The sequence below is a fragment of the Hemibagrus wyckioides genome, linkage group LG04 (genome assembly GCF_019097595.1).
Source record: "Hemibagrus wyckioides isolate EC202008001 linkage group LG04, SWU_Hwy_1.0, whole genome shotgun sequence".
In the NCBI taxonomy this organism is placed as follows: domain Eukaryota; kingdom Metazoa; phylum Chordata; class Actinopteri; order Siluriformes; family Bagridae; genus Hemibagrus; species Hemibagrus wyckioides.
Window position 1 is genome coordinate 19,849,367 of NC_080713.1, and position 64,332 is coordinate 19,913,698.

Genomic DNA, 64,332 nt, shown 5'->3' on the forward strand with positions numbered 1-64,332 from the left:
TGTTAAGAACAACTTCTTCACACTTTTGTAAGCCTTCATGCCACATTGGCAGAATGTTATTTTATGGTGGATGGAGAGTGTTGTGTATCATTAAATAATTCGATATATCTTTGAGAGTATTAATAAATAATTAATAAATAAATAATATCCTGTACATCTATTAATGCAACAATGTTTTATTAATTATTTATTTGATTCACTGTAGGTTATATAGATCATTCATTCATTCGTCCATCATTAGTAACCACTTTTCAGGCTTGCGATGTGACAGAATTACACCCTGGATCAAATGCCAGTCCATCACAAATAAAAGTTTGCTTTTTTATTTGTTAATTAATTACATTTTTTTAAATATATTTTTGCATATTTTTTATGTATTTCTTTTTGTTTCTTTATGTATTTGTTTGTTGTTGAAGAACATATTTACTGATTATTTATTGTGTGGAATATATTAGGCGGCAAGTGAACATTTTGTCCTCAAAGTTGTCCTCAAAAAATGGGCAAGCGTAAGGATTTGAACGAGTTTGATGAAGGGCCAAATTGTGATGGCTAGATGACCAGATCAGAGCATCTCCAAAACTGCAGCTCTTGTGGAGTGTGCCTGGTCTGCAGAGGTCAGTATCTATCAAATGTATCCTTTAAGTCCTGTAAGTATACTTTAAGTCCTGTAAATTGTGAGGTGGGGCCAATGGAACCCCCACATTGCAACTTAGTTGACTTAAAGGATCTGCTGCAAACATCTTGGTGTCAGGGATCTAGTGAGGTCCATGTTTCTGTGGGTCTGGGCAGTTAAAGGGGGAACCAACATAATATTAGGCACGTCAGAATGTTATGCCTGATCGTGTATGTTCATACAAATTTTAATTCGATCCCCATTTGTGCATAGTATAGCCTTTATTTTGACCCAGGTATTTGTGGTGTTTTATAAGTCAAGTCAAGAAAAGTCAAGAAGCTTTTATTGTCATTTCAACCACATATAGATGATGGAGTACATATGAAATGAAACAACATTTCTCCAAGACTATGGTGTTACATAAAACAACACAGGGCTACAGAAAAAAAGCAAAACAAAACATAAGAACACAGAGCTAAGGACTAAAGAGTAAGATGTCTTAGCCACATAAAGTGTGCAACCTGTAACAAACCAAACACTACAGGATATACTGTATTGGCATTGTGCAAATAAGAGATTAGTAAACAGTAAGAGGGTTGTGAACATACACAACATCTGCTTAAAAAGTAGATAATAATAAAAACGAATATTTCTGAAGTATTAACCTTCCAGATGCCTTCCTATAATAATAAAGAGGTTATTTCTGTGGGCGGAACTAATCAGCCTCACATTCACCCGGTCCATTTTTTGTGTTGCACTGTACTATTATTAGCATCGATTTAGCCGGTACGATTTGCCCGCTGCAGTGCCCTGTTCACGTGTATATTCAATTTCCGGTTGAAGTGTTGTTAGTAGGTGATGAAGTTTGTATTATGATTTGAAAGCCGAGATTTTGGCAGCTGTAGAAATAAAGCATGGACTTACTGAAGGAGGATTTTGGGGACTTGTCTCCCCAGCAGCTCGCAGCTCCAGTAGACACAGTGGAGGTAAGAGAGAGCATTAAAACCAGCACGAGCTCCAGTGCAGCATGCTTGAGCATGTTAGCCAGGTGGCTAACATGAGGTGTATCCCAAAGCCCCTGTATATATATGCACTCTCTATAGGTTATGAAGAAATAGAGATAATACCATATAAAATCTACTGTATACTTTTTAAAAACGTGGTGCAAAATAACTCCAGAGAATATTGTACATGTGTTTAAGAATAATTTGTGCTCTGTTTACTGAAGGAAAAATGGAAGTTGCTTCCAGCATTTTTGAAGGTAAGCATCCTGTCCAGTCACTAATATTAACCTAAAATATCAAGCTAAGAAATAAATAATACCAGTATTCCCAGTACCTTTTAAGATACTGTTTAACTTTTTGTTCCTTTGCAGATTAAAGGCTTGGTAAAACAGCACATTGACTCTTTTAACTACTTCATCAATGTGGAGGTAAGGACACGTTATTTAGACCAAGGAATTAGTTAGAAAGTGTTTTTTTGTTAATGCGCTGATCTCTCACATCATCTGCGGTCACATTTCCAGATAAAAAAGATCATGAAAGCCAACGAGAAGATTACAAGTGATGCAGATCCCATGTGGTATCTAAAGTAAGACTGGTTTCTATTTTTTTTTTTTCCTCCCCCAAATTTAACATTTTTCCTTAAGTTACACTGCTATGTTTCATTAATAGGTACCTCAATATCTACGTTGGGATGCCTGATGTGGAAGAGAGCTTTAATGTCACCAGACCAGTGTCTCCACATGAGGTAATGAATGACTTAAATGATCATCTATCCTGGTAGTCTGTTCATAATCTAGTGAAACACTTAAGCAGCAGCATGTCAGTTGTTCAGGAACAACAGCTCAGTGTAAACGTTTGCATCCGCTGTCTATAAAGCAAATAAAAATCTGAAATCCAGAAACTGAAATATGAGTATATTAGATTTCCTGGAGGGGGGCATTTTTTTTAACCACCCTTCTGGTTTCTAGACCTGATTTTAAAGAAGACTGAGCTGATTGTTCTAACTCTAACTAGGATTTCCTGGATGTAGTTGTTAGGACAAGATCAATGGAATTGCAGATATTTGAATTGATATTTTCTTTTTGCTCATACAATATCCATTTCATCACAGTTAAAATATTTAAACTAAACGTGTAATCATCTGGTCTTTGTTCAGTTTTGTATTTGTAGTTATTTAAAAACTTGGGTTGGGCAACATGAGCACTGATTAAGTCTCATTTCTTCATTATCCTCCAGTGTCGACTGAGAGACATGACATACTCCGCCCCCATTACAGTGGACATCGAGTACACCAGAGGCAGTCAGAGGATCATCCGTAATGCTTTACCTATAGGAAGGTACCTAAATTTATTCAGCAATTTCCAAATGATGAAAACATTGGACTTTCTGTTAATACACTGATTAATTAACAACTAAACCACACTAGGCTGTGAAGTCACTTATTTTCCAACAATGGCTCATCCTACATTGTTTTATTCCTCTTATACCAGAGCAATTTGCTAATGAAATCACACGTTGTGCATTTTGTTCCTGTATAGTTGCATTTACTGTTATGTAACTACCATGAAACAAGATCCTGTTCCAGGTATTGCTTGTGTTATAGCTGCTATAAACTGTCAGTCCATCAGCAGCCTTACTTTTTTTCCTCGCTCTTAAAATTACTGACAAAAACAAAAAACCTGCGGCTTGTCATGTTGCAGAGAAACAGCAAATCTCTCAGTGTCAAAAAGTCAATCTCATCACAAACAACTTCACTATATCATCAATGGTATAAATCTGTTTATGTGGAACCCCTCCACACAATAGACTATAGAAATATAGTCGTTGTCTTATTTTTAAAAAAGTCACATGTTTCTGACCAATCAAAAGCAAGACTTTAGCTAAAAAGTGTTTTTTTTTTTCCTTACAGGATGCCAATTATGTTGCGCAGTTCCAACTGTGTGCTGTCAGGCAAGACACCCATGGAGTTCTCTAAACTGAACGAGTGTCCCCTAGATCCAGGTAGATCCTCTGATCCACCCTGAATGAAATCAGTATGTAATTAGAGGAGCTGTTTTGTTCCTTTGAGTAGCTCTTTCATAATATGTTTAATATCTCTCTCTGTAGGTGGCTATTTCATTGTGAAAGGTCAGGAGAAAGTCATTCTCATCCAGGAGCAGCTGTCCAAGAACCGCATCATTGTGGAGCAAGACCGTAAAGGCGCAGTAGGAGCCTCGGTGACCAGGTGCTGCCATCATGTGGTTGCTGTTCAGGAATAACTATTTACCCTTATTTCTTTCTCACATCCTTACTTCTTCCTGTCTCTTTTTTTTCCTGGACTTTAGTTCCACCCATGAGAAGAAGAGTAGAACTAACATGATCGTGAAGCAGGGACGCTTTTACTTGAAACACAACACACTCTCGGAGGACGCTCCCATCGGCATCATCTTCAAAGTGAGAATGCTGAAAATAAATAAGAGCATGTAGAGTAGAGCTGGAAATAAGCAGTCTGTAATGATGAGTTAGTACAGTATACACTGATCAGGCATAACATTATGAGCACCTGCGTAATATTGTTTTGGTCCCCCTTATGCTGCCAATGCCGTGACCCGTCATGCACTGTGTATTCTGACACCTTTCTATCAGAATCAGCATTAACTTCTTCAGCAATTTGAGCAACAGTAGCTCATCTGTAGTATCAGATCACACGGGCCAGCCTTTGCTCCCCAAGCGAATCAGCGAGCCTTGGCCATCCATGACCCTGTCGCCGGTTTACCACTGTTCCTTCCTTGGACCACTTTTGATAGATACTGACCACTGCAGACCGGGAACACCCCAGAAGAGCTGCAGTTTTGGAGATGCTCTGATCCAGTCGTCTAGCCATCACAATTTGGCCCTTCGTCAAACTCGCTCAAATCCTTACGCTTGCCCATTTTTCCTGCTTCTAACATGTTCACTTGCTGCCTAATATATCCCACCCATTAACAGGTGCCATGATGAGGAGATAATCAGTGTTATTCACGGCACCTCTCAGTGCTCATAATGTTATGCCTGATCGGTGTATAACCACAGAGCTAGGGACCAGTATGTTAGGATTTGGTTTCAAAACCAACCGGTAACCAGCAGATGGTGCAATTAAACAAAAAAAGAAATGCATGAGATGGATAAAGTAAAGCATGCAGAATGAGCTTCTTTTATAGTGTTGGAGATTTCTTTAGGCTAAAATATTAATAGAGCACATTAAATTCAGGTTCATATGAATAGTTTGTCTGGAAAAAATTCAAATGCACTCATTTGTAGACCTTGAAGTATACAGATTTGGAAACGGCAAATATATTGTCAAACAACCAAGACACTTGAAACTCTGCAGCTGTAATTTTCAGCACAGATGCAGCTTCTCTAACCCTAGAAAACCGTTGATACAGTGAATAATGTGGGGGAAAGTAAACAGAAATGTCTGGAAAATTTGGAAAGTCTGTCTATAGTCTTGTTTTTTCCCCCCCACAGGGTATTGGCATGAACCTTATAGATTTTGTTTTGGATTGGTTTATCATAACACAATATGGGTATACAGTATATAAATGCTGACCTGACTGCAAAATGTAAATAAGGTTCAGTCATTGTAGGCAGTAAGGATCTGTTTATAAGGGCAGTACAAAAGGCAGTAGTTGAAACATGGTGCCTCTGTTGCCCCAAGCGCAAACATGATGAAAAAAGAATGAAAAATTAGCAACTGTATAAGAGGTTAAATATTGCAAATGCCTAAAGCTGGGAAGACACTTATTATTATTATTATTATTATTATTATTATTTCAGGTTTAAAGACAGTACATTACTTATAGGTGTTTAAAAACGGGTATCGGGTCTCAATCTTATATTCAATCAGATTGAAGTGCCTCCCACAGTGCTCTACAGGAATCACTCCAAATACACAGACACGACTGCAACCGGCTGAATTAGCCATCGAGCATATATTTGCTCTGCACTTGTGCATCCTGAGTAAATTCCTTCAGGCTTTTTCTTGCTCCTTGGAGGCTTTGACAAACGATGCAGGCCTATACGCAGTGTGTGTAAGCCCAGTCCTGTTCCCACAGTTGTCTTATTAGCATAAGTAAATGTCGGAGAGGCCTAAAATTCACTCCTCACTTCTGAAACACCTCTGCTGTGTCAAATACAGATGTTTGCCTGTGACGTGCACACCGGCTCAGTGGGTTTATTATACGGGATTGTTTGTTGATATTTATTCACCACTGCTTTCCTTGACGTTTTCAGGCCATGGGTGTGGAGAGCGATCAGGAGATAGTTCAGATGATTGGTACAGAGGAACATGTCATGGCTGCTTTTGCCCCCAGTTTGGAAGAGTGCCAGAAGGCTCAGATTTTCACCCAGACCCAGGTACACTACAGCTACGCGTACTGTTGCACCAAGACACGTTAAAGGAAATTGTTAACAAGATAATGTCATCATTTCACCCAGATGCTCTAAAGGTTTTAGTTCTGCAAGAAAGGAGAAGGAGCTGTAGCACCACCACACTGTTCCATCCATGCTGCCTCCATTATGTACACACTACTTTCATTTGATTTTACAGATTAGACAATTTGGCATTTTGTGGCAGTTCTAGATGGATGGATGGATGGATGGATGGATGGATGGATAGATAGATAGATAGATACTCACTCACTCACAATGTGACCTCATGTACCATATTTAATATGAATTCTCATTAATTAATTCACTTATTTATAATGAATTTTGATTGCTGTATTTAACAATATTAAATCTCAGTCTGTTCCTATCCAGCTGGCATAACAATGCAATTTTGCCTTTATAAAAGCCTTACTGACCCACTGTGATACCACACTAAATGTGTCTTATTTACGTTATCGAGTACTGAGGCCCAGTTTGCTCAGCATAGCAGGTTTTTTTTTTTTTTTTTTTTGGTCCAAAGCCCCAACAATGGGTTGGTAAGAAGCATATCTGCATCCTAGCAACCTATGTCTGAGCATGCCCACGCGCCTGTTTGTGCACCGGTAGTATTGTGTGTGTCACATCAGGACTCTAATGAGCCTTACGTGCATGCTACAATTGACCCAGCAGACTTCAGATAAGATGTATTAGAGCAAAATCATTAAAGGCTTCTAATAGGAGGGGAGGGAACGTGTTTTCACACTGTTTGACCACTAGAGGCAGCAGCTATCATCAAGTGATGGGTGCAGAGCTGTCATATTCGTGCTGTAGAAATGTAAAGGCAGGGAGGTTTCTTCTTAGATGTACGTTATTAAGTCGTTAAATGTAGTTAATAAAGCATAAATAGATTGAGATGTGCTGTCATAGGTGTAATGCGAACCAGACATAAAGCTTATTTATTGTTTCTAACCTGAACCACTGAACCATCATGTCCCAAAACTACAACGTTTGCAGTTCTTTATTACTTAAAGAAAGACATGTCATACTTTATATATAGCCATTTCCTCACCAACATCTCCTTTTACCTGAAGTAACCACAAATCCCCCTGACACTGGATACCACTTACTCCTTAGAACTTTTTATAAATATGTCTCTCATCATATAACTTTTAAAATCTGTGCATATGGAGCATCTGTTTCAATATAAACATTGAAACTGGAACTTCTGATTGGTCAGATGTTTACGTTCAGTGTCTTTGTGGTATAATAGATAGCAACTGCTTTTTTTTTTTTTTTTTTTTTAAGTTTATATTTTCAATGAATCAAGCAGCTCTGTTTAATGAGCTGAAATGTAAATCTAATTATGATTACATGTTTTTAACAATTTCACCAGTGCAAATGAAGGGAAGTTTCAGGTAGCTCAGCAGCTCCATACTTTTTCCCTCAGCCGCACTGGACCAACTGATTGACCATTTTTGTCACTGTGCAGCAGTGCAGTGAAATTTTAATGTGCAGTACTTGTTGATACTAGAAGTGCTGGTCCCAAGCCCGGATTAAATGGGAGGGTTGTGTCAGGAAGGGCATCTGGCATAAAACCTGTGCCAAATTGAAACATGAGGACCAAATGATCCACTGTGGTGACCCCGTACAGGGAGCAGCTGAAAAAACAACAACTTGTTGGTACTAGAAGTCTAAAAAGTTTATACATATATGTAGAAAAGTACAAATAATTCAAGTTTTTAAAAAGCAGCATTTTTTTATGCATTATTTTAGAACATCTTTATAAATTTACCATCTACAGTACATGCAGAAGGAAGGACTGCAGATAGATGAAAAATATTAAAAGTAATTAAAGTAAATAAATAAAATAATAAAAGTAATTCTGGTCCAAAAAAAATCTCTCTCTCTCTCTCTCTCTCTCTCTCTATATATATATATATATATATATATATATATATATATATATATATATATATATATATATATATATATATATATATAAATAAAAAGTGTGTATGTATGTGTGTGTATGTATATATATGTATATGTATGTATGTAGCTGTAGCCATGTAGCTGTGATGGTCAGAGTGGGTGGTCTAGGGGGGGAAAAAACCCACCCTGTGACCTTTAACCTTTGTAGTCGATCAAGCCTTGCCGGGCTCAGGTGTGTGAGAATCAGACGTGGGACTGTGCATCCTATCTCTAACATCTTTAGTGAGTTGGTGGACCTTGAGCTATCCTGTTCATTTATTGATGAATTTTTCTTTACTGTGACTTGAAAGTAAATTGTGAGCACGTGTATCCATCATTCCTCCTGCTGAAACAAATCGCTGCCTGAGTTATGAAGCTGCTGTGACTGTTTTCTTTAACTTAGGCTCTGAAGTACATTGGAAACAAAGTACGGCGTCAGCGCATGTGGGGTGGGCCGAAGAAAACCAAGATGGAGGAAGCCAGAGAGCTGCTCGCCTCCACCATTCTCACCCACGTACCTGTGAGTCTGTCTTTACGACTTTTTACTTGAATTCATTCTGTTTCAAACTTTTTTCTTTTCACTGATCATGATCTTGTTACATTTCTTAAATGTATATTTTCTGATCGTTTATTTATACTTTATAGAGTCACTGTATTTAGTAGAGTGGTCTTTTCTTTGTTTTCCAGGTGAAGGAGTTTAACTTCAGAGCGAAATGCATCTACCTGGCTGTAATGGTGCGCAGGGTGATTCTCGCTCAAGGCAACAACAAAGTGGACGATCGTGATTACTATGGAAACAAGCGTCTCGAGCTGGCTGGGCAGGTATGGCTGACGTAATGCGCAAAAGCACACAAACCTCTGCCTCTGAAACAACCCAAGTGAGAAGAGATAGATGACTACAGATTTCAGAGTCCACAAATAGCTTGTATACAATGTCTGCTCCTACAAGCAGCCCCTCCTCCCTGTTTTATTATTCACACCACCTCTAATTTAATTAAGGCTGACTGACAGCCTTTTAATGCTTTTTGCTTCAACCAGAGTATGGTCATGTCACATTTTGGTGGCTGAGTTTGAGATAAGTATGTACTGTCAATATTATGCTTTTTTAACTGTTCCTTGTTTGAGAGGTTCTCTCCTCAATGTGCTGTCTTTACCATCTTACTTATCTTCTTAATAGGGCCTTTTCCTAGATCACAAGGTTTTCCGGATCTTTCAGCTTTCCAGCCTTTGACTCTGGCTTCTCTTTCTCTCTTTTACACACATCGCCGCTCCTGTGTGAAACTGAACTCAGACCTGCATGCCTGGCTTCCTCCCAATCCTTCATCTTCCTCTTTGTGTCTGCCCTCCTTGTCTTTTATTAATACCTTCATTATTTTCCCCGCCGCTTTGTTTGTCTCCTCTGTGTTTTGCCCACCCCGTTTCCCAGCTCGCCTGCTTTTGTTGACGGCGAGATATGCAGCAGAGCAGAGGCAGCACCCAAATCCCAGCCCAGCCGAGCTCAGGCCTTTCTGGCTTTTATTATTATTTAGCACAGCCGTGACAAAAGAATGGCTGCCTTGACGGGAGCGATTGAGCTAATCCACAAGCCCGGCTCTGATAATGTAATTACCGCAGTCTTAAGTCCTTTAATTTCCCCCAACCAACCCTCTCTAGGGGTGAACTGTGTGTGTGTGAGACTAGTGAGCAAAGCAAGCCCTTTCAACAGAGCTTACACACACTCCCAACACTGTCAATCTCCTCACTCCTCAATTATGATTCATTGACATTCAACTAATTGGCCCTGCTGTGCTGCAGAAGCTTAATTTCTTTATTAATTTCAGTGCGGTCTGCTTGTTTTGATGTATGCTAATATGGCTGAATGGAGGCAAGCTGCTATTGGAGAGCCTCAGTGAGGATGAGAGAGCCCCGGGCGAAAGGCCAGGTCAGCCTTATCTGAACACGAGCACACCTGGTTATTACATGCTGCAGCGCCCAGAGGGGTGATGACACAGAATGAGATATTGTAGAAGCCAGATGGAGTTAATAAAGTTGGTTGTTTTTGGAAGTGGCACTCGGGAATCAGAAAAACAAAGAGCCGTGAAGTAGAGGAGTGTTGACGGGAATTAATGAATAGAAGGAGGTTTGAATGCTCACAGCACACTGGATTGTTTGACGCTCTAATCAACAGATTACAGCTTAGTGCAGTATTGTTGTGCTTTACTACCTGGTTTAGTCACTGACTTGTGAGTTTTGAACCTCTAGAGTGCTGTGGAACTTGCTGAAATCATGTATTGATTGTTCTTCCCTCCAGCTTCTGTCTCTGCTGTTTGAGGATCTGTTTAAGAAGTTTAACTCCGAGCTGAAGAAGATCGCTGACCAGATCATACCCAAGCAGAGAGCGGCCCAGTTCGACGTGGTGAAACACATGCGGCAGGACCAGATCACAAACGGCATGGTTAATGCCATCTCTACTGTGAGTCTCTGCTGACTTCCAGTTTCTCTCTGTTCATGTCGGACAGTTTGAGATAGTATAGTTGCAAAGTCATGAAACAGTAGCTGGTTCTCATATGACTTTCTGTGACAGCACAGTGGGCTGGTGGATCCACCTTCTCTGCTACATAGAGCAGATTGTGGAGTGCAATAAGTGGAACTTTGAATTTGTTCTATTCAGGAATGTTCACACAAATACAGTCCACACACTAAATTGATGGGTTTCTACATACGTGATAACAGCCTTTATCTCTTAATGTCTTAATAGCTCTTCAGGAAGTTTCCTAGTCCTGATGACACTTTGTTCTGTGTATTAAACCTCTCTCTGTCTCTCTGCGTGTTGACCTCAGGGGAACTGGTCTCTGAAGAGGTTTAAGATGGACAGGCAGGGTGTGACGCAGGTGCTGTCGCGTCTCTCGTTCATCTCAGCCTTGGGTATGATGACACGCATTTCCTCTCAGTTTGAGAAGACCAGAAAGGTGAGCGGACCGCGCTCCCTGCAGCCCTCGCAGTGGGGAATGCTTTGTCCGTCAGATACTCCTGAAGGAGAGGTCAGTACATGATTGCGTAAAAGTGAGGAGAACATTTTTTAATCTAATAGATAAGAACTTAAGGAGCATCCTGCACTTATCACTTAACCTTCATGATCACAGCTTATGTTTTGGTACATTGTCTCGTTAGTTTATGTTTACAATTTTTATTAAGTACCTTGATCCTAATACACCTTATACGACTACTGAGCCCTTTTTTAGGAACACCTGTGTGCTTTCTCATTCTTGGAATTATCCAATAGCCAAAAAAAACAGGTGGCATTTTTCCATTCTTCAGCAGTGTAGGTGAGTCTGTGTCCACTGTAGCCTCAGACAGGAGTTAAAGCTTGATATGGTCAGTCATAGCAAATCCAATTCAACATTCAGCTTATGCAAGCCGAGATGCATTTCTACTCAACATGAACGTAAAGGTTGATTTGACCTACTTGTAAGCTCAAAACAATCTGGCCATTCTCCTCTGACCTCTCTCATCAGCAAGGCGTTTTAACGTGCATATCTGCTTCTCACAGAAAGCTTTGTTTTATTTTGTTTTATAATTCTATTTGAACTCTAGACTATTGTGCAGGGAAATCCCAAACGATTCTAAAATACTCAGACCAGTTGGTCTGGCTTCAACAGACATGAGTCACTCAGATGGCACTTTTGGACTGGTTTTATGCTTTACGCTGATGCCACAGACTTGATTTAACAATTGCATGAATGGGCAGATGTAAAGATGTTTCTAATAAAGTGAACAGTGAGTGTATATCACCTGACCATAATTTATATCATGTGTTATTTTCCAATGAAGACAAGCAGTAACCATACACACACTCCCTGTTGTTCTCAATGTACCTACCGAATAATTGGTGATATTCTGTAGGATTTGTAACTAAATAATAAGCTAATTTAATACAAATGATCTAAATTTTGAATAGCTCGAGTCTAAACTTGTGATATTTTTTTTGCCTTGGATTAGCGGCTAGGTTTTAACTGCGTGCATTGAATGTTTGTGACTCAGGCTTGTGGTCTGGTGAAGAATCTGGCTCTGATGACGCACATCACCACTGACATGGAGGATGGACCGATTATTAAGCTAGCCTTTAACCTGGGAGTGGAGGATGTTAATCTGCTGTGTGGCGAGGAACTGTCCTACCCCAGTGTTTTCCTTGTTTTCCTAAACGGTAACACCCACTCTTTCACATGCAGAAGCGTGATATTTATTTATTACAAAAAAAGTAGTTTTTGGCGTTTGTAAAAGCTAAAAGATTCACATGTAGGAATTATTTCTTATAAGGTATATGCATAGCACTGATTATTTACTAAGAAACTTGTCAGCTGAGGTACCCCACAAAGAGCTATTCAAGACAATTCCGTTCATGTGTGTGGTTCTGCAGGTAACATCTTGGGAGTGATTCGAGACCATCACAAACTCATCAACACATTCAGGCTGATGAGAAGAGCTGGCTTCATTAATGAGTTTGTGTCCATCTCCACCAACGTGACCGACCGCTGTGTGTATATCTCCTCTGATGGGGGGCGCCTCTGCAGGTACAGAGCCTCGGTGTCCTCACTGAACATTTCAGATTGCTGTCTAGTTGTCTCACTGTCTCAATTCTCTCTGTATCTGTTTAGTGCTCTAAATATTTGTATCTGTATTCAGATTGAAGAAGTGGCTTAAACCAGAAGGATTTTTTTTTTTACATTGAGATATGGATAAATATTTGAATCATGGATGGATGGATGGATGGATAGATAGATAGATACTTACTTACTTACTTACATCCATCCCTCCGGGAAATTCACAGCTTTCAGCAGTATCCACAAACATAGGTAATAGATAAAATAGGAAGGAATATAACAAAAAATACTAAAAAACCCAAAATAGGGTACAAAAATATAACAAAAAATATATCAAATAAAATATTACAAAATATAGCAGAATATAATAATATAACAAAATATAGCAGAAAAACACTAAACACATTTTTACACATTTATACACATTGTTTCAGTTTCCCAAAATATGTCTGATCACTCACCCTCTTGAAAGTGACTTTCTACAAAAAATAAAGAATACAGTGTGCCTCCTGTTCATCAATATTTGTATCTGAACATAAAGGCAGTCACAACAATTCATAGTCAGTCATATCCTTAGTTAAGCGAGAAGGAAGAACTGTTTTCGGTATTTGTGCTGTAATATTAAATGTGCTATCACTTCGACATTATCCTCTGTGGCACAGCTATGGCACAGTCGTGGTTTAGTGAAACATAATTGTCTCGTTGTATTTCTGGTGTTGAGCCTGTTCCTCAGATAATGGTGAAAGCTTCATTCAGTGCTTGTTGTGTTGTGTTGTGCTTTGCCAGACCTTACATCATTGTGAAGAACGGGCAGCCGGCTGTGAAGAACAAACACATCGAGGAGCTGTCTCAGGGCTACAGGTGCACTTCAGTGGGATCAATAGTTGAAACACTCATTGATTTTGAAAAGAGGCTCAAACAAGCCTTCTTTCTGTTCTTCTTTTTGTCTTAGCATTTCAGAAAAGCTGTGTTTTGGCAGACGTGTGTATATTCGGGTTGCTTTATCAACCCTGTTATTTATTGTTTAAATAAAGACACCTCTTTATTTCCATACAGGAGCTTTGAGGACTTTCTTCACGAAGGTCTGGTGGAGTATCTGGATGTGAATGAGGAGAATGACTGCAGCATTGCTCTGTATGAACACATGATCACCAAGTGAGTTTTATTAGTGGATGTAGTTTGCTTTATAAAAAAAAAAAAAGTAGGACAGTGAATAAGTAGATCATGTGTGTTCACAGTCTGTCAACTGCAAAATATTTGATTTTGGCATAATACGATAAAATAATTGCAGGTATTTTAAAAGCAATGCTACAGTAGTGGTAACGTTTCAATCAAGAATCTTGAAAGTGTTTATATTGACCAAATATGAGAGAATATGTTTCATTGCATACAAGTCCATCCTTCCTTAGCCTGTTTTTATTCTGATCCAGAGACACAAGAGCATAACAGTTTTCACTGCCTGGTTGTGTTTGTGCAGATGCATGAAAACAAAAAAGGAGATCAGATTAACAGTATACATGCACTGAATACATAGTTGATAACAGTCTTTATTATTGTCGTGTCTGCATGACAACTTGGATAATTTGGCAGGTGCAGATGGCAGACAAGTGTGTTCATGTAAACACTAAAAATTGTCTAACGGTGTGTTTCAGGGACACTACTCATTTGGAAATTGAGCCGTTCACACTTCTGGGGGTTTGCGCTGGTTTGATTCCTTATCCACATCATAACCAGTCCCCCAGGAACACCTATCAGTGTGCTATGGGCAAGCAGGCCATGGGTAAGAGCTGTGTGTCCAACCTCATCATTTTCACAACTAAATAACTGTGTATCGTACACACAGACTCACATGCACACACTCTGAAGCATATTCATGTTCACATTGGCATTCACACGCTTAGACACACTAAAGTAAGTGTGGGTGTTTGTGTGTACATCAAACATCTTCTGCCAGCGTGTGTGTGAGGCAGGGAAAAGGGCTGCTACACATGGTCTCCCCAAGTGTCATTAGCCATTCATTGTGTCTTGCTCAGTGTGTGTAGAGGGTTAGTGTGCTCAGCTGCACCAGAGAGCGAGAGAGAATACACACCGCTCCCTGGTTACCAGAACTACTCCAGCCCCCCTTGGTCTTTACAAAACCAATGAGACTGCAGCTACGTTTGGCCCGATATCCTCACCCTTGTCTCTTGTGGGTTTTTTGCGGACGGCCCCATACATGTGCAAATCTCTCTGTGTGGCCCCGGACCTATTTTCACACACTGTGTGCTTGTACCCTGATTGTGAAGTAATAGCATCTGACAAATGTCAAGGCCTCAAGGGACGGCCGCTATTCTTTCATAACTTTGCCTGGGTGGATTAAGGAGACGGTCCTCTGTCAGACTGCATCATGCTGGAACACTGCAGCTAAAGATACTGTCACTTTAAATGCACTCACATCCACCAGCCTGAAGTTAGTTAAGCATGAAGGTTATTTAGGGGTGCTTTTAGGGATGCAGATTTAGCCTAGACTTTTCTTAATTTACAATTATTCTTAAACTAGGATAAAGCTTTGTAAAACCATCTTAATAAACATTTATTTTATAAATTGTGCAATTTCATTCAAATTCCTAGAAGTGGTCATTTGGAGAAACTTCTATTTTCTAGCTGTTTTTTACCACTCTTTTGTAGGACTGTGTAAGGTGACCATAATAACCTGCTAGAACTAGATATTTCCACAGTTCAAAATGAGTATTTACCACCAGACACAATATTAACTCACATTTTTGTCTCCTTTGCCTGTTTGCCTACTTAATGAGACGTGTTTCTTTTTTCCACAGGCACTATTGGCTATAATCAGAGGAATCGTATAGACACACTGATGTACCTCTTAGCTTATCCACAGAGGCCCATGGTAAAGACTAAGACCATTGAACTGATCGACTTTGAGAAGCTACCTGCAGGTCAGAACGCTACGGTGGCTGTGATGAGCTACAGCGGTTATGATATAGAGGACGCCTTGGTACTAAATAAGGCCTCTCTGGACAGAGGTACGTGCAACATTGTGTTCCATTATTAGAATCTCGCAAATAGTTAGACAACCAACTGTATGAACACACTCAGAGAAATACTATTAAAGTGCTTTCTCTTGTTTAACCTTAAAGGAATATGAATTATATTCATATTGTAATTATTATTATTATTATTATTATTATTCATATTATAATTCATATTATATTCATAATGCTCTGGAAAAAATGAGACCACTGCCCAATCTCCAGATTTGAACCCTATATATGTAAAATTTTTAAGTATGTTTCTTTTTTAAATGAATCTTTTGCCTAAACAAGTGCATGTATTTCACACTTCACACTAAAAACAAATTACAGACCATTTAAGTATCTTAAATTATTTTTAAATGTGTGCTATATGAACAGTTCCAGGTGAAACATGCATACATACTAAAACTCCTACTAAAAGTTGATGTACCCTTTAAAGTACCACCCCAACAATATGGTAAGAAGAGAAATTTATTGCCGAGTGCATCATAGGAAAATAACTTTAACCTTTAGTGGTATACTCCAGGCTTTTTCATCCTAACATTTATCTATTACTAATGTAGCTTGAGAGTACCATGATCAAGAATTTTAGGATTTTTCAATTTCTCCCTGGCAGAAGGAAAATCTATTACTTGGAACCTACTTATAAAGCAAGTCCAAAGGCAGTCATGTAGATCTTATGCATCAGAGTGATCTATTCAAAGGAATTTGTAAAATTAATAAAAGGGGATGCTTTAATGTAAGGAGTTCTTGGTGGTTATAAGGTCAGAGTCCTGACTTGTGGAAAGAAGCTCCTCCTTTGTTTGTGGAGACACTTGCTAGACCACAGCCACCAGTACAGTCCATACATTGGCGTGTGGGATCCTTGATGGAGGTTGTTGCTATGGTGCTGCATTGCCTGGTGTAGATGTCCAGTAGGCTGGGCAGTGCTCACCTAGTTATCTGTTCAGCAGCCCTTACCACCACATGTAGGGCTTTTGCAGTTCCTCTACTAGGAGGTGATGCTCCACATGAATTACATTATAATAGTTACCCGTTTTGTTTCCAGGCACTTTAAATACCAAACATCTATTGATTATTACAGAATAACCATACTCACTATCCTCACTCTTCCTTCATCTCAGGTTTTGGAAGGTGTCTTGTGTACAAGAACGCAAAGTGCACACTAAGACGTTATACTAACCAGACCTTTGACAAGGTCATGGGTCCCATGTTGGATGCAGAAACACGGAAGCCCATTTGGAGACACAGCATCCTGGACGCCGATGGCATTTGCTCCCCTGGTGAGCAGAGGAGAGATTTACTTCATTAGAGCACAGCACAGAGGGAGTGAATGAACTGGGAGCTGCTGTGTTCTACTGCATATACGAGACGTAGACACTACGTAATATACACAGAATATAGGATATGATTTATATCCTGAAAAAGGATAGATATAGAAATAGGTAGGGATTTATATTCTGAGTGAGATTCTGAGCAATTGAAGTGTGTGTGTGTCTGTGTGTGCACTGTGTACCAGGGGAGCGAGTGGAGAATAAACAGGTTCTGGTGAACAAGTCCATGCCCACAGTCACTCAGACACCACTGGAGGGCAGTACCCAGCCAAGCCAGCCACAGTACAGAGATGTGCCAATCACGTGAGTTTGTTTGCCTCACAGACAGTATGATTAGTCATGGTCACACTTATGCTGAAGTACCAATAAACTAAATTTGTTAAAATGGCCTCAAATCTCAAACTGTTTTGGCTGTTTCACTACAGACTCAATTGCTAAGAATCTCATGAAAATTAAGACTCTGATAATGAAATCTCATGTAAATGCAAGCAGGTTTGCTAGTAGTTTTCGTTGTTAAAATGGGAACCGCAAGCTAGCAAAAACAGTTATAATATGATGTATAGTAGGTCATAAATTCTGAGACCAAGCTGAAAGTATGAGACATTCTTTATTAAAATCTGTTAGATCTTAGTGACGCAGCTTTGCACAAAAAATATCAAATATTCCATGAATTTTATCATTTTTCAAACTTGAGTATATAGTGTCACTGAAGCAAGAGAGAGATATCTCAGATACTAAATATAATTCTGAAATTTCTGTACATATTTCCAAAATTCTGCTTTTCACTGAAGTTGTTATTGTAATATAATTTTGTAATGAAAATCTTTGAATGAAATTTGAAAATTATTTGCAATTGACACATTTTGTGTCTTTCCACCTCCAATAAAATGCAGGTAGGTGGATTGGGAACTATAAATTGCCCCTAGGTTTATGTGCAAATGTGTGCATGGGTACCTGATATAGACTGGCATCCCATCCAGGTTATATTCTTGTCCAACCTCCAGTGTTCCTGTGATGGGCTCTGGATCTATATATATATATATATATATATATATATATATAATATATAAAAAATGTTTGGTTATGAAGATTTCTAGTTCAGTCAAATATTTGCATGAAAGGAATGGATTATGCTTCTATTTTGTATTCAAAGACAGCTGACTCTGACTTTCCTATACACACAGGTATAAGGGCTCAACAGATTCATACATCGAGAAGGTAATGATCTCTTCAAACGCTGAGGATGCATTTCTGGTCAAGATCCTGCTCCGGCAGACACGTCGGCCTGAGATAGGAGACAAGTTCAGCAGCAGGCATGGCCAGAAAGGTACACCAGCATTCGCAATCCTCTCCAATCATTTGCTTTGGGTAGATGACGCTAAAACGTATTTAGTTGAAAGAACTAGCCAAAAGTTCACTGTCAGTTAGTCACATACTAGAGAATGTGAATGCTCTGTGTGCGCTCACACACATGAACGTACAAGGGTCTTTTTTTTTTCCCCTGCCTAGACCCAACATGTATTCAGATTCAGGGTCCTACTCTCCACCTTCTTCTTTTTTTTTTTTTTTTTTTTTGAGGGCTGTTTTTCAATTAATTAGCCCTTTGTCCCAAAGCAGCATATGCAAATTTATTACAGCCGTGCTGCTCCTGGGAAAAAAGTGTTTACAGGCCCCATTGTTTCTGCGCACCTCTGCTGAGAGCCCAGGCCACGATGATGGTTTAATCAGCACACTAACTGGCGCCATGCATAATTCACTCATTTCATTAACCGAGGTTGTCCTTGGGCACTCATCACGGCCCATGAGAGTGAGCAGAGGTCAGGGAGGGGTTAGCTGCAAACAGCCCGGGATGCTATTTACTGCTCTTTTTACCGGGCCTTTTGGTATTTAAAGGAGTGGCACAGAGCTGCTAGACTGGGCTAACACAGGACAGTTATTGTTTGAGAGGGTCAGTCCGGTTCTCTTGAACGCCTTTTCTGTGGTTTTGGCTTCCAGTCGCTTGTTTGGTATAATTGAATGTGTTTTAGGAATGCATTTAAGCATAATCTCCCGAGTGCTGCTGAAAAGCTTCGAGGCTATAAACTTTGCTTGTTGGGATCCTTAAATTAATGGTTTTAAAGAATGGAATTGTATGAAAGAGCAAGTGAAGGACAATCTGTGGAATCGTAGCAGTCTAATCCAGTACTAGACCTTTCCTTCTTTTTAGTTTGGCCAAATGTTTGAGAGTTCATTAGCCTTCTGGATACGGGTAATAAGCAGTGGGGGTTCATTTCCGGACATGGGAAAATAGATATTCATTTCTCAAAGTAAGACGGTACACACTAAGAATTAAAATCTTTTTATTATTATTGTTATTATTTTAAGCATACTCTTGTTTCCCCACACTAAAATAACCTTCATAATGTGCATTCACATTTCATTCCTAGTAGTTAATAGTAAGTTAGCAATTTCTTAGATCAGTTTCCTTTTGACTTCATTTTAATAGTAAATGTATTCATAATAATAATGTATTCATAATAATAACTAATTAAATGTCTCAGTGAGTGAAGAGCAAAAATGAATGAATTATGTTACACTACTTTTAGAGATTTAACCCTTGATAATAAGGGACATGGAAATAAAAGTGAAGCAGGAAGATAGTTGCATGTTCTACACAAATTATGTATTTGAAGCCAAAAAAGTTGGCAGCTATATTAGTACCAAGAGCCAACCGAAGATATCCCACAGTGCACTGGTGCCAGTTATAGTAGGCAAGTTTCACTGGGGTTTTTGTGTTTTACTATTTACTTACATCCCCCGTCACAGATCCTGCTTGCTCTGACTGGTCTCATAAGCTCTGGTCAACAGAGCAAAATTGGTTAATTATTCACCAGTGACCCAAACACACAGACATAAACACACACACTCTCGCTGAGCTGTGTTGGTGGGGCCCATTGTGTGAGCTGCCAGTGTGAGGCTGTATGGGGTGTGATGGAGGGCTGTGGACTCTTAATGCTGACCACCTTTTCTCCGCTGATTTCATGCCTCTTTTATCATTCACTCACTCACCATATAAACAACAGTGCATGTGATGAGAGTGACTCTGTTTCATATTTCTACATCATTTTAATCACTTTTTTTGGAATGCTTTACTAATTCTACTCTACATTTCCATTACATGCTTATATAGTTTACCTTTTCAGTCTGAAGCCAAGCCTGTGTGTTGTACTTTATCCTGACACATTGATTAAACTGGGATAAACAGTTTACAAGATTATAGTGTGCAGAAAGCAAGGAATGAAATAAAAAACGTGATAAGTAAGACAGAAAATAATCAGCAGCGCAAGGTGATCCATTACCACCACAAAGTTGATTAGTTTCCTACAGCGGCGTATTATGAACATGACAGCAATTTACCAGCAAACATTTTAGTAATTGAAGGATGATGACCTTATGTTTATAGTTACATTTAATGTTGTGGATCATCCTTGAGACAAGTTCATGCATTACAGCAGCTATAAACTGTTGTTTCCTCACCTGCTTCTTTCCTTTTTTTGTAGCTAATAACCAAAAATGCAGTTTGTTGTTTGTGAAAAAGAACAAATATGCTAAATAAACATCTCCTCAAAGAAAAATTCACCATATAAACAATTGCACGTTTTTTTTGTGTTTTTTTTAATCCATATATATGGTGGATTTAGCTTTTACTATAGAAACTACGATGTATTCAGTCAAGCGCATTTATAACGTATGATTTGAATTAGAGCCAGCTTTACTGTCAGTCATGCTGTTAGGAAATAAATCAACACTGGAACTAATTAGATTTATGAATTCAGCAACTCTGTGGTATATGTAGATTTATTTTTAACCCACCTTATGTCAATCGAAAAAAAATATCAGCATGAATAGTAATAATCTGCTCCTTCACTGTGTTCTGATTGTAGTGCGTAACATACATGACATAAACATGATGTACATCGTGACTAGATCTCTTCAGACTTGTCCTCACTTTACGCACGGACGTATTCCATTCCTCTCACGGACTGATCCTGCCTTTGTGTGTGGCACAGCCAGGGGAAGTTACAGAAGTTTAATCCCTCTCTCACTGTCTGCCTGAGCACCTCTCCTCACTTCCTGCTCCTGCCCACTCTCTTTTTACAACTTGCAAATGGCCCAATAATGTGTTTGCTCCACACTCTTCCGTCCCTCAGAGCAAACATTTGCGCTCACACTCGGAGCTGTGCACCACTTCTCTGGCCCACCTTGTGAATGGCTAATGCCTCCGTTTTGCCTTTTCTCTAAAGTCAGCGGACCAGATCGCCATCGCATGCAGATACCCACACAGCATGCGTTTCTTTTTTTTTTTTTTTCCAGCAGTCTGTTAGTAAGCAAGTGATATGTGGGACAAACCTGCTGTATGGGATTTCTTTCAAAAATGAGCATTGCAGTACTAGCAAATGGTGGAACTCCAGGGTTTTGGGTTGTTGCATTTGAGATTTAAAACATTATGCTATGTTGTTCCTCATAAACATCGATAAGCCAATTTAAAAAAAAAAGTATTTATACAGCCCATCGTATCAGGTGTTGCTGAACATTAACTTTTATTTAACATTTATAGTTCTTATCACTGGTATTATATCATGTTGATCCCTCACCAGGCTCTAGTATTTTTCCACTCTTTTGATTGCCATGTTAAAAGGAAACCGCAAAAACCCTCCATCCTTCCCCTGTGTTAAATAACCTAGTAACGTCACAATACTAGAGACTCCATCAATGCTCCTAACAGAAACCCTTACCATGTCAACAGTTACACATTTTTATTCTGAATACTTTTGTCATTCATCAGTCATGCAATTATATGAATATAAGCACAAACATCATCTAATGAGTGCCTTAATATAAGCCTGTCATTTCAGCACAAGCTGCACTGTTTAAAAAATGAGTTGAAATGCAATATAACAATGCGGGACCATTTGTAGATAAACACTGTCTATACATACTTCTATATTTGACATTATTTGTTATTTTTTAAGATTCTGTACCGGCAAACCAAGCAGCTAGCACTGTAGAACAAAAGGAAAATAATAAACCATAAAGACATTCCTGAATGACATTCATTTTATATTTGCATTGGTTTGGTACTGACCACTATTACGTAACAGAAGTAATAAATGTAGATCCTTTGAAATAATCATAAAAGTGAAGCAGATACAATTTCCTCACTAACAGAAGCCTTTGATCAGCGTTTAACCACCTCGCATAATTTACATCTGGGTTTTGATGTTTTCAATGCTGTACATTTCTCCTGCTACAGGTGTGTGTGGACTGATCGTCCCTCAGGAGGACATGCCATTCTGCGACTCGGGGATATGTCCAGACATCATCATGAACCCACACGGATACCCCTCCAGAATGACTGTAAGCCCCATCCAGTGGAAATGATTCATTTTTCTTCTGATTGTTAGTTGAATGCCACTGGAGTTAAAGCTGAAGTAAATGTAGTTATTAGTGCTATTTTCATGTTTATGCATTTGGTTGGTTCTTGAGAGAGAACATAGTTGAGCAGTTCAAAAAAGAGCATCACCAAAGACCTAAACCAGTGACCACTCAGCAACGAGATTTAAACATGCAATCGCTAAGATTTTACTATAAAGTGGCCAGTTCTCGTGTGTTAACCAGTACATAAGAGCAACACAGATTTCAAAACCAAACTCGTTTTAGCAAAAACTAAGACTACTTCTAATCCAAGACTACCTCTAATCCAAGACTACCTCTAATCCAAGACTACCTCTAATCCAAGACTACCACTAATCTAAGACTACCACTAATCTAAGACTACCACTAATCGAAGACTACCTCTAATCGAAGACTACCTCTAATCGAAGACTACCACTAATCTAAGTCTACTTCTAATCTAAGACTACTTGAAATTGTGTTTTGGATTTTGTTTGTGTTAAAATTACCTCTATTTATAAAAATATTCTGTTCATAAACCAATAAACCCACTAAAAAGTTTTCAACCTTAAATATTCTTTGCACTATAGTTTGAATTGCCCTGCAGCACACAGTTGCCTTTATTGCAGCACACTTCCTGATTTCTAGAAGTTGTATGATTTTTCAATGAAATTCAATTTAAATGTCATTTAACACAAGTGTGTTTTGGTTCTGCACACAATTTGAAGTGTGTGTTTGGGTGCACCCAGCAGGCTCTCAGATGGAAACTGGTGTAAGTAGAAGAAAAGGATTCACCCTTTCAGAATCAGGAGGTCAAAGGCCATTCAGCCCTTTTTGTGCAAAGGCACTGTGGTGCAGTGGACCGCGACCGTGTCCATGATGTCACATTCTCCAGCTGCAAAAGCTCTGACGTCATACACAGTTGAATTTTCGTGTTCAAACTGCAACAGGATATTTATCACAGGCATGCTTAGAACTCATGTACAAGAGTCAGATAAAGTGTTTAACTTATTTGAATCATGTTTAGGTCGGGAAGCTGATTGAGCTATTGGCTGGAAAAGCAGGCGTGCTGGACGGGCGTTTTCACTATGGCACAGCTTTCGGGGGAAGTAAAGTGAAGGATGTGTGTGAGGATCTTATTCGCTATGGATACAACTACCAGGGCAAAGATTTCGTCACATCTGGCATTACAGGGTAACAGATTCATTTAGGTTTCAGATTACTTTATCATCTTTTCAGAACGATACAGAGCTTAGACAGATACTTAATGCATTCACTATTAAAAGACTAATGCATTTACTGTTAAAAGACATTGCCTACCCTTAAATGCTGTTTGATAATTAAACCTCCTATTATTATTTGTCTCACTAATATACCTATATTCTTTGTGTTTACACAGGGAACCCTTGGAAGCCTACATCTACTTTGGTCCAGTGTACTACCAGAAACTGAAGCACATGGTGTTAGATAAGATGCACGCAAGAGCACGAGGCCCACGAGCAGTGCTCACCAGGTATAATCATAACTGCTTTAGGATGGTCACTAAATTCAGTTTAAAGATTTAAAAATCAGTACTTTTTCCACTAGAGAGATTTTTATGATCTCCATTGCCAAGTGACTAATTACAGTAGTTATTCTTTTTGTCAGAATACCAAGAGAATTGATTTTGCTTCAGCTATAAATAGTTTAGGTCAGTATTCATGTTCTCATAAACTTAATTTTAAAAAACAAAATGCTAGCTAGAGGCAGTATAGCACTTGGTATCATTGCCATCTTGCAGCTACAGGATTCCTGATTCAGTCCTAGCCCAGGTTATTATATGCATGGAGTTTTCCATATTCTCCATCTGGGTTTCATATGGGTTTTATGGTTTCCTCCCGCAGCCCAAAAAAGCTTTGATGACACTAACGTGCACCCCCACCCCCAATTTCTCTACAAATTTGTTTCTTAGCATTTGCTGATTTGCAGTTCCATTAGTCAGCCAGGAAGTCTGTTTATTATTAACAGCAGCGCCATATGAAAAAGGAATATGTTCTGGAGTTAGAGTATGTTTGTGAATGATTATTACTGCCTTGTAGTAGTTGTCTTTGTCTTATAGTAGGCAAAACTTAACAGTACACGTGTCCATGGTTACACAGACAGCCTACAGAAGGTCGTTCCCGGGACGGAGGTCTGCGTCTGGGGGAGATGGAGAGGGATTGTCTGATTGGCTATGGAGCCAGCATGCTGCTGCTAGAGCGCCTCATGATCTCCAGTGATGCTTTTGAAGTGGACGTGTGTGGCCAGTGTGGACTGCTGGGATACTCTGGATGGTCAGGATTAAATCCATTTTGCTGTGCATAGAATATCCTGATTATAGGTTTTGTTTTCAATCCTATTGTTCGTGTTCTGCAGGTGCCACTATTGCAAGTCCTCATGCCACGTATCGTCTCTGCGCATTCCCTACGCCTGCAAGCTGCTCTTCCAGGAGCTGCAGTCCATGAACATTGTGCCTCGCCTGAAACTGTCTCGCTACAACGAGTGAAGCTAGCTCACCGACGCTGCTAATACTCAAGCCAAGGAAACACTGGACTGTCTGCACTGTTGGTGCAGATTCATGTCTCAGTTTGCATATTTATGACATGCTGTTGCAGAGGCTTGTGTGCATGTTTGACATTTTGAAAACCATCAGTGGTTACATTGAGCCTAAATTAGAGGTTTGACACATTAATTGAAAATCTCTGCATTAAAATACAGAGGTTGTAATATAACTTGAATATCACAATATTCCCAAATGTTGGTAAATTTAGTTTGCATGTGGAAAAAGGCAAGATTTTTTTTTTTTTTTTTTTTTTTTCCCCCCACTGGGAAAAAAAAATTCATTGAAATGCCTGATTTATTCGTGTGCTCTTCGAAAGTAATGTATTTTCTGTATGTATATGTAAGTAATAAATCATTCTTTAAATTATTAAATTATCATTGCTTTATTATTGAACCAGTAACCAGAGAGCAATGTGAAAATGCCCTAATTACCTAATTCAAAAAATGCCCATAATCTAATTCATGTAATGTGACTAGAACAGCACTGATATGAGGGAAATATAATTGACTTCACATGTGTTTTATAATCAGATCACTAGTTAGGTGGACATATTAATTCCTTATTGGTCAGATTTGGCATTAATTGCAATTATATCAAATCACTTAAAATGATCAGAAGCTGCATGAAATACAGGAGTAAGTAATTTTATACAGCCATTGCATCATGTTCATCATAAGCCACTATGCCATGCTATGACTGACATTTCCATCAAATTAAAGTAGCAAAGATCAGATCTGCTTGCCGTTTGCATAAACCAATGGTCCCAGAGCGGCACTTCCCTGCACACCCACCCAATTTAACCTCCGTCAGTGATGAAGGGTCAATGAAACAGGAAGTGTTTATCCCAACTGGCCTGATGGTGGGGATGGAGGTGAAAGTATTGTGTGTCCTTGATTAAGTGCTAATGTGACAACACTGACAGGGGAAAAGTGCTTGTTGTGTTGGCCACCTTCCTTCTCTGATGCTTTTTACACTAATAAAACGTCCACCATTCAAAGCTTGCCGCCACCCACTAAGCCGTTCTGGAAGCTTTTGATTGGGAGAATGCAGCAGAAAGGGCACTGACAGTGACTCGCTGATAAAGGTTGGAGGGAGGTGGGGTGTGCTGTTGTCTCTTTTAGGAGACTGCACCTGTCCTAACTAATGAGGGCCTAATGAGAGACTGAGCGTAATAAAACAGAAAGAGGATGTCTTTTGAGGAGGGAAACAAGAAGCTCCTCCTAGCATCTTACCATCTTTGACTGTGTACACCTTGAAAACTGGAATTAATGAGGCACTCATGAGTCCTGATCCTCATGGCTGATGCATTCAGCTTGTATTCCATCTCTCATCTGCATGCCATGTTGTAAGATCTGGCAGCCATGAAGGAATAGGAAGGTTTAGAAGTTGTTTATTAAGTTCTGTACCTGCCCTGTTCTCTCTTTTGCTTTTTAAGGAGCAACAAGTAGCCACACAGTTATAAGGCAACCCCAGTAAACCATACTTGAGCCCAAGGAGTGCAGGAGAGTCTTCCTCCTCTATCCGCCATGTGGGGAGCAGTTCAGCCATAATCCCCCTTTCTCTTGCTCACTCTCTCTCTCTCTCCTTCTATCTCTCCCCCGTGGTTCCATTCATATTCTAATCACAGCTTTCCCCTCTGCAGTTCGCAGGCACTCCATCAGAGCCTCCCTGCCTCAGGCTCTACACTTTTACTTCCCCCTTTTGTGGCCAACGCTCTCCTCCCAGCACACTAAAATAAGGTTGGTACAAGGAGAGAGTGAGAGAGACAGAAGGGGAGGGGGGGGTCAACCAGTGCTGTTTGCGCAAGAGCGGATTTGACCAAATTCTTCAACTTTCTCTTTTTTCCCATTTCAAGATTTGGTGCTGATCTATGCTTTCTTTATTAGTGAAATAAACACAATGCCGGAATAGAAAAATAGCAAGAAGAAATCACACTTCAAAATTTTACTTCAACTTTTTAAATTATGCTTGAATAAAGTGTTACATCTTTCTCATTAGGTTCAGCAGTTTGCAAGCTCGCTTCATGAAATACCATTTGCGTTGACCAGAGAAGATGCAGACATCAAGAAAGTTCTGTAACGGGCCAAAAAGTGGCCCTTGGATCAAGAACTTTAAAACGGAGGCAGTGGGGGCAGTGTGTGTATGTGTGTGTAGGGAGGGGGTATGAAAACGTATTAAATGCTATAATGGGAGACGGGGAGGCCACAGTGCTGGGATTGCGTAGATCTAAGCCTCTTTTTTTCTGGGGAGGGAGCTTTTCTTATTCAAAACAGCCCCACAAAAGACTTCCAGTGAGCCTTGCCACATCCCCATCTGACTCGAAGCCATTCATCAGCCTGCCGAGCCTATCAATGACATGTCCCCCATCAGGGCTCCTATAAAATCAGCCCCTTTCCCATGAAACATCAGCAAACATTTTGACGGCTCTGGCTTTTCCCCCCTCTGGATTTCTGGAGTCTCTGACCCTCACACCCCCCCACCGCTTCAACCCTCACCCCCGCCACCTCTCCTCCACTATCACCACCACCACCACCACCTCCACCATCTTCTCTCTCTCTCTTTTACTCTCTCTCTCTCTCTGTAGCCAGCACATCGTATGCGTCTCAGTGACAGGCAGTGCTCTCGGAGATTCGGAGGGAGCTGAGGAGGGGGAGTCCTGCTCGAAGCCATTTTCTCAGAGGAGCCCTGGGGACATTGGATGGGAAGAGGATGCACTGTGGGCTGCTCGAAGAGCCTGATATGGAATCCACAGGTTGGTTCTCGCTGCGCTGCTCCTGGCTTTCCGGATGCTTGGGAGCCTGGGCAGTTTTGGGACTCAAGACTTGGAAATGTGTGACCTCAACCTTATTGTAGAGAAAGTTTTTTTTTTTTTTCTTTTCTTTTTTAAAAGATTTAATACTTATATCCTTCAGCAGGACAGCCATGGTGGCCTTAAATTAGTAGAGATAAACAGCTGGAGAGCTATTTTCATCTCTTTCACTGCTGCAGAGGATGCATGCTCTTCTCATGCAAACAATTTTGCATCATAGTGAACTTTTTGAGCGGCTTTGGGGTCACTTGGAATGTAAAGTCGTGATTTTTGGTTCGTGTTTTTCATTTTGTCATGCGGTTTGGACTCATTTTTCTGTGGTGAACGAGTGTAAAAGTCGCGCTGCTTCTCGAGGCCCAGAGCTGCACCTGCACCTGCTCCATGCACCGAGCTGCGTGTATTTTATTCGCTGTTAAAAAGTAGCTTAAGGTGAAAAGTATTTTTACAGAAGTGTATATTTTTAATTATTACCGTTGTATGTGTTTACTGGAAACGGTAGGCTAATTTGTGCTAAAATCTAACCACGGTTTACTTGTTGAATATAAAGTGCAGATTAGGTTTATTCCGAGCATACCCGCTTGTGATCAGGCCTAAATCTTAAGACTCCTTCTCGGTTCAGTATTAACTGCGTATTCATTAGAATAGCAATCTAAGTACAATAGTCTCTTTAATTTCAACTAATATCTGATCAAACCTTCCTTTTTCTATTGTGGATGTTCCCGATGATGTTCGGAGCCACACAAGAAACCATCTTTGATCCGTCTCGCCTTTAGAGTGGATTTAATCCAATTATTTAGACCTGCTCAAGCTGCGCACAAAACAAACCATTCAATTACAACAGCCTGGGATAAATTTTTTACTATTAAGGACAATTAACATTTCTATTTATAAGCCAGAAAATGATTAACGGGTTAAGTATATAATATAGAAGAACACATTTCTGAGAAGATATGTTTTTGTTGTGATCCAATTAAGAACCCATTAGGCTCGACTGCTTGTCGGCACGTCGCAAATATTTGATAAGGATTAATCATTTGATTTACAGTGAAAACATGAAACTATTTTTTTATTACGTTGCATTTTATATGACAATTTACATTTTCAGGTCTTTACGATTTACCTAAATTTCCTCTTACTGCCATATGCAGTAACAGTTTACAGTTTCTATTGTATTATTTCGATTTTCCATTCTATTGAATGCAAACTGGTTATATCTCAATACATATACTCCAGCCATCTTGTCATTCTAAATGATTTTAATACATGTTAAGTGATTACACTCCCACTAAAAAAGTTCAGAGAAACTTTCTTCTCCAAGTCAGCTTTAAGCACTTCTGATGTGTCGAAACTAGAGTCCTTGCCGACGCGCATCCTTAGCAACCGCTGCTATGGTGATAGTAGTCACGACCCGTGCCGGAAACAGTACAGGCCTATGACTATGTCCATGTCCAAAACGTGTCATTGCCGTACTGAGCAGTGCACATGCACGATTTTGAGATTTAGTGTGGTATTATAGGGCGCGTGCTTCGTCGGCACGGTGCAGGGCGCTTTCACTGAGCGCGCGCACTCCGCTGAGGTGATATAGTGCACGCGCGTTTAATTCGGCTAAACAGAACAATGTATCCTCTCAACATGCAGAACATAAACATCTGCCCCAAAATCCACTATGATAGGCTTCTGTGCACGCGCAGTTCACCATTGCACACCCATAAATTCATTTCTTCAGGTTTTATAATGCTGGGGGAAAATTTTCCGAGCACGAGAGAACCTGTCAAAATATGCTATAATCAAAATAGTTTTATTCTGGTAATATTTTCTGACACCTTCAAAGTGTGCTACATATAACTTCCTGTTGATTGATTTTCCCTAATAAACTCAGAGTAAAATAAAGAAAGAAAATAGCACAAAAACAATATAAAGGATAGTTTGATAAATCAGGACAAATCGATAGAACGTGCATTTATGTGAAAATCAGTGTGCAAGGAAGAAAACCACTCCCCTTTTTGTTGTTGTTGTTGTTTATGTTGTTAAGAATTAAACAGGTTGGGCCCTCCATTTTTCCAAATAAACTTGCATTTCCAGTTAATCCTTCAGGGCTGTTCAAACTGAGCACCATACTTTGCATAAATCTAGCTATTACAGATATTCCTTTTGTTCCCCACAGACGTTCAAAAACTAGAAGAAAAAACCCTTAACTATTGTGTTTTGGATCCAACCCAGTCCACACCTGTTGCTTTATGCAGTCCTGCATCTCACAGTGGGGGGAAAAAGCATGCCTTTATATAAAAATGGAAAACGGTTTTTGCTGAATATTGGTTATGTAAGCTGTATAGTGTGAACGGACATTTCCGCTTGTGCTTTTTTACAGAGAGCTGGATTGAAAGGTGCCTGAATGAAAGCGAGAGCAAACCCTATTCCAGCCACACGTCCCTGGGGAATATGTCCACGGACGAAAGTAAGCCATGTCACTGCAATACACAAACTGCTCTCGACCTGCTTACAAACTATCCAGTTATTGTACACTAAGATAAAAAAGTGATTTCATTAGATGTCTTTTTAATTTAAAACCATAATTGAACCACATTTAAAATCATGTTTTGTTTTGTTTTTGTAATCTGTCAAAGATGAAGAGAAGGAAAATAACCGGGCATCAAAACGTCATTCAACACCTGCAACTTTACAATGGTACGTTTCCAGATACTCAGTCTTATTCAACACCATTCATTTCTATTATGTCATTTGATGTACTGGACAATGAATACTTGGCTTGTTCAATATCAAGCATGATGCTTCATGAGACAGAGAAAGCTTCATTCAGAACAAAAGGCCCAGGGTTGATTTCATAAGCACAGCTTGACATAAGTGGTCACTGTACCACTTTCTGCAGCACTTAATTTCACACTGGTGATTTTGCTGTGTGCATTTATTTTGTTTACAATCTAGTTCAAATGTAGACAAAGATTTGCCAGTGACTGTTAAAAAATAGCAGTATTTAATATTTTTGCTCAGAATTGCAGGCGAGAGTAACATCAACGTTGGATGTTAAGGCTACTCTATTAATTGCTGTGAATGTAGGAACTATTCATCTAAGCTTTGTTCACCCTTTACTCTTTACAAATCTCATAAAGTATAAGTGACATATATGTAACATAAAAATCCAGAATTAAATTATAGAACTGAAATTTCTTTTATTTATTTTTTTTTTATAAAAGAAATGAATTGCTCTTCTGACCCATGAAGCTAAATAGCTGCTTAATTAATGTTATCTTAACAAGAAATATCATGATTAATTAATATTCATATTTGGAAGTTTCTACACATTAATCAAAAACATGTCTAATATGGCCTTCGTGTGGTCAAGAAATGAAAAAGATTTTAATAAATGTGACTGATTTGGGTTAGTTTTATTTTTTTCCATTTTTCTTTAGTTATTTAGGTGCAAAAATATACAGGTGATGTATCTAAAATAATAATAATGAAAATTAACTAAGCAAATGCAGCTTCTCAAGCTGTGATGAGTTTCGTATTTTATATGCTGTTTTAACATAAATCTAACGATATTTTGGACGACAGCTGCATATGGTTTATTAAGAATACAAATTTGCTGTACAGCAGCTTAATATGTTTTATTTATTGTTTAGATTTTGAAATAACTTTTTAGCTGTTTTATAGTCAATCTCTGATTCTGTACTAGCTGTGGCTAAAACTACCTTCAGGTATAAATTTGCTTTCTGTGGAAATCCAAGCAAAAGTTAAAATTAAGTGCTCACTGACTTCAGCTAATACAAACTTGGCTTTAATTGCATCAATGCAACGTCGGTATTTTTTTAAAAGAAATGTTATACAACAGAATGTTCGAACCTCTGTGTTGATAAGATGCTTTTCACCAGGCTGGAGGAGAACTACGAGATTGCTGAGGGTGTGTGTGTCCCTCGCAGTGCACTATACATGCACTACCTAGACTTCTGTGAGAAGCATGGCACTCAGCCTGTCAATGCTGCCAGTTTTGGGAAGGTAAGCTCTCACAAACTAGTTATTCTGTGCATTATAGCTGAATTGTGCCATGGGATTTATAGCTTATTTTAGAAACCCATAGAGAACTGGCATCAGTTTCAGCCGCTAAATGCATTTAGATGGTTTTAATATGTTTTTAATAGTACAAGTGTATTACAAGGTGAGGGCGAAGCATTTAATATGCATGTAGCTGAACAGGTGAGAGTTAAGGACCTTTAACTCAAGCCTTTTTAGACATTTGTGCACTAACCTTTAGTAGAATAATAGAATGTCACTGTCACAGTTTTTTTCCAGAAAACTAACAATCTAAACCTATAGACATGCTTCCCCTTGTTCCCACAATCTGTCCGAGCACCTCCTTACGCCGGCACCACCTGACATCCCTGCCCCGTCCCTAGCTCCTGCCCGAGGATATTGAAAAAGAGAGGGGGTCTGGATTAATGTGTAATTAAAGGAAATTTGGAAGGGTGAGATGTTGCGGAATGTTAGATCAGTGGCTGAAGCAGCGTGGGGTGTCCTTTAGGAAGGCTTCATTGATTCGGGACAAAAAAGAGAGAGAGAGCTGGGGCTGCCTCCCTGTCTGCTCATTTATCAAGCCGAGCCTGACAGAAACTTCACAGCTTGGCCTCTTTTTTCATCCCACACAATGGAGAGCTCCACTGTTTGCTAAAGTTTCTGCACCGGGAGCTGGACCAAGGAGCCAATCTCATGGACAAAAACAGAACAGAGAGAGACAGACACTCAGAGAGAGACATAGGAAAAGGGAAAAAAAAAGATGGAAAGAAGAGCTGTTGGATATGAATTTTGTGAATGTGACAACTGGCAAGAACTTCAGTGGTCAAACGGAGAGCCGGTCTTTCATGCACTGCAACCTCTCCTTCTTTCATGTTGGACATGTCCAGTAAATTTAAGTAAACTGTCGAACTTGTAAGCAGTTTGCAAATGTGAAGGAAGAGCAATGTGTGATCTGTAGCAAATGCTTTCTTGTGCCCTGTCCTATATAGATAATAAGGCAGCAGTTCCCTCAGTTAACGACACGAAGGCTGGGAACCAGGGGCCAATCAAAGTAAGTGTTAGAGGACTGACACTCTCTTTGCCTTTTTTCCTCATATTATGTGATAATTCTGGTTATTTTTCTAAAGTGACAGATAAATAATTCCACTGTTGTAGCAATACGTTTATTATGGATAGCTTTGGATATAATGTCAATTACTTAACCTGGGTCTCTTTCTCTTTCCCTCTCTCTCTCTGTCTCTCTCTCTCTCTCTCTCTCTCTCTCTCTCTTTCACTCAGGTACCACTACTATGGCCTAGCAGTGAAGGAGAGCTCACAGTACTACGATGTGATGTACTCCAAGAAGGGTGGCGCCTGGGTAAACGAGACAGGCAAGAAAGAGGTTACCAAGCAGACAGTGGCGTATTCACCCCGCTCCAAACTGGGCACTCTGCTGCCAGAATTTCCAAATGTCAAAGACCTAAATCTGCCTGCCATTCTGCCAGAACAGAAGGTAAATAGAGCACTAAAAAACCCAGTGACTATCTTCTTCTTTAGCCAGCCGACCCACCCCCATCTCTTCTCATACATCCACCCCTCCTGCTTCCCCTTTCATCTGCCCCCTGCACCTTCTCTGGGTCTGGATTTAAACAAGGGCCCAGAGGATTTATATGCTGGGTCCTAGCGAACTCTTAATCTTTCAAGTAGATAATAAGATCTCACACACAACAAAGTACAGACTCTAGCTGTCCTGCTTTAAAAAGGGAGCTGTAATTTGAAATGCTTTACGGCTTGCTGATCTCCAAAGCCACTTTTTATACACCACATTTGACTAAAATTTGTGGACGCAAGTATTTTATGTGTCATATATTTTGTTAGAACCTTTACAGCATGTGTTAAGCAGGAATGAGAGGTCATAATGATGTGTGAATGGTCAGAAATGTAGAATGAAGACATTTCATTTCACATCTTTGTTGATAAATCTTATTTAATGACCTCTTTTATTCCCAGGTTTCAACGTTCATCATGATGTACAGAACTCACTGCCAGAGAATACTAGACACCGTTATACGAGCCAATTTCGATGAGGTTTGTGTATCTGCTCAAATTTGTTTCGTTTTCGTCGGATGAACTGAATATGTCTGGCTTTAAAACTTATTGACACCTGTGGTGTTTTATCACAATCCACAACAGGCTTTAAAATTGTTTAAGATGTGTTCCCACAGTGTAGAGCTGGTATTAAAAATTCTCCTACTGTGTGTGTGTGTGTGTGTGTGTGTGTGTAGGTCCAGAGCTTCCTGTTGCATTTTTGGCAAGGCATGCCTCCACACATGCTGCCAGTTTTGGGCTCATCCACTGTAGTAAACATCGTAGGGGTGTGTGACTCCATCTTATACAAAGCCATTTCAGGAGTCCTCATGCCCACAGTCCTGCAGGCCTTGCCTGATAGGTGAGTGCTTGCTAACCCTGTCATGCAGGTAGATATTTATAAAAACAAGATTGCATGAAGTCCGGGATGTGGTAGCTTACTGGTTAATGTGCTGGACTAAAGATTAGAAGGTTGTCAGTTCGAATCTCAGATCCACCAAGCTGCCACTGCTGGGGCCCTGATTAAGCCCCTTAACCCTTGATTGCTCTTGTTGTATAAAATGAGATAAATTGTAAGTTGCTCTGTATAAGATTGTCTGCCAAATGTACTATTCTCCTGTTATCTTTCTCAGGGAAATTCTTAGTAGACTTCTTAACTACTCTTCTGATCTTTAATTGAAAACATTATATACTGATGTGGAATTAATGAAACAAAATGCTATTGCACAATATTTTGTTTATTTACATCTGTTCATAATCTGCGATTATTTCCAAACCAATATAAGAGCACAGAGATCAAGTGAAGAGATGACAATGAGGCTCATGTTTAAATACCTTGTGACTTACAGCAGAAGAGTTATGTGAATGATGCTGACTATCAAACTCTGACTATCAAATTTTCTGCTGTAATTTTATAAATCCTGGTCTATATTATTGTATTCCATAAATCCATTAGAGCATAGATGTACAGTACGTGTAAGTGGAGCATCGGACTATTGGAATGAACTTTAAATGTGTTTAAAATTAAAAATCCTCTACTTGGGATTGAGATATGCACAGAGAGGAAGCGTATGTGATGTCTGTATGTAATAAAATGACGCCACCATATTTATTTACCTAATAAGCTGGACAACGTATTTTGTTTTTTTAATTCATGGTTGTAATGGTCCATGCAGCCTGACTCAGGTCATCAGGAAATTTGCTAAGCAGCTTGATGAGTGGTTGAGGGTGGCTCTGCACGATCTGCCTGAGAACCTGCGCAACATCAAGTTTGAGTGTAAGTAACTTTGAACCGCATTTACACTGAGCATTGACAGTTTCTCAAGGCAGTGTGTAAGAAATGTTCAACTTGTACATATTTCAGTGTCAAGAAGATTCTCCCAGATCCTCAAGCGGCAAACGTCATTAAATCATCTTTGTCAGGTGAGTCAATATTCCTTCGCATCCATCCATCCATATGATGCACCTTTTATGATTTTATGCTTTCTTGCATGAAATGTAACTTACTACATATTAGAGACAAAACAAAAGAAAGAAGTTGTACGATAACCCTCTCTGTCTCCAGATCTGATCCGTAGAAGCCGATGACATTTTGAGTTAGACCTAGAAGATCTGGATTAAATCAATTAAATACATACTGAGGATCTAAATGCTGATGATCAGAGGATATGGAAGATGTTATAGTTATAAAGTCAGAAAATTAACATATGAAAATGGATACATTTGAAATGATATAATTTCGATTTTTTTTACTATTACTATTTTCAACATACATGATTGCTGTGAATTTTAATAATGAAGGAGATGTAAGTAAGGGTGTTTAAAATTCTTGTACTGAACTAAATATTTTTTACGCTTTGCTACCTGTAGGCATCGCGGACAGTCATCCACAGTGCAGATATCACCTTTCAGATGCTGGAGGACTGGAGAAATGTAGATCTGAACAGCATCACTAAGCAGACACTTTACACGATGGAGGACTCGCGGGAGGAGCAGAGACGACTCATAATCCAATGTAAGTGACTGAATAAACAACTTGATAGACAGAGTAATAAAAAAAACTGCTAGAGAGGAAAGGAAAGGGGAGGAGAAATGGCAGTACATTGTAGAAGCTTTTCTTCAGTAAAAAAAATGAAGCATGCAGTATAAAAAAATAGTGCAGCTACAAAAAACAACAACTAAATACACAGGCTCAAAGCTCGATGTAAGGAACATTAGGTTTTGGTCTTTTTACAGCTACTCTGACGTAACACGAGTCATCTCTTCTGCCCATGTAACACTGTACTAGAAACTGAAGTTGATGTGAATTTATTAGTAGTGATTAACAGTGAATTGCTAGTATCTGTATAGGAAGTATTGTTCCCCTGACAAGATTTACATTTTTTGTTCGTTCTCAGTCTGATGTCACTCAGTAGCTGGAGTAGGTATCCAGAGCTGAATCATTCCCACGGTCATGAGTGGCAGTCTTTAATCACTGCCACTGAGAGGTTAACCGAGCTTACCCTCACACTTTAACACCCAGGGAGAATTTCAGACTCATTTCAGTGGCAAGCCACAAGTGACTCATAGGATCAGAGTTCAGAAACTGGCTCTGGCCACTGCATCAGTGTTCAGAATTGTATTGAGAGGCATAATTCATTCTCTTGTTTGTTCATTCATTCATTCATTCATTCATTCATTCATCCATGGCATGTTCATCCCAGAGTTGAAAAATCTTTTTTTTGTTGTTTTAGGAAAGACATGGAATGACTTAAAGAACACATTTATATAATAAGTAAATTCACACAGAGTAAACTGCATGACATTTTCTGCTTTGCTTTGGGCTGTGAATCATTGTGGATGAATAATTAGCATTCACATTGCAAGCATATCTCAGACGATCTATTATTTCTAATGCTTTAATTAGCCAGGGAGGTCCCACTGAGATACAAGACCTCTGCTTCCAAGGAGTCCTGATCAATTTTCCTTACATTTAGTCTCACTTGTCCTGTTTCTCCTCTCTCAGTGTATCAGGAGTTTGACCGCCTACTGGAGGATCAGTCCCCCATTGAAGCGTACATCGAGTGGCTGGACTCTATGGTGGACAGATGTGTTGTCCGGGTCAGTTCAGAGTCTTTTCTCTTGGCAGAAATATTATAAAACAAGATCACCTACTGACAAATCACAAACAATTATTCTTTATGCTTAATTATTTATTAAGAAATATAGAAACAATATATTATTCTCTAATATAAATTTTCTCTTTCTTTTTTTTTCACAAGTGAATTAACTTAAGATTTTTAAGCCTCTCCTGAATTTTATTCAGTTGCCCATCTTAACAACAGTGCTCCTGAAATGTGAAGCATCTGTGTAAATGCCAACCCCATTATGACATGCTTATGCTGGGCCATTTGTGCTGCAATTCCCCAACTTAATGATGTCTTCATGGCCCCTTTTGCACCCATTATATTGCAGATATAGGGTTGTAAAAATTTGGTCGCCTTGGGAACGTCCACTACGCAGCAGACAATAGTTGAATGGGAAGGCGTGTCCCCAGGGGAAAATCAAATAGTTGACTTGTTGACATGTTTTTCGTTCCTGTGGGGTTAGACCCCAGCATGGACGTTAAAGTTAAGGCCCTTGTGCTCCTCCCCCACAGCCTTTCTCATGTAAATATTCCTTTAGGTGGCAGGGAAGAGACCCGGATCCCTGAAGAAGGTTGCTCAGCAGTTTCTTCTCATGTGGTCCTGTTTTGGGACAAGAGTGATCCGGGACATGACGCTGCACAGCGCCCCCAGCTTTGGTGAGTCTGCAAGAGCCATGATATCCTATTATAGTCACATAAGGTTGCGACCCCCATGTAATAGATATTTGAATGCCTGAGTGTCATGTGCTTGTTCATCTAAGGAGTCTTATTCACAATATACTCACATAACACAATTTATAATCCCACTGTCTGTTGTAATGCAGAATAAAATGGCACTATTTTGTGCCTCGTAATTTTGTTTTCTATTACATCTGAGGGAGTTTTTCTTGTCACTGTCTCCTCTGTCTTGTTTATTAAATCTAAACTTAAATTTATATTTTAATTTAGATTATATTTAAACAAATTCAAATATAAAAACTTTAGATGTCATGTAGGTTTACATTGATTGCATTTTTAAAAAAAACTTTTTTATGACCTGAAGTATATTCCTCTGTATTTATTGTCAAAAGATTTCTCACAATCCAAATCCCAAAGCTTTGCGCCAACATGGCCGCCGTGCTAACTCTTGGCTAACAGCAGTTCCGTGTCTATAGCAAAGTAGCTGAAAGAAGGACTATAAGAACAGGGTGAAAACCCCCTCCTCTTCAGCTCTGTCTGTGAATCTCAAAGACACAGCTGGTTGCAGTGTTTTGATAATGCAGCCCTTGGTACAAAACAGCTAATTAACAAAGGCTAACCCCCTCCGCAAGTGTTTCCTCCTGCTTCCCATTTTATGAGTGGGCAGTATTTGCGCCTGGTGCTCTGAATAGCCACAGGGTTTATAACGCACACACTGACTGGACTTACTTGTACAATGTGGGGATTGTGTCATGCTCTTTTAAAAATTCCCTCCCCCTTTTGTTATGAGTGAGGGCTTTTACATTATATTCGCACCAACAACTCTAAAAAGTGTTATTTATGCCTAATCTGTAATCGTAGTTTGTAATCTGCATTCATTAGAGGATCTAATAAAAGCCTAACCAAGCGTAAGTTTCATAACAATGGCTTAGCTGCTGAAATTTCTTTACAGCTAAGAAAAAAAGCTGTGTATATGCACAGAATAGGGCACACTGTGATTAGGTCTATATTCCTTTGTCCTGTATGTGCAGGCTCTTTCCACCTGATTCACCTGATGTTTGATGACTATGTGCTGTACCTGCTGGAGTCATTGCACTGCCAGGAAAGAGCCAATGAGCTGATGAGGGCCATGAAGGGAGAGGGAACTACGGGTGAGTCAGAGGATATAGCCTGTCAGTTATTGTGCCTTATATTCCAATACATCTTTATTAAGACACATTTTTTTTGCCAGGCCAGAAACATAAGCATGGAAAATTAATGTATGGTACATTTTAAGTAGATATGCAGAGCTAAAACAATGCAGATCAGTCAATGAGAAGAGGTGACGATAACACCTAATACATATAGCATCATCACGGTCATTAAAATGCTGGACAGTTTTATGCACTGTACTATGTTCTCTACTATTTTGGCTTTTCCTGGCAATTGTTCTGCTATCAACTGTAACAGTAGGTTTGTTCTACTATGACCCCTCTAAGGATGATTTTTTTGGGTGTGTGTGAGGAGGGGTGTCTTGTTTTTGTTGTATTATTAAAAATTTTAAAAATAAAACAACTCAGTAGCTTGGGCAACCAGGACAAGCAGATTTCACATCTGAGCTATTAGTTGTTTATATTTCGAGCATCATGCAGAAAATTTTTCTAGATTTTTCTAGAATTTTTCTATTTTTAAGAAATGATGATATTGTTTGAATGAATTATGGGATCATAAGATTACAAAAATAAAGGACTAGCAGTACACCTGCTTATTTATGCTATTTAGTCAGCCAGTCATGTAATAGACCAGATTATTGGGCTTGTGTCCACTGTAGCCTGATTCCTGTTCCTTAGCTGACAGGATTGATGGTGATGTGGTCTTCTGCTGTTATAACTCATCCACCTCAGGATTCAGCTTATTGTCTGTTCTGAGATGCTTTTCTGCTTACCACAGTTTTAAAGAGTGGTTATTTGAGCTACTGTACAGAACTGCTGCATGAAAATCCCAGCAAATCATTCGAAATACTGTCTGAAAGCAATATCAATGCCACAGGCAAAGCGTTTTTGACCTGTATCTGCATGATTTTATGTATTGCGCTACTGTGACACCATGCGATAATTGCATGAATGAGGGTGAAGTGTAGGTTATGTATTGAGGTTTCTATTATTGCTTTCATACAGCAGACAGTAGTGAAGATATGATGCTAAATGAAAGCACCTCCGTGTCCCCTGAACCCTACTCTCCTGCAAAGTCAGTGACCTCAGTGGGAGCAGTAGCCACCAGCACCCCAACTTCAGCCCAGTCCCCAGAATACAACAGTGTGTCTGTTACCTCAGGTATGTAAGCATTCAAAAAAAATCCAATTAATATGTAATCGTGGTGACCAGTGTCAAAGGTTTCTTCTAACATTTTTTATAATTTAAACGAGGTCCAAGGGAGAAACGTATGTTTGTATATGTGTGTATTATACTAGGAGCTCTTCAGTCATATACATGGTCCCTTACATACACAGTGACCACGTCAGGAGGCAATCCCCCCGACGGAGGATCCCAGCTGTCCTGCATGCGTAGCAGTGCCCCGGTGCACCCTACCTCATCTGCACACCGGATGCAAGTCTACCCCTACAGAGACGAGCATGGGTGAGCTCATCACGAGAGATACAGCAGAACAGTTCCAATAATTCTGATTTTATGGGCTAATGTTTTTTTCCCCTGCTCTTTCCCTCAGATACACGGGCAGCTACAACTACAGCAGCTACACGAACCAGCATCATCACGCCATCCAGAGTCAATATCCGAGTCTGCCCCATGACGCAGCCCTCCCGACCCCGCTGCACTATTCCTCTTACCACCGATCCTCTGCACAGGTTAGCTGTCCGCCAAGACTCATCTCTGTTTACTCCAAATCAGCTCAGATATGCTGACAATATGAAAGTTCTCTTTAATAATGGCAGCCGGAACATCTGTTGAGTTGAGGCTTTGTTCAGTCCAATATGCATCTTTATGCAACTTTAATGACTTCCACTGTTTCATAATAGTTGCATAATAGTTGTGTATTCCCATTCATTGAAATGGAAATGGTAATGGAAGTGTATTCCACTCCTGCCTGTTTAATAGCATCTTACAAGGCCTGTACCTCAGACAAGAATGCTAATATGAATAAGAATGGTGCATGACACACCGTGGTCATTAGCATGTGAAATGCTGAACTGTGTGAAATACAGAGAGGTCCATAGTAATGGATCACTTAGCCTGTGGATGAACTCGCTGTCATTTCAAAGTTAATGTATGGTCTTTTTTCAGGAATGTTTTGGAGCAAATATTTAGAAAGGAAGTCTTAATTTGGTGGTACTACAAAGAACTACACATTTTCAACTACCCCTTAATTAAAACATGTGCATCCAAATATAAATAAATGATTAGGATCCTGTATTTTGTGCTTATCAAACTGAACGTGGCTAGCAGTGGTTAAATTGAACTCTACAGAGATTGCTAGCATGGTGGCATCGTATATTGTAAGCCAAAGCAGACATAGTAGTAATAGTAATTTCCTGTCAAGAGATCTTTGACCCAGCCCCAGTGCTGCCGAAGCAGCCGGGGGTGAATCGCTCTCTCCACAGCGGATGCAGACACTGACAGGTGGCCTGGTCACAGCTCTGACAGCCCCCCCACTCAACACCCCTCTACCCAGCACTCAATAGCTGCCTCACAGATCCCCAGCCAGCAAGCGGCAAATCAGACCGAGCATGCCTTTATTAAAATATTGTTATTCAATGGCCTCTTTTCTCTGCACGAACAAGAGGTCACTAAGCCTCATATCTTGGTCTCTGACCCCGGCTGACTTTCTTTTTCCATGCAGCAGTACTTCATAATGGTATTGACTGTGAACTGTTTCTATTTAGAGAGGAGAGAGATTTTTATTTCCACTTTTCCTCCGTGTGTTTAAAACAGGCACAATGTCTGATCTTTGTCTGAGTGGATGCACTCAGTAGAGAGTGATTTAGATGGCACAAACGGAACACTATGCTGGTTTCCTATTTGAAGACAGGAAGGATGTTTGAGAAGCACACATGTTGACATGTATGATTTGACTTTGTTTATGATCACTTGAGTTACTCATGGCAACAAAAATGTGATACAGAGCCCCTAAGTAGCGTCTCTGCTGAAATTTTTCCTTAAACTCAACTAAATTGTGTATTGTTTTTCAAAATAAACATGATATAGGTAAGGAATAAAATACTTCAGGATTTGCTGCTGTTGGAAAAATATTTAAACAGCAATTACATTCTATTTATTTGCACATACAGTAGTTTCATCTACAACATCTGCTAAACAAGTTAGCTCCTGTTATCACATATTGCATCTATAAACATTCTTTCCCTCTCCAGTTTCGCTTTGAGTTTCTCTGTCTTGAAGTTACTAAGAAAAAAAAGGACAGCCCAGTATCCTGAACAATTCCCCATGTCAGACACCTTCAAGTTGAGAGAGAAGTCTGAGAGAAGCCCTAATATGGGAGACTCCTTCCAACAATTCTACAGAAATATTTTCTCATCCAAACTAGTAGTATCAGTGATTTAAAACATCTGTAAAAATCTGTTTATGTGACATGTCTGCCATAAAAGTCCATGGGAGACTGTCTGAGCTACTGTACTTGATGTCTTTGGACCGAACATAATCATACAAGTTACTTTTATGTATTTTATACTTTATATAGCTTTTAATATCTCTTTAATTTCTCTTTATTTATCAAACTTCTACTCCGTTTAGCAAGTCCTGCTTAGGACTACATGAATTGTTATGATATTACAGATGAAATGTAATAACTTGTTTGCTTGTTCCTGGTATCATCAAATACAATAGTCAGTGAACAATTCCCACAAAAGATTATATAATAATGATAAGCATAATGGCTAGACAGCAATCATCAGGATTGTTTAAAATGCAGTAACATGACTGCAGTATGCACAAACACCCTGACTGTTTTTCCTTCTCTTTCTATAGTACTCATTGAACAGCCCAATGTCCCGCATGGAGCCATGTTTGATGGGTGGTACTCCTCGGTTGCACGCGACCCCGGTGACCCCCCGCTGGCCAGATGTTCCCTCAGCCAACAGCTACTCCAGCACTCCTATGCACTCAACACGCTATGCCTCTACAGGGGACATGTACTCCTCTTTGACACCACGCAGGAACTCTGAATATGAGCATGCACAACACTTTCCTGGCTTTGCCTATATAAGTGGAGAAGCTACTACAGGTTGGGCCAAATAGCCATTTAGAAATATCCCCCCTGAGATGTGGAGAGTGCATCAGCATATGTGTGAAGAAAGGAAGAACTCCAGCAAGGCCAAGGAACACCCAGCGTCATCCTCCCAACATACGTGTCAGTGGAGGACTCAAAGGGGTTTCAGAAAGCGAAGCTCTACTGCCAGAGCTGCACAAACTCCCTTTCTCACCAAGCAGAAATATTGTGACGTGATGACAGTGCAGGTCTAGCCTAAGCGTGCCTTTTGATTATCTTTAAATTCCTGAATTTCATTCCTTCCCCAAACAGACTTGGACTGTGGCCTACATTTATTCTGAAAGTATGCATCTAACATGCCTCTGTCCTGCTGCTTGACGTCAAAGCAGCCTTTGTTTCATTATCTCATTGCATATCTGCATTAGCGCTTGTGCTTGCTTGAGTTTTATGGCTCATGTTTTGCAGTAAACTAATTACTCCATCAAACGCCTTTTGGCCCATTGCCATGATACCTACGTCAAAGGAAGGGAGTTTACTGCAGAAATGAATTTCATGTGTCATCTAATTGCTGATTGTATATGTGAATGTGGGGCTCTGACAATTTCACAGTGAAGTGTTTTTTTAATGCTGTGCGTCAGCAGTTTTGTGCTGTTCTTTGTATTACAGACCCTGTTACTGTCACTGTGGGAGAGCTTAACTCTAAATATTTCCTTTAGTAACATGGTGTCCTTTGGCTTTGTTTATATATATGTTTGTATTGTATATTGCATTATTATTGTTATTATTTTTTTTTTTTAGAAAGGTGTTAACTTAGATTTGTGTGTTTTTAAATGCACTCAAAGGTACAGTGGACCTATTACCCTATGGGTAGAAATAAAAAAGGAAAGAATATCAAGATGTAACATTTATTATCTTTAGCCACTTTCTCTTGTATATAAAAGCACTCAATAACTTCTGTGGTGACAGCTGTTACCGTGTAAATGATCTATGTGGAATTATTTGTTGCCACATAAACAATGTTTAAAACCCAACATCAAGCGTGATTATTTGCCTATTTAAATGATTAGTATTATCCAACTTGTATTTCACACATGCTTTTGAGTTGGTTCCTTTAATTGCGATTTAACTACCATTTTTTTCCAGAGGTGTGGCCGATCCTTCTAGGTCGGTTTATTTAACTGATAAATCCTTTAACCCCAAAAGGTCTATATTTCTCCCCAGTGTATAAAATGACTCTGCTGTAGCTTGCCATGAGTCATGCTAGTGCGTCATTTTGCAGAATTGCCCTCTGCCTCTTTTGTTTTCAATGAGAACAGTCCCAGACCTTTTCAAATTCTCTAAACGGCCTTTCCTACTCTTTTTCACACAGAAATGGGCTCAAGTGCAGAACCAATACAGACACATCATGGAAAGGTTAGCAGTATTACAGATTAACAAACTATCATTTTAAGCACTCTTACTATATAAAGGGGTTTTACTTGGAATGTTTTCTGGACTCAGAACCCACTATTGCAGAAATTTGCATACAAGGTTCTCCTAAAAATACAAACTGATGAACCCCTATTGCATTAATGGTACATATTGTAAAGATGCATTCAAATAAAAATACTTAGTATGCTATTTAATTGAAGTCTATTTCAATTTTACTAAAGCATACAACAAGCATATTAATGATCTGTTTGCCTTTTCTATACTTACAGTAGGATAAACTGCATACATGATGAGTTAATGGGATGAACACATACTAAACTATGCAGGTTGACTCATTGTCTTGTCAATCTTATCTTTCATTTATGAAAGACATGCTGTAGGTCAAGGCATTAAAAGCATTGTAAATACACAGATAATACAAGCTTAATAATACATCTTAATTAACTATTTGTACAGAAGGGAAAACTAAAAGAAATAAAGTTTATTCTATAATCTTTGTCAACAGTCTGCCTTACTTCAACACTCTCATTTTCTAGAGACCATGGCTATGGTAAAAAAAAAAAATGCAAAAAAAACCCAGAGGTGGGAAATAACACTTAAGTACTCTGTTACTGTACTTAAATCTGATTTTTAAGTATGTGTACTCTCCATGTGCTGTTCTTGCACTTAATCATTTTTACTTTTAGATTTTCAAAGATGTTTTAAAGTAAAGTGCATACTACTCTTCATTTTCACATGCTCAATCACTACAATTCTCTCTAAGCATATACGCTCACTGTCTGCTTTATTAGAAACACGTGTAGAGCTGCACATTTGTGCAATTGTGCAGCCACATGACATCAAACACAACGCAGAATGTCATGCAGATACATGTCATTTCTGTGACTTTGTAGGGACATGCCAGATTTGAGTATTATTATTGTTTTCCTTTTCCAAAGGTTACCCAGAATCATACAAAAAATATGTAAAAATCTGTTAATGAGAGTAATCAGATTAGAATGACCGGACTAGTTACAGCTGAGAGGAAGTCTATAGTAACTCAAACAAGCAATTTTTTACTACTCTGTCAAGCAAAAAATAAAGCATCTCAGAACATCAAACCTCGAGGAGGATGGGCTACAACAACAGAAGACCACATTAGCCTCCACTCCTATTACTCAAGAACAAGCTACAGTTTCATCAATGCTAGACAGTGGAGATAAGAAAAATTTGACCTGATCATGAGCCTGCATGATTTTATGTGTTATGCTGCTGCTATGTGCATCAGACAATTTCACAGAATTCTAAATGACCTAATCTATACTTTGACAAACAGGTTTAAAAATCTAATATGACAACAATGAGAACAAGACCTAATACCTCACTTATCCCAGGTAGGAAAACACAAGCCCAGCTGGTCAAACTGGTTTCTGAGTTATTGCTAAAATGCAACATTATAGACAGGCTGTTTTTAAGAAAATAACACAACAGTAAGGCAATTAGAAAATCTCATATGTTTGTTGATCAATTAAGTCAATTAGCTGAAAAAAAATGTAAAAAAAAAAACAACAACTGGAAAATAATCTACCAGCTGGCAAAAATGGTCTACTAGTTTGACCTGTTGTTTGGTATTTGGTCAGGTCAAGCTAGATTTTCAGGCTTGGCCCCTTAGTTCCAGTGAAAGGAACTCTTAATGCTTCAGCATACCAAGACATTTTGGACAACTTTATGCTCCCAACTTTGTGGGAACAGTTTGGGGATGACCCCTTCCTGTTCCAACATGACTGCGCACCAGTGTACAAAGCAAGGTCTATAAAGACATGGAGAAAATTTGACTGGCCTACACAGAGTCCTGATCTCAACCTGACACCTTTGGGATGAATTAGAGAGGAGACTGTGCGCCATTCCAAAACTGGGACGTCTGCCTTTACATGCACATGAATTTAATATGGAGTTGGTCCATCCCTTTGCAGCTATAACAGCTTCAACTCTTCAGGGAAGGCTTTCCACAAGATTTAGGAGTGTGCTTATGGGAAGGTTTGACCATTCCTCTAGAAGTGCATTTGTGAGGTCAGACACTGATGTTGGATGAGAAGGCCTGGCTCGCAGTCTGCTCTCTTATTCATCCCAAAGATGTCCTATCGGGTTGAGGTCAGGACTCTGTGAAGTTCCTCCACACTCATCCATGTGTTTATAGATGTTGCTTTGTGCACAGGTGTGCAGTCATGTTGGAACAGGAAGGGGCCATCCCCAAACTGTTCACACCAAGTTGGGAGCATGAAATTGTCCAAAAATTGTCTTGGGGCCAAGCCCAACCCCTGAAAACCAACACCTGATTTTGGAGGGGTGTCCCAAAACCTTTGTGAATATAGTGTATGTATAGTTACTTATCATGCTAGTTATCATTGGAGTTTGAGGAAGAAAAGGGATATTTTTTCTTGTGCTGACGGTAAAAGGTGCACCATTTGTCATCAGTAAAACAGTGTTTCACATTTCACATATTTTTCTTTTGTGTACCTTTCTTGTGTTTTTACTTTCATACTTTAAGTAAGTTTTTCTGGTTATACTGGCTTGAGTAATTAGAAGCTGTATTTTAAGTATTTATTTACATTATTCTGGGTACCCTGATCATCTCTGCAAAAATATTCCTAGCATACCAAAAAGAATCCCTGGGGGAAAAAAAAAAAAATTAATCTATATTTTTGTATTTAGAAATATATTCAATCTATATTTTTTATATATGTATGTGTCATTATTGCAAGATACTGTATTATGCCGTTGTATTATTTCGAGTTGTTATCATTGTTATTTCGGCTTCTATCGGTACAACAATCAAGAACAATTAATGATCTGAATTTTATCTTCTAGTAATAACTTAAAGGTGATTAAAGGTTTTAACTTGATTTTACGCATACACATGTACGCCCAAACTCCGTAATAATCCCACATACTAAGTAGTACCCTAGTTAGCACGCTAGTGTACAGTGCTATGCGGAAGTCGCAGGTCATGTGACTCTCCTCGATGTGACGTTTTTCAATGAAAACTTGAAAAGGAAGGTTTGGGGAGACGGAACCAAAACATCTGCTGCTGCCAGTGTGAGACTTCACTCTGTAAATCAGGCGAGTCAGTTATATCCAGCCATGGATCTGAGTGGAATTCTGGTGCAGATTGAAAACGGGAACGATGAGGAAATCGAAAAGCGTTTGCAGGAATACAACGCAGAGGTAGGTTTCTGGAACATGCTAGCAGCCTGCTAGCTCAGTGATGGCTCAGTACACTGCACTGGGCTACTAGCTAGCTGAATGACAGCACTGCCTCGCAGTGTCACCAAACTCAGTAATCATCTGTGCAAAGAAATATTATTAGATCCGCTTCATACGAAAATTTATCATCATGAAGATCAAGAGGAATCTTGAAGCGTGTGTACACACAACTTAGCTTTATCAAGTTAGCCTGATGGTAGCTGTTGTCAAGTCTGTTTACTTTGTGTTGTTCCAGTGTTTCTCAATGTGGGCTTCCTAATTTTATTACTATTAATAATTTACCATTGTCAATATTATTATTATTGTTGTTGTTGTTGTCCAGTGTGAGTGGTCATTTGAATTGAATGAGTTTAATCCAACACCTAACAAAAACTACACAAAACAAAACAAACAAACAGGTAATGCCTATAAGTAATGTCAGCTTGACCCTAAGTAGTTCAATGGAAAGTCCTGGAATAAAAGGCTATGTCGCTTTAACAAAGAGAAAAAATAATTGGCATTTGCATTTAAATAGTGTTTGAGTTTTTTGGTTGTTGTTGTTGTTGTTGTTGAAACCCTGAGCTGTATTTCAAAGTCAAAGCTTTATTGTCACTTCAACCATATATAGCTGATGCAGGACACGAACATGAAACATGAAACAACATTCCTCCTAGACCAAAGGTGCTACACACAACAAAGACAAAGTACAGGTGACGCAGACAGACATAGAGCTAAACATAGAGATTTTTCTGTATTACAGTCAGAAAGTTGTAGAAACATGCGTTCAGATAATCCGGTTCATCTTAGTTGTGGATTCAGTCTGTCTTTCTTTTGTATGTTATCTTTGGTTTTAAAAGGCTAATCATAAGTGCAAATCATTTTTAAAGTCCAATTTGGTGCATGTAGTTTCCTCTCTATCCTTCCCACTTTGTAAGTACAGGGACACACCCGAACTCAAATAAAGGGATTGTTAATGCGCTGACGTGTGATCGAATTGCTGTAGTGAAAAACAAATGATTCATATACACTCTAGTGCAAATTGTTTACAGCTGTATACAGGAATAGAGTTAGTGACAGCTACCAACGGTTAATCAATTGAAAAGAAATACCGCTATTCCTGCCAGGCTACCTTATATGCAGTTACAGCTCAGGCCCTTTACTTACACCCACCAGACATAACATTATGACCACCTAACTAAGATTTTGTTGGTCCATCTTTTGCTGCCAAAACAGCCCTGATCCTTCATGCACTGTGTATTCTGACACTTTTCTATCAGAACCAGCATTAACTTCTTCAGCAATGTGAGCAACAGTAACTCGTCTTCCTTGGACCACTTTTGATAGATACTGACCACTGCAGACCAGGAACACCCCACAAGAGCTGCAGTTATCCACTGGTCTAGCCATCACAATTTGGCCCTTGTCAAATTCGGCTTTCCCATTTTTCCTGCTTTTAACACATCAACTTTGAGGACAAAATGGTCACTTGCTGCCTAATATATCCCACCCACTAACAGGTGCCATGATGAGGAGATAATGATGAGAAGTGTTTTTCACTTCACCTCTCAGTGCTCATAATGTTATGCCTGATCGGGGTATTGTTCAGTTCCTGATAAGAGTTTACATCTTTAAAAACCCAGCAATGCTATGCCACTGGATACACTCTTATGAACATTACACATATCAAGCTAGAGCTGTAACTTTTCTATCAACTGAATAGCAGAGCAAATTACTCATGTGTGTGTTTTATTTATTTTTTTTTAAACAAAGTGACCACTTGACAATGTACTGTATGTTTTTATTATATATATATATATATCTCAGTAATCTGGTATTTCATTTTGTCATTTGTTATTTTTTTTTTTCTTTCAGAACTCTAAGACTTTTTCTTTTGACTGCAAACAAGAGGAAGCTCGAATAGTAAGTACATGACTGGTTTTATGTGTTTAGGTATCCTGCCTAGTAACCTGATGAAAATAAGGATGCTTTCTCATGGCTAGATTGCTGTGTGGAATTTATTCAGAGCCATTTGGTTTTTAAACCTGACAAATTTCAGCAGACCACAAAAAAAACAGGACACGTTTGCTGAGTTCCTCAAAAATTGCAAGCACAGATAAATGTCAAAACTCAACTGAGCATGGAAAGTAATGCTTAATTAATAATTAAACATTAGTCATTAATAAAGAATTAGTATTTGTGTGAGCTCTAGGCAGCACAGGTGGCATGGTGGTGCAGCAGGCTTTGTTGCCGCCTCGTAGCTCCAGGGTCGACTCCATTTGAGCGATCACCAAATAATCGTGTTTTTAAATAATAGTCATGTAAGTCACTGTTTATCTGTGTTTCTCCCCTGCAGAAACTATGTCAGGGCATACTCACAGTGCTCGATCAGCCTGTGCGACCCCAATGTCAGAGCACCTGTCTGGAGACCATGCGCATCTTGTCTCGTGATAAGCGTGTCCTTGGGCCTGTAGCAACCAATCATGGCATTGTCACTCTTGCACGGTTGGCATGCGTCCCATTACCTGATGTCGATGTGGAACCTCTGGAGAAATCACTCTCGTTGGCTGAAGAGCGGGTAGTGGTGGAGGCGCTCAAGTGCATGTGTAACGTGGTGTTTAACAGCGCAGCAGCGCAGCAGGTGGGAGCGGACGTGCAGCTGGCGCAGGGTTTGTGTGCCCGGCTGCGTTTGCTGACCACCTCCAAACATGATGTGGAGCTCTTCTCTCTCCGTTTGCTCTTCCTGCTTTCTGCCCTGAGGCCAGACGTCCGGAGACTGCTGCATCAGGAGTCAGATGCTATGGAGCTGCTCATTGGTATACTTGAGCGCACCTTGGATGTGCGCTGGGCGGGGCAATACGAGGTCATGTGTCCTGACTCACAGGCCCCGCCCCTTTCTCTAGAGAGGAGTGAGCGGACAATGGAGTCACTCAAAGTTCTGTTCAACGTCACTATGTCTGACTCCAGTGATGAGGTGAGCCTGTGGTTAGGTCACCTATGCTTCCATTGCTTATTGGTGAAGTTTCTTTCTCCAGACAAAAATCATTCAGTCTGCTAGTTAACCAGTAGTAAATTTACCTTTTGTCTTATGGACAGATACTGTCTGATTTTTAAGTTCTGATATGAAAATCTATTCATGTGACAGCAGCACAATGCAGAAAATCATGCTGATATAGGTTAGGAGCTTTAATGTTTACATCAAACAAATGGAATGGGACAAATCATATATCAACTATCACCATGGAATAGTTGTTGGTGCCAGACAGCTTGTTTTTATGTATTTCAGAAACTTTTACACAGAATGGTGTTAGAAACAAAACACATCCCTGAGCAGCTGCTGATGGAGAGGCCTTGTTGATGAGATATCAGTGTAGTTTACTGATGACAGGAAGGGAATAGTAACTCAAATAACCATTTGTAATGACTGTGGTGAAAAGCATGTCAGAAAGCAAACAACTAAACCGCAGTAGACCACATGAACTTAATTCTCCACTTGTATCTGCATGCTTTTATGTTCCTGATTGGGTGTTGAAGTGCAAGAAGTGCATGAATAGGCTGGAGAGGAAGTGGCTGGTGAGTGTATACTGGCCTGTTTGTTTCCAAGAGCTCCATAACACCACATTTAAAAGTAAAGGAGACATTAAGGATTTAAAAATCCTCTGATAATAGAGATTTAAAACAACACGGTTGTTTTTCAGTTTAATCCATTCCTTATTAATGGGTTGATGTGGGGGAATTGGATACCTCAAAGCAAAGCATAGTACTGTAAATAAATAAACTCTTTACTCAGTAGCTATGCAGATCAATCACACACTTGATTACACTGTGCCTCACTGCTAGTTTTTTGGCCAACAAATATATCAATCCCATTCTTTCCAAATAAGTGTTTCCTGTAGGTATAAAGCAGTGACACATTGAAATATTGAAAATGTGTGTGTGTGTGGTCAATTTCAGTTAATTGTCCTTTTCAGTGTCTGTATCCAAGTTACTGTTAAACAATTCAGCATGTTCAGTCTGAAAGGGTGAGTTCTGCTTTATACATGTATGCCTTCAGCAGCATTACATTCCCTGGGTATAACTACAGAAAACACTTCTGCAGTAGGTTCATTTTTCTATACAAGATGGGGACTTGTGTCTGGAATATTTGTAAAAATGTTACATAAAATGTTTTCTGACTGTCCGTGTCAAAAATTAGATTATAAAAAAAAAAAAGAACAAAATGGCTACAATAAAAAATAGAAATAGAATTATTGGTAAAAGGAATAGGAAAATATAAAAAATGTCTATATATTGGTGGAAGAGCAGAATTTCTCTGGCATTGTGTTGCTGCTGTTTGAACGAATCATCAGTAACTAAGCAGAACAACAACATCATAAAAAAAACCCAGCAAGAATACTGAAAGTGCAAATTTTGGTTATTTTTAGATAAATATATCTGGTGGCCAAGCATTTTGCATCGGCACTGCACAATACCGTGTATTACTTTGGAACCGATTATGTGTTTATAAAAGGTAGTAAGTAGTCGGCTCACTCTGTTCTTGTCTCTTTATCCTAACAGCATAATGATTACCAACTGAGACGTATCACAGCCATAATGAGGCACATTCTGATGCTGAGGGTTCAGACAGAGGAGAAAACTGAAGAGCTACACAGGTAGGTTGTCCCAAAGTCCTTATCTCTCACACATACGGCCGTTCCTGAGTTTGCATGTTTAGGTGAACATTCTAGTCAGACTTCCCTAGCCAGTGTTTCACTTTGTTTGATAACTGAGTATGCATATTTTACATAGGGTTCGTAGTGCTGTATTAAAATCCTTATCAAAATCAGTGTATATACTTTTACACGGTTGAATTCTAACTCACTTAAAGAATTTATCTGAATGAACAGTGAGTGTGAGTGAAGGGGTGTCATTTTTAAGTGATTAATGGTGTCCCTCTTTGCCCCGCACAGAGAATCTAGTGCATTCTGATTCCCCCGCACCCCGTTTGTGTGGGTTTGACTCATTGTGTGCCCCATAGCTCAGTCGCCAGTCTTTTCACACCTCTGGAATGTCTTGCTTTCTTGACACAAACACAATGCATTCTAGGACTCTCTGGCCTCGCTGACTATATTCTGCGCCTTTTTAAAAGCAAATTGAATGTGTTGAAGCAGACTTGGGCACTAGTAGCTGGGGTTTTGTTATTCAAATAAGATCAGGGAGTTGACTTTTTCTTTCTCCCCTCCCCTTTTCTGGCTTTGCAAAATGCCCAGACGTGTCATGCTAAAAGCACAGTCTGGAATGTATGTTAGTGTTTGTCAGATGGCGTGCATCTAAGTGTAGACAAGTTTTGCAAATGTTTAATTGGTCTGTTCTTCTCTACTGGTGTAGTTTACAGTGAGTCGGTATGGATGAATTATAACGAGAAAACCAAGAGCCAGAAAAATACAAATCACTGAAGCAAATGTCAAACTTTCTTGGAAACGGTTATTAGAGGGTGATGTATTACTACTAACTCCGCCTTCGTGAATATTAAACTTTGTTGAACCCCCCTTTATAACAATGAGTAAGCTGGTTTAAACACAGTTGCATTCCTTGCAATGATGGACATCCCAAGAGTGTATATTCAGGGGTGAATAACACAAACAGACATCCCGCATGCACAACATTTCAACATTCTTTATATTCTTTGGTTGCTGCATGCAGACTATCAACAGTTCGTTTCTTATAGGTCTTTGGTATGATCATAGGTCCTTGGCATTCCTCATGGTGATATTTGGCTTTCCTCATGGTTATTTTGGCATGTTCCTTTGAAGGGTGCCATTAATTATGGAACTGACTGTAAAAATGCTTGCAAGTGTAATCACTTTTACAATTCTGAAATAGTGATTATCCTTTATTCTGCCCATTAATCTCTGACAGTCATGCCATAAATCTTCTGAGCAACCTTCCAGTATCCTGCATGGATGTCCTGATCGATGTGCCTGTACAGGGAGGATTTGAGAAATATGGTGGAAAGAACATGGATGTTTTCCAGGTGCTTCTGGACTTCATGGAGAAAAGAATAGACAAGGTGCTGAAACAGATAAGGCTTTGGTAATGGGCTTGCTCCTTGCTTTTTTCTATCGTGTGTGTAGAATATACAGGGTTTGTATTTTCTGTCTTCTCAGTGCTCAAACTACAAAGAAGGCCTGACTCCAGTGCTCAGTCTGATGACGGAAAGTTCCAGGTACCATCGGGAGATTCGCAGATACCTCAAAGCTAAGGTATAGTCTGTACGCTCATGTGTAAAAAAAAAAAACCCTGCTGTCTATTAAGATCAAGTTTGGACTTGATATTTCTTTGGACATCTAGCACATATTGTGCTTGTTCTAATAGAATGTGTTTAATCCTCAGGTTTTACCACCTCTAAAAGATGTGAAAGTGAGACCAGAAGTGGGCAGCACAGTGCGTAACAAACTGGTGCGCCTCATGACTCACATAGACATGGGGGTGAAACAGGGAGCTGCCGAGTTTCTTTTCGTCCTCTGCAAAGAAAATGGTGAGAGTTGGTGTGTTTTAAGGCAGTGTTCCACATGAGGAATTTGGAGGATTTTATGGTTCAGGGAACATTTTTATTTCCTGCTGTAGATTAGGTGACTCTTGTGATGCTGAACATGATCGCATATTAGATATATGATTCATTGACAAATTTGACAAATGCAGGTTGTAAAAGAAACAGATTTGTAATCCTGTGAATGATTTTAAGCTGTATATAAGGGAAAGTCATTTATTATTTTTTCCTTCCCTTGGTTCTGTACTGAGTGTTTTAAATGTTTTACTTTTCTTATCATCCTGCAGTGGACAACCTTTTGAAGTACACTGGCTATGGCAATGCTGCAGGGCTGCTGGTGGCTCGGGGGCTGCTGGCAGGGGGCAGAGGAGACACTGAGTACTCTCCTGATGAGGATTCTGACACAGAAGAGTATAAATCAGCAAAACCATTGTAAGTTATCAAAACCTTTGTCCCGGCAAAGTGGCAAAAATCTAATGTGTTAAAAATGTCAGATAAGGCCATGTTACATGTTATTATGTATTCATAAGGCATCATAAACATGTGAATTATTTATTATTTGTGAAACAGTATTGCAGTTTTCTTCATCTTCTTTATTATTATTATTATTATTATTATTATTATTATTATTATTATTTAACGGAGTCAGTTATAAATTATATTGCCAGTAGCAAGCCATTTAGCTCTGTTATTTTGGTAGCAGACCCAATTTAAAAGCAATTTCATTCAGAATTTGTGCTATATTTCTATATTGCTAGATTTCCTGATAATACACTACATGACAAAATGTTTGTCGACACCTGACCATCACACCCATGTCATCACAATGTTCGAAGTACATAAATATGTAGAAAGACATTTTATGCTCTAGCACTGCTCCCTACACTAAAACTAAGGGGTTTAAACATGTTCCAGCATGATAATGCCCCTGTGCACAAAGCAAGGTCCATGGTGTTCCTGTTTTGAAGAGGTAGCACTCAAGTGTCCTGTACAGCACTCTGACCTCAACCCCATTGAACACCTTTGGGTTCATCTTGAATGCCACCTGCTGCCCTTGCCTTCTCACTAGAATGCCTGTGACTGACCTCACTAATGCTCTTGAGGCTGAACTAGATCATAGATCTAGTAGAAAGCCTTGCTAGAAGAGTGGAGGCTATTATAATAGCAAAGGGAATCTGGAATGTGATGTTGAAATATCTCCTCATCATGGCACCTATTAGTGGGTGGGATATATTAGGCAGCAAGTGAACCCTTTGTCCTCAATGTTGATGTGTTAGAAGCAGGAAAAATGGGCAAGCGTAAGGATTTGTGCGAGTTTGACAAGGGCCAAATTGTGATGGCTAGATGACTGGATCAGAGCATCACCAAAACTGCAGCTCTTGTGGGATGTTCCCGGTCTGCAGTGGTCAGTATCTATCAAAAGTTTTTTTTTTTTTTTTTTAAGTCCTGTAAGTATTATTTAAGCCTTAAAGGATCTGCTGCTAACATCTTGTTGCCAGATACCACAGCACACCTTCAGGGATTTAGTGGAGTCCATGCCTCGACGGGTCAGGGCTGTTTTGGCAGCAAAAGGGGGACCAACACAATATTAGTCAGGTGTTCATAATGTTATGCCTGATCAGTGTAGAGCACATATTGGGTTTTATTGTGAGGTGTCCACAAACATTTGGCAATGTAGTGTTTCTCTGTTATAATTTGTACAAATTGACTCTTGTCTGATGAATCACTCCCTCTTGCCCCTACTTGTATCTTTCAGCATTAATCCGATTACAGGCCACATAGAGGAGCCAATGCCAAACCCAATTGAGGACATGACCGAGGAACAGAAGGAGTATGAAGCTCAGAAACTTGCAACTATGATTGGCGAGTTGTCAAGGTGGGCCCCATAAAAGCTGGTTTAGTTCAGCTGATTTCAGTTCACTGTTGTTCAGGCAAATACACACCAACAAAAGAAGGTGATTTCGGATGAGCTATGTGAAGCTCTAGCTGCAGTATTACGTTTTTCCTACGCTTTATTCTATTTTTTTATGCACTAAGAAGTAATAGGGGAAATAAGTTAAGCAGATAACCCTTTGGTGTTTACTTAAAATTGTTACAAAGAGGAAAACTACTATAATAACACACCTCTCAATTTTGTCTCATCAGTTCAATTCAATTTGTCTTGCTTTTGATTGCTGAATTTAAGTATCATTATAAATATTGTATATTATAAACATGAAGACCTATCAAAAAAAAAAAAGAATCGATCAGTTGATGATGCTGATTTGTCCCTTAAATGTGTTTTGCAACTACTGATGAAATGAATGAATTATTTATTAGTGCAGAATGCATTATATGTCTAACCATTAGAAATCCTTGCAAAAGAGAGCCTTTGTAAACCGAGCAAGTGCATCATATTTCTTCTACTCTTCCTCTCTCTCATTAGAGACTTTAGTAAGAACAGACTGCCTCCATGTTGACCTTTCTGTCAACGACTAGCAGCAAAGGCTAGCGAGGCTCCAGTATGAGGAGCTGTTGCGTTGCTCTTAGCACGTTCCTTACCAACCGCTTCATTAAGGCAAGAATCTCTCGCTGCGTCCCTCTGCCTCATTTACAGCTGGCCTTCCTCTAGACTGCAGCATTCAGCAGGAGTCAATGCAAGCCGCTGTCGCACCGGCTGCCACATCAGTCCTGCTGCATTAATTACCAGCTAATTGGCACACACAAGCTTTTGGTCCTTTGCGCTCCACATTCAGATATTTTTTTTTCTTTGTAAATACATATACGTGTCTCTTTTGTACACGGCTCGCTGTATTCAATAGACATGCCAAATAAGAAGTGAACAAGAGCATTGGGTCAATTAGGGGGGGTTGGGATTTTTGTGTGTATGTGTACATGTATTTAATGGGTTGTGAGAACCAGCAAGGAGCAGATGCCCTCTGATGGTGTCAAATGTCTTCACATTCACCCAGTCCTCATATATATATATATATATACACATATATGTGTGTGTATATATATGTGTGTATGTATATATATATATGAGGACTGGGTGAATGTGAAGACATTTGACACCATCAGAGGGCATCTGCTCCTTGCTGCTCCTTGCTATATATATTTATATATATATATTTCTTTATATATATATATATATATATATATATATATATATATATATATATATATATATATATATACACACACATTATATATATGTGTATATAATGTGTATATGTACATCTTATTTATAAAAACTAAAGCTAGCCTTAGATCCTTTTAAGATGATTACTTGTCACACTACGAGATAATCCCAGTAAATCTTGGCCGACTGTGCATTATGTCAGATTATCTGGAGAAGATCCTCTATCGATGTTCCACCTGCAGTTAAAGAAAATGACTGCTTTCTGCTGGCTCCTGATTGTGTAAACTGAAACATTCTTGTGAGCTTAATGTAATGAGGACATTGTCATTGCCACAACTGTATTTCTAGCTGTCCCATATGTTTCATGTAATCCTATGTCGTCCCACTGATGGCTGTTAGACGAGCACGCTGCTGTCTTTGGTCACAAGGGCACTAAATTACCTTTACTTCTCCATGAAGTCACATTATTCCTTCTAAAGCAACGTTTACACATACAGTGATTTTATCACTGTGAGTTGTCCATGGCTGTACTGTGAAGTCGCCAGTACGTGTTCCTACTACTAGTTGCTAGAGTAACAACATTTATCAGTAGATGGCATAGCTAGCAAAAATAATCCAACATTTTAGAGGGAGAATTGGCGTTTGTATATAAAACTCACCAGTGTATATTTATGCATCATATCGTTCAAGATAAAGGAGAAACACTATGCTCTCTACTGTCTCCACTGCCATTGTAGTTGAACTTTTAAACTTTAAAGTTAAACTTTTCTCAGCTTTGTCATGTTGCTGGAGACCGCCACATCTAGTCCGCAACGGTCAGTGGAAGTTGCCAGCTGTCATTGAAAACGAATGTCCTCAGGTTGCTTTGTCATTGCTTGTCACGATGTGTGTGAAGGTGATATAAGACCATCAATCTAACAAGCCAAGAATTTGCAATTTTTGTGTGTGACAGCAAATTACGGTGTAAATCTGGCTTAAAAGAGGCTCTCACCACTGAGATTGAGGTCCTCACAAAGATGGAGAAACATGGGGGGTGGGGGGTGGGGAGGGTGGGAGATGTGGGGTGTTGAATAAGTTTGCAAACACAAGAGATCATTGTTGTTGTCCATCTATAGGGTGGTTGAGCCATAATGAGCAGCGTGTGCCCAAGAGAAGCAGATTCCTTCCTCGAAAGGATCCTCCTTTCTTCTTTCTCCTCACCTATTCTCTTCATTGTAGAGAAAGGAGGTGATGTGGCAAGGGCAGAGGGACAGTCACCAGTTCCCCCAGTACGGCTGCTCAGGAGACCGCTCAATGCCCTGCAAGAATGTTCCCCCACCCTCCTACTGCTTGACTCGCTCCAATTAGCACTGACTCAGGCCCACCTCCTAACACACTCACTCATACTCATACTTCTGCTCCCTACTTCATCATCTCTGGAACTAATTAATAGGTGTGATTTTTATGGACAGGGGAGGTATCCTTGTTTTTCTTGGCAGGTGGAATCACTGTCCAGTGGATGTAATTTAAATAAAAAGAAATCAATTTCAGGCAGATGTATTGATGAGTGTGTTTAGGAAATTTATAGAAATAATTAGTGTCCACATCAAATACACAAACAAGGGGGATAGTTTGCTGAACATCTTTTCTGAAAATCAGTCAGCATGTGTTAAACCTGTCTGTACACAAAAAAGCTGACACACACACAAACACACACAGCAGAAAAGCTACAGGTGAGAAAAGTGCAAAGTTACCACATATTGGTGACCAATCTGGAAATTAATTAATCCATCATTTATTTGCTTCAAATCCCAGAAATGAATGTCACTGAGCTTGTTTTTTTGTTGTTCAAGCTTTGATTGGATAATGTCGTGATAATCTTTAGGTTTTGCTTTGATTGGATAATGCTCTGATGAATCATCTTAGAGCTGTGCTAGTGACACATAGTGCAGATATAATTGGATTAGCGTGAAGGAGCAGCCACAGCTTTGAAGAGATTAGAAGGAGTACTGATCCTGTAATTAAACTGCAAAGCCGGGGGGGGGAGGTAGGGCGTGCACAGCTAAAGGGCTAGGTTCAGGGTGTGTGTTTGAAGGGCTATCTTCGGGGCCATGATTCTAAGGGCTCTTGTGTAGCCGGATGTGAAGGGAAAGAAAGATGTCCTACACATCAACAGGCCTCTTTAGAAGAAGGACCTCAATGGTATTACAATGGCTGACACAATGGGTTTACATTCAAAGAGCAGGTGGATTGTAAGTGACAAATTGGTGGCTTGAAAAACTACATTCATGAGATGCAAGCGCAACAACTGCATCGAATGATTATCCCAAGCAGCTAGTTGTTACTTATGTCTTAGTGATTGTGTCATATTTAGTGATTTGCCCCATTTTGTATAGTAAAGGTGTATATAGTACAAAAATATATACACATTGGACTGCATCATTCATGTTGTATGCTTTTCATCCAACTAATAATTCCTATTCATTGATCATTTGTAAATGATAACTTACAATTCATCTTTGACGTAAATGTACGCTTCTCTCCTTGCAGGCAGCAGCTGATCCGGCCAATGGGGGTGAGGAAGGATGGCTCACTAGCTCCACTAGAGGAGACGCTACACACATGCAACGTTCCAGAGTGCAGTGACTCGGACTCGGATTAAGGCATGCCGACCCTACTCACTCACACGCTCATTCACTGAACCTCCATGGAGTCAGCACTTCTTAGAAAAAGAATTGAACTTGTCATTAGTTTGTGTTAGAAACAATTTGGTTTGTGCCAGTTTGATTGTTCAGACATGACGTTCAGCATCAATGTGAATTAATGACCAAGAGTGGAGTCACAGTGTAGAATTAAACAGGCTATATTTTTCTTTGTTCAGCACAAACATTGCAGTTGTTTGAGATTTTGTTTCTTTTGTTTTGAGGTTTAATGCTCTGTGACATTACCCCCCGATCATAAATTAGCCATTTCATCAAGAATCTGTGCTGCACAAAAGGAACACATTTTAGTTCATTCACTGTGTTCCTTACTGGAACAAGGCCAGTGACATGAATCTGATGGAATCTGCATCAGTCTCAGAGTGTTAACGTTTCCACTGCCCCATTCAGAACCATGCTGTAACACGTTTTGGATTTTCTGTTCCATCACTTTAGCAATCATTCCTTACCTTATCTGAGGTACGCTGAACTGTTACAAAGCATTTCTGCCTAAAGGGATGGAGAAAATGTAGGATCTTAGACTGTTAATATTATCTTATCGGTGTAAATAGGATAGCTAGCATGGGCTGCTCTTTACCACTCTGGTGTATGTGTCTTTTATAAAAGGCTGGTGAGCGAGATCGTGCGTCAAATCGGTATATTGTAGTCAAATATAAAAGACACTGGGAATCACTGAATGTCTATCACTAGTGTGGCTTTAAAGAAGCAGGTACATACACACCAGGGTAGTCTTTAGCATTTTTAGCATGCTTCAGTATTACTTTTGGACAATCTTATTAAGGAAATCGAATAATTTTTTTTGTATAAGATCAAACCGTAAGTTAATTTTTGTTGAAGATTTAGCCGGATATTTGTTTAATAGATAGATAATACCGAAGAAAACGCTGGAATCAAGCAAGTAGGGGAAAAGTGTTTCCGTAAATTTAAAGTGTGCGAAAGAAAAAGATATTATTTCTGATACTATTTACAGTAGAGTGCGTCTATAACATGGCTGTCGTGTAGTTCTGTTCAGAGACGTTCGTTTCTGTTTGATCCAGAGCCTTATTTCTCTTGAGTGAGAAACCATGAGCCTTTTCTCTTTTTTCGCTGAAGCTTCTGTAGAAATCTGTAGAAAGCTGTTATTTACACTTCTATGGCCTTACAGTGAAAGCTCATGTTTGTATGAAAGTCCCCTGTTCAGCTCCTCTAACATCAAATTTCCAACTAAACTGAGGTTTTATCTGTTAAAAATTGATTTTTCTTTTTTTAAAAGATTAATTTTAATTCAAAAGGGTTTATATTCATTGAAAAGAGAAAAACAGCCATTTTCATTTTAGACCGATTTTTGTGTTCAAATTCTCTAAATGAAAGCAAAACTGACTGCGTTTTTCGTTCTTTCCAATGCATGGAACCTGGTTTAATTTTGCTTATTGTTATTATGTAAAAGGGGAAGTCAGGGGCTTTCAGTTTGCATTATAAAGTGCTGGGAACATAAATGCTAGAACTACAGAGTTGCTAAGAAATGCTATTTGACTTAGGAGTCATCATTTTATTTATTACATATAAAACATCATGTATGGTGATAAGATGGATGTAAAGTGCATGTAAATTAAGCAACACATTACCAATGATTCAAGAATTGTTTCCAGGTTGGTTTTCTCCCAGTCATTAATGCTAGATTTCAGCTTGTCGATCATCTGACAGCATCAAAATATTCCTGTCTCTTTTCTGGAATCTCTAACATAACTTTTTTTTTTTTAAACTTTCCTTGATTATGCACCTCTGTGATAAATATACACAATGTGTGCAAGTTCTCCTTTTTTTTTTTTTTTTTATACTGTACTAAACACTGTTTAAATTAGGATGTTGTCCGCGTGTTCTCTTCAGCATCTTGTTGCATTACTGTATTTTTTGCTTGTATCTAAATTTAGTTTCATTTTAGTGCTGAATGTTAGACACCATGTCTTTTGGGTCTGGGAAAGAAATGTTTGGGTGCCATATGAAGCTGATATTGTAGACTGATCAAATTCACTCAACTACATAAAATCTAACAAAATATACATGAGGTTTTTGATTTCGCATCACAGGGGTTAACAGCATTAACGCTAATGATTTAAAGAAAAAAAAACAGGCACGTAGAACTTAAATACTTTTAATATCAAGATAAATTGATACAGATACAATGCATGTAAAAAAAATAATAAAAATAAATCAGCAGCATCTGGGAATCCTGAATACACCCTTTTCCCAAACTGTTCAGATCTAAAGTTAAGAAGTACACCATCCATTAGGAAGGCACAAAAATACAACACAAAAAAAAAAAACTCGGTCTCAGTTTGAACAAATCTAACAGAGGTTTTAAGACAGACATTGAGACTTCTTGTTACGATTATCCTGAAACATGAACCAACGCCAGAGATGTGAGCAGATACGGTCAGGATTATGTGATCATTATTTAATCGACTGTGCAAAATGTAATAATTGCTTTCTCTCAATTACACACTGGCAAGCAAAACTGCAGTTCTCTCACACACCACCCTTTTGACAGCCATTTACTCACACTGACACAAAGAAGCAAATACACATTCTCTCTCACACACACATACACACAGCAGCAGGATATTGGTTCTTTGTTGCCAAGCAGAGACATTTATTAGAGTTTTGGAGGGAGGCCCCAGCTTGGAGACTGCAGTGCCTGTGAAAACACACACAGCGGGACACTACACACTCAGGAGGTCACGCCTCCCATGCTAATTTAGCACTGTCCTCTCAGAGCTGGACCTGCTCCAAGTTCCACCGAGTACACTTTGACCCAACGCGCATACACGTATGTACATGCCTATGCCCGTAGTTTATGTCCATCGAAATACCTACTTTCTGTCTTGTAAAATCGCATCAGGTTTAAAACTATTAAAGACAAAAGTTTTTTTCATATGTAGACAGTTAAATATTTTATATTAATAATTAGTCATTTCAAATCCTATTAAAATGCTCACAGAGGTAAGAATGTGCCTCTGACATGTCAAGAAAGACACCTTAAATAAAAAGAATGATAATGTGGCCTGTATCAGAGCAGTAATTTTAGAGGTCTGGGGCAGCATGTGACTGTATTCTGTAACTCAAGTGCCCTTGCTGTCCGTCTCTGACGAGTCACTCTCTTCACTGTTGCTGCAGGAGCAGGCTCTGTGCTGCTGTCCGCCGTCTGCATGAGGACCAGGTATGACCATGGGGATGTTTTGCAAATCCTAGAGGAAATTCGAGTGTATATGTAAAAGACGAGTGCAAAGAGTTAGAGCAAAGGACAACGCTACACAGCGGAGAGGTGTGTCCTCTTCCAAAGCTGTTATTTTTCTAATCTTAGCCTCAGAAGCGCCATCTACAGTACACTTTTTTTTACCCACAGAATAGTGAAGGTTGCAATCTCTCTTCAAAGAACTTTTCAGAGCAAGATGTAGTCACTTGAGAAAAGTTTAAAAAATTGTAATTTTTATGCCAAATTAGTGTGCAGCAGGATCTGGGAACTGACAATGAATGGTCAGTTGCAACCCAAGTTAAATCAGCCCTTCTCTTAAAGAAATGATTTGCCTTGTTTATTGACGCAAGAATAGTTATTTTCAGACAAAAGGATTGAAAAACAAAGGTTTTGCCTTGTTTGATGTGAAAAAATAATGAAGTGTAGCTTGGTTTGTAGCCCTTGAAATGCGACCACATCATGTATAATGGGCAAATGAAGAAACCAGCACAGACTGAACCGTGATAAAAATGAGGATCGCATATACTTGGCTATTTAATTACATTTTTGGCTGGATCTGCTTTACAAGTCTCCAGTTATAAAGAATCAGAAAAGAGCATTTTCAATTGCTATGATATAAAACTTCTAACATGGACCTGAAATGATATCCTAGCTAAACACCACTAACACATACCTCGTTCTCACTGCTGTTCATCAGATGTTGAATCTCTGCATGCCAGCCCAGAATGTCAGCGAGTCGTCTGACCAAATCCACCAGGTCTCCCAGCTCCACGTAGTCTCCTCTCCTCAGGGGTTTCCGCTCAAACGGCCCCACTGCATGTCGGTTTAGCAGCAGACGTAGAACTCTGGGTTTAACCGTGTTCACCAGGCTGGCAAAGGGCTCAATCTTCCACGGAAAAAAAAGAGCACAACTTGTGTGAAATTGCGAAAAAGCTGAGTCTGTGTGTATAACCACCATAATCACTTCAAATGTTTCCTGTAGATTGTGCTGATAATGATGAACGAGTCTGACCTTTAGAGAAGTGCCCATGATGATGAGCAGGTCCGCTTTGGGGAAGTCTGTTTCATGTTGGAAATATTTTTCGGGCAGATCCTCTCCGAAAAACACAACATTCGGCTTGACTGTGGCGGAGCAGAACGTGCACGTGGGGATGCTGTCAGTCATGATGGCGTTCTGTAATTCAAAATGGAAATAGGATACAAAAATGTAAGTGATTATTATGATAATGGTCATTGTAGA

General features: G+C 39.3%; 4 protein-coding genes across 7 annotated transcripts in view; 3 read left to right on the forward strand and 1 right to left on the reverse strand.

The window, feature by feature from the left end:
• The first annotated feature begins 1,398 nt into the window (after positions 1 to 1,398).
• On the forward strand, positions 1,399 to 25,260 carry polr3b (polymerase (RNA) III (DNA directed) polypeptide B). Its single transcript, XM_058388217.1, has 28 exons — positions 1,399 to 1,599; positions 1,842 to 1,874; positions 1,989 to 2,045; positions 2,139 to 2,203; positions 2,287 to 2,362; positions 2,854 to 2,954; positions 3,527 to 3,618; positions 3,724 to 3,841; positions 3,942 to 4,050; positions 5,869 to 5,991; positions 8,378 to 8,494; positions 8,662 to 8,796; positions 10,265 to 10,426; positions 10,794 to 10,994; positions 11,995 to 12,157; positions 12,371 to 12,524; positions 13,341 to 13,415; positions 13,611 to 13,709; positions 14,207 to 14,334; positions 15,371 to 15,580; positions 16,714 to 16,872; positions 17,109 to 17,226; positions 18,108 to 18,250; positions 22,217 to 22,320; positions 23,384 to 23,550; positions 23,756 to 23,869; positions 24,495 to 24,668; positions 24,751 to 25,260. The coding sequence occupies exons 1-28, from the start codon at positions 1,528 to 1,530 to the stop codon at positions 24,878 to 24,880; spliced, it is 3,399 nt and encodes a 1,132-aa protein (XP_058244200.1). The 5' UTR covers positions 1,399 to 1,527; the 3' UTR covers positions 24,881 to 25,260.
• A 2,132-nt stretch (positions 25,261 to 27,392) lies between these two features.
• rfx4 (regulatory factor X, 4) lies at positions 27,393 to 44,166 on the forward strand. Of its 2 annotated transcripts, none has more exons than XM_058387219.1 (18): positions 27,393 to 27,689; positions 30,115 to 30,201; positions 30,371 to 30,431; positions 31,637 to 31,760; positions 32,765 to 32,826; positions 33,054 to 33,267; positions 33,765 to 33,842; positions 34,040 to 34,203; positions 35,018 to 35,118; positions 35,206 to 35,264; positions 35,712 to 35,856; positions 36,847 to 36,941; positions 37,506 to 37,623; positions 38,676 to 38,795; positions 39,801 to 39,956; positions 40,094 to 40,259; positions 40,348 to 40,486; positions 42,621 to 44,166. In XM_058387219.1, the coding sequence occupies exons 1-18, from the start codon at positions 27,647 to 27,649 to the stop codon at positions 42,888 to 42,890; spliced, it is 2,202 nt and encodes a 733-aa protein (XP_058243202.1). In that variant the 5' UTR covers positions 27,393 to 27,646; the 3' UTR covers positions 42,891 to 44,166. The 2 variants fall into 2 exon arrangements, with proteins under 2 accessions (XP_058243202.1, XP_058243203.1); XM_058387220.1 differs by having other exon boundaries at positions 40,133 to 40,259.
• A 3,118-nt stretch (positions 44,167 to 47,284) lies between these two features.
• ric8b (RIC8 guanine nucleotide exchange factor B) lies at positions 47,285 to 60,458 on the forward strand. Its single transcript, XM_058387805.1, has 10 exons — positions 47,285 to 47,496; positions 49,387 to 49,434; positions 49,868 to 50,485; positions 52,069 to 52,163; positions 53,410 to 53,560; positions 53,658 to 53,753; positions 53,884 to 54,028; positions 54,328 to 54,472; positions 55,797 to 55,916; positions 59,691 to 60,458. Exons 1-10 carry the CDS (start codon positions 47,413 to 47,415, stop codon positions 59,800 to 59,802), a joined length of 1,614 nt encoding a protein of 537 aa, XP_058243788.1. The 5' UTR covers positions 47,285 to 47,412; the 3' UTR covers positions 59,803 to 60,458.
• A 1,545-nt stretch (positions 60,459 to 62,003) lies between these two features.
• Positions 62,004 to 64,332, reverse strand: part of si:dkey-103i16.6 (uncharacterized protein LOC557125 homolog) — a 10,310-nt gene continuing 7,981 nt past the window's right edge. For 2 of the 3 annotated variants that reach the window (XM_058387808.1, XM_058387806.1), the window contains exons 6-8: positions 64,105 to 64,266; positions 63,766 to 63,978; positions 62,004 to 63,084 (exon numbers count right to left, since the gene is read on the reverse strand). In XM_058387808.1, coding sequence (XP_058243791.1) covers positions 62,959 to 63,084; positions 63,766 to 63,978; positions 64,105 to 64,266 — 501 coding nt within the window. In that variant the 3' untranslated portion in view covers positions 62,004 to 62,958. The remainder of the gene's footprint in view (positions 63,085 to 63,765; positions 63,979 to 64,104; positions 64,267 to 64,332) is intronic. The other variant, XM_058387807.1, reaches the window with a different exon arrangement.

Bases quoted from the DNA above. Each gene is read 5' to 3' on its own strand.
- ric8b (XM_058387805.1), top strand. From the start codon at position 47,413: ATGGATCTGAGTGGAATTCTGGTGCAGATTGAAAACGGGAACGATGAG. The intron at 53,754-53,883 runs GTATAGTCTGTA...TTTAATCCTCAG, and splicing joins GCAGATACCTCAAAGCTAAG to GTTTTACCACCTCTAAAAGA. The intron at 55,917-59,690 runs GTGGGCCCCATA...CTCTCCTTGCAG, and splicing joins ATGATTGGCGAGTTGTCAAG to GCAGCAGCTGATCCGGCCAA.
- rfx4 (XM_058387219.1), top strand. From the start codon at position 27,647: ATGCACTGTGGGCTGCTCGAAGAGCCTGATATGGAATCCACAG. The intron at 32,827-33,053 runs GTAAGTGTTAGA...TCTTTCACTCAG, and splicing joins GGAACCAGGGGCCAATCAAA to GTACCACTACTATGGCCTAG. The intron at 36,942-37,505 runs GTCAGTTCAGAG...ATATTCCTTTAG, and splicing joins TGGACAGATGTGTTGTCCGG to GTGGCAGGGAAGAGACCCGG.
- polr3b (XM_058388217.1), top strand. From the start codon at position 1,528: ATGGACTTACTGAAGGAGGATTTTGGGGACTTGTCTCCCCAGCAGCTC. The intron at 8,495-8,661 runs GTGAGTCTGTCT...TTTGTTTTCCAG, and splicing joins CCATTCTCACCCACGTACCT to GTGAAGGAGTTTAACTTCAG. The intron at 14,335-15,370 runs GTAAGAGCTGTG...TTTTTTCCACAG, and splicing joins TATGGGCAAGCAGGCCATGG to GCACTATTGGCTATAATCAG.